Below are 72089 nucleotides of genomic sequence, written 5' to 3'. Positions count from 1 at the left end.
AACAATTGTGCATATGTAATGTTAGGTGTAATAGAAATTATGCAAAACCACATTGTACTGCGTGCTGTCTATTACTGTCCCGATCGCATGCTCAAATCTCCTCCCCATGACGTACTTGTATCTGTGAACCAGGCTGACCAGTCATTGACCCATCTATATTTTCTATGGTGGAAATACTCCTTATACAATACAAATGTTCTCAGTGAAGTGCTCTTTTTGCTTTTTCATTTACAACCGCAGAAGATCTGCTTCATATTTTTCCACAATCACAAGTGTGACCTAGTGGTGTTGAAATTGTTTTTTCCTTGTGAATGGCCAGTGTGTAGGTGGTTTATAGGCTCAAACCATAGCTTCGGGTGTACTTGCAGGCATTTGCAATGCATTTGTCATCTCTATTGATCTTCTAAACCTACAAAGTTACTTGTAAGAGTGGTAATTTCCACTAACATTTCCATTTTAAAGAGTTTCATTTGAAGCAAATATTTAAAAAAAATGTATAAATGCACATTTTCCATAACCTCATCTTTACTAATTGCCCTCAGAAATAACCTTAGGTACGGAAAACAATCATATACATGAACATCCTAAAATTACAGATTTCTCTGCCTGGAATATTGCTAAAAAAGGTATGAATGTCACAAATGCTTACAGTGCATTTATAATGTTTCCTGTGAACGCAGCCTACTCAGTCTATTTGCAGGCAGAGACATAAAAGCAATGGTTTATTTTTGTTAGTAGGTAACAGATCAGCAATCAAGTCAAGTCAAGTAAAGTCAAAAAGGTTTATTTCGCCACATTTCTATAGCATAAAAGCACAGAAAATAATAATAAAAAAATAATACATACATGAATAAAAACATGTCACGTTACATCCTAGATAGGCAAATAAAGCTTTCGCCCCGTCCAAGAAACTGAGATAATTGCGCTGATCTCGACCTCCAAACCATCAGCACACATTTCAGACCCCATTCCCCCATCTTTAATCAAAAAAATGAAGCTTACCTTAGCGCCCATCTGGGGAAGAATCATAAACAGCTCCTTACAAAGCGGTGTGGTCCCCGATTGTCTAAAAATGGGACAAGTCACTCCCCTACTGAAAAAACCTGGTCTCGACTCAACTGACTTGAACAATTTCAGACCAATATCCAACCTCCCTTTACTCTCAAAAACACTTGAACGCTGTGTACTCCTGCAACTGACGCAACATCTGGACAACATCAATCTCCTGGACCCCCTCCAATCCGGCTTCAGACAAGGCCGCAGCACAGAAACCGCGATGCTGAACATCATAGACGACATCCATGGATCTCTTGACGCTGGCAAGTGCTGCCTCCTCATACTCCTGGATCTCTCAGCAGCGTTCGACACGGTGGACCACAAGCTCCTCATCATGACTCTTCAAGAAAGAGCCGGCCTTGGCGAGGTAGTTCTCAAGTGGTTTTCCTCCTTCTTACATAACCGTACGCAATTAATAAAAATCAAGAACTTCACCTCCGATACCCAGCAAGTCAACAAGGATGTCCCTCAAGGATCAGTGCTCTCCCCCCAGCTCTTTAACATCTACATGGAATCACTCGCCAAGCTACTCAGGAACGCCAACATTCACTTCCACCTCTACGCGGATGACACGCAGATTTACCTGGAAACCTCCTCTCTCAAAGACATCCACAGACTCAACGATGTCCTAAATGAAGTTCAAGTCTGGCTGACAAAGAATCACCTGAAACTCAACCCCGATAAGACAGAAACACTCCTCATCTCAAACAAAGAAGATAACCCTCAAATCACAGAGTGGCTAAAGTCGATTAATGCTCTCAAAGGTAACCTCACGCTAGCCGACTCCGTTAAATCCCTGGGCTTCACCCTAGACCCCAAACTAACCCTGACAAACCACATTAAGAACTCGGCGAAAAGCGCATTCTTCAACCTCAGACTTTTGAACAAAATTAAACCTTACATTCCCAACAAGGACCTCAAACTAGCCACGCAATCTCTAGTTCTATCAAGACTGGATTATGGGAACTCAATCCTAACAGGCATCCCCAAATCGCACCTGGCACCACTAAAAACAACACTTCACGCGGCAGCGAGAATGATCACAGGCTGCAAAAAATTTGATCACATCTCTCCGGCACTCAAAGAACTCGAATGGCTCCCTGCGGAAATGCGAAGTACCTTCAGAACGGCCTGCCTAACCCACAAGGCCCTACACACCGGCAAACCGGAATACCTGGCTAACAAGCTCAAAAAAGCAGGCCAAGCCAGAAATTTGAGAAGCTCTAACTCCCTGCTGCTCATCCTACCAAAAACCAGAAGGAAGAGAACTGCGGACTGCTCTTTCTCAGGAAATGCCCCCAAAATATGGAACGCCACCCCCCCGCACATCAGAACTCTACCATCCTATGCAGAATTCAAGAGCCAACTCAAATCCTTGTGCCTTATCCGCTCCCTCGGTTGTGGATAACTTGGAGCTGCAAAAGTCCCAGAATCCATTCGGTAATGTAGATTCCTGTACCAAGAAGCCCTGTTGTCCGAACTTTTCTTCTTTCCAAATTGTCACCCGCTGATTGCTTTTATTGGGTTTGTTTCATGTTGTTCTCTTTATCATTCCCTCTACTGTAAAGGGCTCTGATACCTTCGGGTCTGGTCAGCGCTATAGAAAACTTCTAAATAAATAATAATAAATAAATAATGCTCATCATACAACCATAAAAACAGTACTCAGAAGACTAGCAGCCTTGAATTTCATAGGATTACATAAAAACAAAGTAAGAACATTTCATAATGCCTCCTGGTTGAACAAGACTTAAAAACAGAGATCATAAAACCATACCACAGTGCTCAAATAGACTAGCAGCAATAGGATATATCTTCCATACTAATATTATAAAGAGAGAGCCCTAACCTTTGAGGCGGGTAATCTCAGTAACCACAGCACCAATCACAACACCCAATACAGCATTGGAAAGGGCAGTTGCAGCAGAAGGACATAGGCAATACAGATGGCCACCATATACATTTGAAAGGTAAAAGAACCTTGCCAGCAAAGTAGTCCCTTGTGGGCGTGGGCGGGGCGTGGCATGACGAAAAAAAAAGCGTTCCTTAAACGTGTGCGTTGTGCTGGGGTCGTGTGCTGGGGGCGTGACAAAGGCTGGGGGCGTGTGCTGGGGGCGTGACAAACGACAATGGGCACGGCAATTGCGCGGGAGCAAGGGGCAAAACAAACGACAAAGTCAAAGTCAAAGTCAAAATTTATTATGATTTGGCTCTCATTGAGGGCCACATAAAAAGATACACACATATTAACACAATATTATACATACAAAACATCATACGACATAGAAAATAGCCACAAGAATTATCTGCACGAGAGGCAATTATCAACATCTCCCGGAAATTCATTAATAAATATCTAAAAACGCTTTAAAATAGTTAAAAATTCTGGAACAGAACATTTCGCTTGGGGGGCAATAAAGTGCATGGAAAAACATTTTTACATTCACAATTCCCAATTGTAAACAAATTGATTTTATCCATTTTTGGCGCATGGGACCCAATACCGGGCAAATAAACAAAACATGATTAAAATCCTGAACAGCATTTTTACAAAAACTGCACAGAGGCGAAACCCCATACCATTTTGCTAACAGTGAATTCAGTGGAAGCAAATTATGGCGTAGAAGGTACCAGAATCTACGGACGCCATGTGGAATATTCCAAATTAAATATTGTTGGGCTACTTTGGGAGTATATGTCGTAACCAGTGCTTCCCTTTCTTTTTGCTTCGGTTGGGCAAGTATATCTGACTTGATACAGAGTTCCCAGGACATACTTTTTAACTTCAACTTTAACTCTAATGGAGAAAGTAAGAATAATGTGCTTTCATCCAGTTCAAGCAGCGATACCGCTTTTCTAAAATTTCTTACCAGCAGCGAGAACTCATTAAAGTTGCCTAATAGTTCTTTTTTTATAATTTCCCGTAAGGTTCCCGGTTTACCTCTGGCCAGACAAGCTACCCATCTCACAAGGGCTACCAACCCCTGTGCCCAACAACTTCGAAGTCCGAATTCCAGCCTGCATGAGGATGTAGAGCAGGCTGAGTTAAATGACAATATTTTTCTTAGTATCTTTCCTTCCATTTTTTGCATGAAACCCCATTGTTTCAACTCCACTAATTCCATTCCATAAAGGAGAGTTGCAGGAATTTTCATTCGGAATACCTCCAAGCATATGGAGAAATGTCTCTTCCCAGTAGCTTTATACAAGGAACATAATCCCATACCATGGGTCATCGCTTTTCTGGAATTATGTTCGATGTGGGGCTTCTCACTAAGGTTAGCAGATATTATTTTGCCTAAAAACGTGTAGGTTTTTACCACCTCAAGTTTTTCTCCGCTAATTGTCCAATTATAGCTACTAGACCTGCTTTTCTTCTTACCGAAGATGCACATAACTTTACTTTTAGAACTATTAATTTTCATATAATGTACATCTGCGAATTGATTCAATGCATGAAGACGATTAGAAAGACCTTTCGGAGTCAGATCTAAGACAAGTATATCGTCCGCATACATTAAAATTGATATAGCTGACCCTCCAATTTTCGGGGCTAACCCCTCACAAACTGAAACAGTCATAGGGAGATCAGCCGTATATAAAGAAAACAATATGGGTGCCAATATACAGCCTTGTTTTAATCCGTTCAGGGAGGGGATAGAATTAGAAAGACCCCTCTCACCTCCTTGTAACACCTTACACCATGTGCACGAGTGTAAGGACTTAACTAAGTCTAATAGGTATCCCGGCATACCCATAGCCGCCAATTTTCTCCACAGCGTTGGACGATCCACTTTGTCAAACGCTGTGGAGAAATCAATGAATGCAGCGTATACGCCACCACCTCGGACACGTGCATATTTATCCATTATTACCTGTAGCAATGTTAAATTATCTAAAGTTCCATGATCTTTACGAAATCCTGTCTGTTCCATAGGTAAAATATTGTGTTGATTTATCCATTTCATTATTAATAATAATAACAGTTTAGCAAAAATTTTCCCTATTGAGTCTAATAGAGCTATTAGACGATAATTAGAGGGGTTGTCCCGATCACCTTTTTTAAAAATTGGGATTAGGATACTTCCCCGCCAAGAGTCGGGGACTGTTCGTAATTTAAAACATGCCAGAAATACTGGAAGAAGAATCTTGCTCCAAGTCATAACATCTTGTTTAATTATAGACATGGGCAATTCATCAGGCCCCATAGCCCCGGAAGAGCGCATGCTCTTTATTACGGTTGCTATGGATTGCTCAGTGGGGAGTTCCATTATACAGTCACTATTTAGCCCTGGCACCCGAGGGTCCGCCCCTGCGCCATTAGACGCGTATAGGGTGGACACGAATACGGTCCAGACATCTTCCGTAATAACTATCGGAGTAGGCGTTGTTATAGAGCCACATCCTTGTCTTATTATGGACCAGAAATCTCTAGAGTTATTACAAATTGAAGCCTCTCTTAACTTGATCCATAAATTATCTTCTTTTTCTTTTTTTAATTTATATCTCAATCTTACCCTCCTTCTTTTTAATAAAGCTAACTGAGATTCAATTTCCCCCGATCTATTGATGTATTGCTTCCTCACAAGTTTATTTATTTCTTTATTTAACCTTAATAGAGGACTAGGAGAAAAATGTTTCTTTTTTGGTTTTCCTGAAATCTTAGCCACCGCGGTGACTTTTTTTATAAGGTTTTCAAGAAAGAGGAATTCCCTACCTTGCCAGTAGTCCAACTCCAATAATAATTGGCTAAGGATAATTAGTACATCCTTACTAGTAATTTTTCCCCAATAGCATCTATTTGTATTGCACTTGATTGAAAAATCTCTATTCTTTAAAGACCAGAGGCTCGTTGCAGGGGGTGATAATGAGACTATTATATTGATAATTTTATGATCACTCAAAGGGGAGTGAGAGATCACCAAATCTTTAAGAAAAAAGAACATATCAAAATCCGTTATTACATAATCCAAAATAGATTCACCCCTAAAAGATCCGTGTGTATAATTTGCAGGAGTATCAGAAGGCATCCTGCCATTTATAATAATTCCCTCCAGGGAGCAAAGTTCCCCGAGAAGAATCTTGCCTCTTTTGTTAGTTTTAATATGAGCAGGCAGGACTGCTTCAGGTATATTATATGCTTCTTCCTTATCTTTATTTCTAAACATGGCCAAAGAAGTGTTAGACACTTTACAATTTAAGTCCCCCACCAACAGTAAATATGGCGGGTGATCCACCTCTATTAGTTGTTTAACATGGGAAAACATACGTTTTAAAACTTTCGTGTAATTATCTTCTGGAGGAATATAGGCATTTAATATTATAAGCGAGGACCGTTGACTAACAGAGTCCATATTGGATATGGTTATGGATTGGAATAGATTACTCTCGTCCTTATGATGGGAAAATTGCCATTGTAGTGCGTTTGATAACAAACAGGCAATTCCTCCCTTAGCATGGCCTTTTTTTGATGGTGTTGCAGGAGCCTCTAAGACAAAATAATCTTTCCCTCCATAAGGGAGAGTTTTACACCATGTTTCTTGGATACATATCACATCTGCTTTCAGAGAAGAAAGAAAATCAAATTTCTCAGGGCAATTCGACAAACCGGCGGCATTCCAAGAAACAATTTTTAAACAAGTGTTAAAGATGCGAAAAAGGTCGTGGGTTTCTCGAGGTTGTATTTGATAAGACTCCTGGTAACCAGTTCCACATCAAATTGTCTTCATTTAGAGGAACGTCTGTACTAACAGGTAATGGAAGCACCTGTGAAACCATTCGTTTTCCTTTGGAGACCCAAATTTTTAGGTCTTTATTGCACATAGAAAAATCATCATGAACAGAAGCCAACTTTGTGTTTCTTTCACTAGATGAGAGGCATCACAAAGGGTAGCACGTCAATTCCTCTACATTGAAATGCTTCCGCCTGGTGAAGAACTAAATTAGTTATTATTTTTGAGTAAAACTTTACCCTTGTTCGTTGCCCATTTATAGATTTTATTGGGAGAACTAAATCAATATCATTTGTTAAAACTAACTTTAGACTTTCTATCTCTTTAAAGCAGTTTAATAACCAGGCTCTATTCATTTTTAAATCTGAATCAAATAATGGGAGAAAATCTAATGACAAAGTATCCACATTTAAAATTGGGCTTTTTGCTGAATGAGGGATTGAGTTCCTGACAACCTCTGTCTGTGGCCGAAATATAGGAGCAGACGGATTAAATACTCTTGTTACTATCGGCGTATGTACAGTGTCTTCGGAACTTATTGGCAGAGGAACAGAGACATTTTCTAATGGACATGGGACTTCCTCCTTCAAAGATACTTCAATCGGGGTACTCCCATATACAGCTTTTTTGCTACCTCCCACTTCCACCATACCGGGGATATCTAAGGCTGGATTATAACCACTGTCTATAAGAACAGGCCTTTCAGATGTTATATTTTTTTGAAAAATAATTTGCCTAGGTCTTTTCTTTTTATATTTACGTATCAGTTTCCTATTTTTCCCTCTTGATTTTACTTTAGGAGCTCCAATAGTCCCCAAAGGGCCTTCAGGCTCCTTTTTATCTTGTACAAAAATAGGAAAAAGTTCATGACCCTCCGTTTGCATCTCAACAACCACATTTTCTTCCTGTTCAGCCAACACAGAATCATTTATCAGTGGCAAGGAAGATGGGGAAGAACGATTTGGGGGCCTATGAATATCCGCCTCTATAGACAATCCTATGGGGGCAGTTCCCCCCACCTCTGCAGTGTTATCAACAACTTTTTGGACAACAGAAACAGAATTAGTAGGAATAATAAGAGGATTAATCATATTTTCAGCATTTTTTACATTTTGTGCCAGCAATACCTGCAATATCTCAGTAACCGAAGACAAAATACAATCAGAATTTACAGCAAATTTACCCATTAAAAGTAATATGGAAGACAAAATCTGCTCAAGGGCTATGAGAGACTCAGAAATAGGTTTATCATTTTTTGGATAACTGGATGATGTAAAAGCACAAATCCCCGATAAATTAAGTTCCGGAGATTGTACACCACTCTGCGAGGAAAGGTTGTCTGTGGATTTAACGGAGGGAGTGCTGCTATAAAGTAGCAATCCTGATGGTGTTTCTCCAGTGGGGGTTTTATTAGGCACCAGATGAAACAAAGATGGCTTATCCACATATCGTCCGCAGAGGTCAAAATCAATGCTGGTGGCTATTGAAACATCAGCCTTATCCTTTTCCAAGTTATCATTTCCCAAGAGAATACTACGTCCCATTGTTTGTGCTGGAATTAGCAAAGGTTCAACGCCAGACACATATACTGGGCATGTAGGAGTATTTACTTCGCTTGACTGACTCAGTGTCCTTTTTGTTTCCAACATAGGATCAAACTGACAAGCTCCCTCCATATTAGGACAACATTCCGATTGAGGTAACAAATCAGTATCAGTTTTCTTGGGAGCGTCAAGGGATTTATTCAAGCTTTTTTCCCAGATTTGAGACAGTTGCAACTGGCCTTTCATAGTATCACATTGAACATGCTTTTTCCTCAATTGAGTAGAACCGGGTATTGAGCCGGGTTTCTCCATTACAACTTTCCCAGATCGGAGTGTTTTTGCCTCCATAATTCAGACAAAACTGGTCCTACAACTAAATTCCCCACTAATGAAGGTAATACACAATGAATAATAATATGACCTAATAATAAAAAGAATAAAAAAACCCAGGGGGGTGAACACAAGAGTCAAACCTGCAGATAAAATAGTCTGTGACTACAGTTCTATCGGCGTATTTGCATGCCTATAAGATATAATAGCTCAGGCAGCATGCAAAAACATTAAAAAGAAAAATATTCAACAATACCAGGGCCCGGCCCGGCCTACCTCGGCCACTGAGGGCCACAGAGGGCCCGCCCTTTGCCCGGGCTTAGCCCCGGGCGCTCCCGCGACGCGGGGGTGACGCGCTCTTATGCGCCGCCTGGCGCGTACTTTGCCCCGTCTTCCGCTGCGGAGCAGGGCGGGAAGTGTAGTTCTGTGGTCCCCTCCGCTTCACAACCGCTTCAAGCTGGAAAGTGCGGCGGCGGGAGGGGTACCAGCACCAGCAGGCTCCGGGCTTTCAAAAAAGGTCCTTGGCGGTGATTTGCGAGGTAAGCACTCGCTTTCTGCTTTCTTCACGGTGGCCTCAAAGATCAGACAGCGTCACCCGCTCCACCGGGGTGACGCGCTCTTATGCGCCGCCTGGCGCGTACTTTGCCCCGTCTTCCGCTGCGGAGCAGGGCGGGAAGTGTAGTTCTGTGGTCCCCTCCGCTTCACAACCGCTTCAAGCTGGAAAGTGCGGCGGCGGGAGGGGTACCAGCACCAGCAGGCTCCGGGCTTTCAAAAAAGGTCCTTGGCGGTGATTTGCGAGGTAAGCACTCGCTTTCTGCTTTCTTCACGGTGGCCTCAAAGATCAGACAGCGTCACCCGCTCCACCGGGGTGACGCGCTCTTATGCGCCGCCTGGCGCGTACTTTGCCCCGTCTTCCGCTGCGGAGCAGGGCGGGAAGTGTAGTTCTGTGGTCCCCTCCGCTTCACAACCGCTTCAAGCTGGAAAGTGCGGCGGCGGGAGGGGTACCAGCACCAGCAGGCTCCGGGCTTTCAAAAAAGGTCCTTGGCGGTGATTTGCGAGGTAAGCACTCGCTTTCTGCTTTCTTCACGGTGGCCTCAAAGATCAGACAGCGTCACCCGCTCCACCGGGGTGACGCGCTCTTATGCGCCGCCTGGCGCGTACTTTGCCCCGTCTTCCGCTGCGGAGCAGGGCGGGAAGTGTAGTTCTGTGGTCCCCTCCGCTTCACAACCGCTTCAAGCTGGAAAGTGCGGCGGCGGGAGGGGTACCAGCACCAGCAGGCTCCGGGCTTTCAAAAAAGGTCCTTGGCGGTGATTTGCGAGGTAAGCACTCGCTTTCTGCTTTCTTCACGGTGGCCTCAAAGATCAGACAGCGTCACCCGCTCCACCGGGGTGACGCGCTCTTATGCGCCGCCTGGCGCGTACTTTGCCCCGTCTTCCGCTGCGGAGCAGGGCGGGAAGTGTAGTTCTGTGGTCCCCTCCGCTTCACAACCGCTTCAAGCTGGAAAGTGCGGCGGCGGGAGGGGTACCAGCACCAGCAGGCTCCGGGCTTTCAAAAAAGGTCCTTGGCGGTGATTTGCGAGGTAAGCACTCGCTTTCTGCTTTCTTCACGGTGGCCTCAAAGATCAGACAGCGTCACCCGCTCCACCGGGGTGACGCGCTCTTATGCGCCGCCTGGCGCGTACTTTGCCCCGTCTTCCGCTGCGGAGCAGGGCGGGAAGTGTAGTTCTGTGGTCCCCTCCGCTTCACAACCGCTTCAAGCTGGAAAGTGCGGCGGCGGGAGGGGTACCAGCACCAGCAGGCTCCGGGCTTTCAAAAAAGGTCCTTGGCGGTGATTTGCGAGGTAAGCACTCGCTTTCTGCTTTCTTCACGGTGGCCTCAAAGATCAGACAGCGTCACCCGCTCCACCGGGGTGACGTGCTCTTATGCGCCGCCTGGCGCGTACTTTGCCCCGTCTTCCGCTGCGGAGCAGGGCGGGAAGTGTAGTTCTGTGGTCCCCTCCGCTTCACAACCGCTTCAAGCTGGAAAGTGCGGCGGCGGGAGGGGTACCAGCACCAGCAGGCTCCAGGCTTTCAAAAAAGGTCCTTGGCGGTGATTTGCGAGGTAAGCACTCGCTTTCTGCTTTCTTCACGGTGGCCTCAAAGATCAGACAGCGTCACCCGCTCCACCGGGGTGACGCGCTCTTATGCGCCGCCTGGCGCGTACTTTGCCCCGTCTTCCGCTGCGGAGCAGGGCGGGAAGTGTAGTTCTGTGGTCCCCTCCGCTTCACAACCGCTTCAAGCTGGAAAGTGCGGCGGCGGGAGGGGTACCAGCACCAGCAGGCTCCGGGCTTTCAAAAAAGGTCCTTGGCGGTGATTTGCGAGGTAAGCACTCGCTTTCTGCTTTCTTCACGGTGGCCTCAAAGATCAGACAGCGTCACCCGCTCCACCGGGGTGACGCGCTCTTATGCGCCGCCTGGCGCGTACTTTGCCCCGTCTTCCGCTGCGGAGCAGGGCGGGAAGTGTAGTTCTGTGGTCCCCTCCGCTTCACAACCGCTTCAAGCTGGAAAGTGCGGCGGCGGGAGGGGTACCAGCACCAGCAGGCTCCGGGCTTTCAAAAAAGGTCCTTGGCGGTGATTTGCGAGGTAAGCACTCGCTTTCTGCTTTCTTCACGGTGGCCTCAAAGATCAAACAAACGACAATGGGCGCGGCAATTGCAGATTTGCACGGGAGCAAGAGGCGTGGCCAATGGGCGCTGAAATGCACGGGTGCAAGAGCGTTCAATGGGCGTCTGAGTTCAGCTGGAGGCGCAGCAATTGCGCGGGAGCAAGGGACGTGACCAATGACAATGGGCGCGGCAATTGCGTAATTGCACGGGAGCAAGGGCCGTGGCCAATGGGCGCGGCAATCGGCCGCCAACAATTGCGCCACATTCCTAAATTATGATGCAAATCGCGCACCTGGTTGTATGCGTTCAATGGGCGTCTGCGTTCAGCTAGAGGCGTGGTAAGTAACCGTTCGTTCTACTCACTTGTGGGCCTGCACGTTGTGCTGGGGGCGTGTCACACATACTGGGGCCGAATGCAGTGTGTGCCTTGTGCCAGGTGCGTGTCAAACAGACTGGGGCCGAATACCGTCGGTGCTTTACTAAATTGCCGTTACGTTCCTGCCTTCACACCATGTGGGTCCTACAAAAAAAATAACACAGGGGAAATAACTTTCAAGGGTCACATAATTCGCATTGTAATATGGTCGCCGCTGGAGCCGGGCCTCAAGCGGGGGCACACGCCACTGAGCGTGCCTGCGGGGACAATACCTGCAGCGTATCCTGCACGCTGTCACTCAACTCTCTGCATAAACAAATTTACACACGGCGCACAACATCAACCAGGGCTGGAGCCGGCCTCAAGCGGCGGCTGACGCGACTAAGCGGCCCTGCTGGCACACTAACCTTGAAACTGACTGCACTTTCCCACACGCGCAGCGTCTCTAGCGCGGCCTGTCACCCACTCAACTCTTCATACCCGGGCAACGTCGGGACGGGCTGCTAGTATGGAATAAAAGGACATCATTTCAAGAAATAGAAAATGTCTGTAATTTAGTGACCTGCCAAATAAATGAGGCCACTGCATAACATACCCATGGGCTGTTTACATTTTGTAAAAATAACAATGCCGGTCTATACTGTCTGAATTTATATTTTCTAAAAATGGGGATTAAAAATTGTTTCCTGGGGGGATATCATAAAATATAAAGAAAAACATAATGTGCAAAGTGAATTGGACAGAAACCCCATCGCAAGAGCACAGCTTAAAATCTGTGAAACAAAAACAGTTTGCTGGATAGCCAATCATGAAAGGTTAAAGATGAAATCGGAATCTTGTCAGCACGTAATGATGTTGTCCATTCTGTGTTTGAGACAGATATGTCGAGAGTCCCTCTCGAGTAGATAATAAATTATAAGCAACTACTGAGTGTTTCACTTTTTCCACCTCATGCCTTTTTGACTGTGCCTTATTCATAAACTAGGTCACATATCAGCAATCCATTTTTCAGTCTCTAAATGTATCAAAAGCCTTGGAGTTGAATGGTGTAACTTCTTTTTAAATAAACGAAATGTTATTGATTTTATTGAGAAAACAAACAAGATTCAATAAACAGGACCGTCATTTTAAACAATTTCCCCATGACATCAGCCCATAAACATGTATAAGTTGGGATAAATCAGAAAAATCCCACCATTTCCCTCATATTCTTGTGTGTTTTCGGGGCAGTCCCTCTCCTCGTAGATGGTTCTTACGTTTTAGCAAATGATTGTAACTGTAAAAAAAAAAAGTATGTATTTTTATTTCCTGATAAATATCAACGCAGGCTGCCTAACTGCACCCGAAACAATTATTGAACATCCAATGGAGCAGCAGTACACACACAGCCGTTTCCACAGGTAGAGTAAACAGCAACAAGGAATAGCAGCAAGATGGATAAAATGCAATACTATGTTAGATGACTTTACAGTACATGGCAGAATAGATATCACCTTGATTGATCCGTCATCTCCATTTCAATTTCAAGACTGTAATATTTTATCCAGCACCCCCATACCTTAAAGAATTTGTGGGGGGCTTGGCTTGAGAGCCGACCAAGATGGCAGCTCACTAGCGGAGCTCCTCGCTTCATTCTCCTAAAATTCACCACCAGAAGTCCATCCTTGCCGACACGGAACCACCGGGGTAGCACAGGAAGTAATGCAGGACAATAGAATGAGCTAAACCGTCGGGGGAGAAAAACAGCAATTCTGAACCCCAGAGAAGAGGCTGTGACATGCCAGCCACAGTAGCAGCCTTCACACCGGAGCAGACAGCCAGCAAACGAAGAACGGGACGGCATACCTGTACCCCCCAGTAGTAAGCAATACACTGCGAGTACAGAAAGGGCTGCGTTGCCCTCCCTCTCTTCTCTTTCCACACTCACCGAGGGGCGTCGGCTGGAGGGGGATGCCCGCACTGGCCGAGACAGCTGTGCAAGCTGAAGACTGAGGCGGCCACCGGAGGCGGCTGAACGCCGGCCTGAAGCAGGTGAAGGCCCCAGCGCGAGGAGAGACATGACACACAGAAGCGCTCAGGGCACTTACAAAGCTTAATAGCGCCACTCACAATTGGGGGTGACATGACCCTGGACATTGTAGAGAGCACAGCAAGTAATAAAGTGCCTGGGGGACCGAAGAGGTAAGAATGGCCTCGGACAGGAAACCGGCCCGCAATGGTCTTAAGAAGGGGAGGGACCGGTGGAAGAGAGGCAAAAGCCGGCTGCCTGGTAGGAACCCCTTGGCCTACTCAAAAAACGATAAACCCATGAAGAGGAGGAGTGCTAGGTGGAAAGACCTGGACCTAGATCACACACAGGGCACATCCCAAGAGGCGAGACCTGATACGCACAGTCACCGGCGCAGGTGTACATGGTCGCAGGTGTGAGACATAAGAATACTCAGCGCGCTGTTGTCCTGGGGGCACACCGGGGATATTTGTGGAGGATCTAAATGGCTGTCCGAGTCAAAGCTGGAGAGGCAGTGGGGTCCCACGAATAATACACTGCATATTAGTCCCCTAGATAGACGTGGATCAAGACAAAAGGACATCTTAACAAAAAAGTGTTCTGGTTTATGCACCGATACATCAACCCTCAGGCAGGAGGTCATAGTGGACTACTATAGTGGAGAGGATACCGCAGGATTCCATAACAAGGACTCTGCCAACCTTGGAGAACAACAACTGCCAGTTACTGCACCAGGCACCCAAAGCTTGCGGATGAAGCCTAAAGGGCAACCCAGGGCTCAGGCAAACACAATGGATAAGAGTGCAGTCCCCAGACAGGCAATGGGACCCCCGGGACAACAGACCAAGGAACCCACTGAACCTTCTCTAAGTGCCATAATGGCAGCTATTCCTGATCTAAAAAGAACACCCAAACCTAAAATAGATGCAGTGACTCTTGACGTAAATCTGTTATGAGCAGACTTTCAGAAAATATCTGACAAGGTTGCCACAACAGAGAATGAGGTGGCACAATTGCAGGTAATCACGAAGCGACTAGAAACTAAAGTACAAACTCTCACAAAACATCAAGATTCCATGGTGGCAAGGCTGGAGGAGCAAGAAGGAAGAGCACGCAGGGTTAACATAAGAGTGGTAGGGGTCCCGGAGGGGGCAGAAGTGCCACGTGTGGACTTATTCCTAGAGAAACTAATACTTAAACATCTTAAACCAAAGCGTCTCTCAAACTACTTCACGATAGAACGAGAACACAGAGCCCTGTACCCCAAGCCAAAACTGAGAGCTCCGCCAAGAACATTCATAGCTCAGATTCTAAACTACCAAGATAGAGATGCGTTACTACAAGCGGCACCCATGGGAACCTTCAGTTTGAAAACACAGTTGTCAGGTTCTTTCCAGACTTCACGCTGCAGGTACAAAGGCAGAGACGAAATTTTGAAATGGTTAAGAGAGAGCTGCATAACAAAGAGATCAAATACATGATGTTACATCCAGCAATGTTGAGAGTCATGGGGAAAGGGAAAACCTGACACTTCAGTACACCGGACGAGGTCTGGGAGTGGATGGAAGGCTGGCGTACAGTTGGTCACAACACCCCAAAACAGAGAAGACAGGGAACACCGAAGGAACAACAGGAAGAAATAGTGAAAGAGAGGGTGCATAACGCGGAATGAGAAGCGGGTGATTGGGAAGACTGAAAGACTATGAAACTATACATAATAAGCTTAACACACAAGTTAACAGTGAAAGTGCTGGCTCCTTATGGACAATGAGGGCACAAGCATTCAAGGGCTTTTCCTGTGGTCGGCAGGAAGAGTAACATGTTCAACACTCTGGGTGAAGAGGTGAGCGATGTGGGTACACCGCACTAATCCGCACTTGCCTATCCCAAGTTAGTTAGCAAAGTTACAGGGGCGAAAGGTGCTCTGCAAGTTGAGTAGGTGGGTGGTTTTCAACCCTCCTAGCAGGGTAGCAGGTAGGGGGATGTTACAAAGTTGGGGACTACAACATTAATCCCAATAAAGGGAAATTGTTTATGGTTTGTTAGGGAAAAGTCACGTTGCAGAACAATTGATATAGCCAGTACAGAATGGGGGAACCGCTAGAGATGCGATCTCTCCGATGACCTGGCAGGTGCTAATTGCCAAGGCAGATAAAAGGCTAAATAGAGTATGACTGTCCCTCAACCAGAAGTTACCAATCTAAGTACACAGAGCCAAGGGGGTCAGAAAGGAAGTAATGGTCTGAAAGTCCTATCCTGGAATGTGTATGGATTGGGTAATCGTATCAAGTGAACAGTAGGGCTACAGTACCATCAGAGACACCCTCCCGATATTGTGTTACTCCAAGAAACACACCGAAAAGGCTATAAATATAAAGCGCTAGATAGATATGGCTACAAACGTATAGCCCATGCAGGCTATATGGCGGGCTCAAGAAAAAGATAATAATAATTTGCAGGGGCATCCCCTACTCCTGTACATCACATTTTCAGGTGCTATGTATAAATCCATCCCCGTCCTCCATCCACCCAAGATCGGGACTTCTGACACACCCCAGGGATGGTCTCTCTTAGCCACCACTGGTCCCATGTTACAAGTCAAGTCAAGTCAAGCGAGCTTTATTCGACGATTGTCATAAAAGCATACAGTACATATAAGTGTGTTTTTTAAGATAATAAACATACTTAAAAATTGAATAAAATAGAAGTGATAAAAACAAGACAAAAAAGGAGTTTAACCCCAGGGGACATCTACCATGCCCAGGACACCAAGCAGAATATATTTGGGTTTAAGAGGGAGGGCTGCTTCCATGATGTGACTGTGTCCAGTACCCTTGGATGGCTGGGCAGCCCCACGTGTGCATGAATGTACGCCTTGCATCACCACAGCTCAAACAAGCCAGGGACTTTGCCCTCCCCATGCAACGTAATCTGTTCTGGTCATAGTAAGTAAGTAAGTATTTTATTTGCATAATTAATTAAAATCATTGCAATTTGTACAGACAATAGTTGCAAGTTAAAAGAAAAAACTGTGGGCGGATAAAATGAGGGGAAGTTGATTTTGGGGATTAAAGTTCATTCTTGGGATAATACATTTTTGATTCCTAACATACATTTTACAAAATGAGTGGCCATCTGAGGTGAGTCACCCCTTATACACAGTTCTAATGCTTCATGACATGTCCTAATGTTGAAAGAGAGCCAGATCGGACGAAGCCAGAAGACTCGTAGAGCAATCAAGGGTCTACAAATGCACAGGATGTGAATTAGATTTTCTTCCTCTAGATTGTAAAAACGGCATTGTGTAGAGATTCCTTTTTTATATCCTTGTCCATACTTGTACGCCGTTAGTGGAATTAGGCCAAACCGAAACCGCATTAATTGGTGCTTGATATGTGGTTTCATAGATGATGAGAGGTAAAGCGGTAATGTTTTGGGAGCATAAAGTTTAGAGGCCCAACTGCCATGGAAGAGCTTTAATACTGATTGGGCATCACAAATTTGGTGCAGTATCTTGAGCTGTATCAATCGCAACCGTGACTTTATAGTCACTTCACATGGATGCATCAGGGCTGCTTCCCAGATTACATCCTAATATCTCCCATGCCTCTCGCCCACCTGTCCCTCAAATGACCCAAATTGTCCAGCATGTTGTTATTAAGTGTTTTGTAAGTGAGCGAGATCGCCTTTGACTCCAGCTCTTCCGTTTACAATCTACACTCTGGGGGGCGCTCTAAGGGGTCTCTGAGTCTCCTATTCCCTCTAAGCACTAAGCGTGCCTATTTGAAATATTGGTTCAGGTTCATTTGATACTAAGGATGTAAAGAGAATCAATTTACCGCCCTCATCGAGGTCTCCTATCTGAGCAATCCCCAGCAAGTCCCATGTTCCTGAATCCCTTAAGTTTCCCAAGTTCCTTCATTCATGCCCCTTCTTACAGTAGCGTTGCTCATGTCACTGTACTTGCCTACCTTATGCATCTTGTATCACCTGTGTTGCTGGTAACAGCCGTCAAGAGCCTGTGCCGCCATAAGTAATGCAGGTGGGACCATTTGCCGAACTGTATTCACTGCAACCTGGATATGGGGAGTCCCTGTGTTGCAAACACCCATTCATTGATAGCCACAATGTGTGCGCCCAATAATAGGCTGACATCCGGGAGGGCGATTTCCCCCTTGCATGGGTTTCACTGAAGCATCTTAAGCACTATTGTAGGGTGTCCCCCGCACCATAGCCTCATTCTCAGGTATCCCTTCTATCTTACCGAAGGTGGCCTCTGGAATTGGATAATACATACTTTGCAGGGTGTATAATAATTTGGGGATTGTGATCATTTTGAAAACAGCCGCCCTACCCAACAGCATCAGAGGCAGGGCCCTCCCGTGCTCCGCTTCCTCTTGGAAATTCAAGAGAACCAGCCCCAGATTTTTTAGTAAGGGACACGTCCCAATGGGTAGTTACATAAATACCCAAGTATTGAAAGCTATCCATTGCAACCTGTAGCTTTCAGGGGGAGCGGTCAATTCGAACAGGCCATGTGGGTGACAGAGCACTGATTTATCCCACTTTATGTGGTAACCTGAGTGAGTCCGTATGTCTTCAACATTTGGAGGATTGCCAGGAACGATGATGCAGGATGTAGGAGGATCTCCTCTGCATATAACAAGATCTATTCTTCTTCCGCATCAGCATCTGAAATCTTAAATCCCTGGATATCAGGGCACACACGAATCCTGGAGGCTAGGGGCTCAATTGTGAGGGCAAAAATCAGTGGGGACAGAGGGCACCCCTAACAGGTAGCACGTTCGATGGGACAAACAGACGAAAGGGTTCCATTCACTCTTACTGCCACAGTAGGGGTCTGATTCAGTAACTGAATCCATCGCCTGTGGTTAGGGCCGAAGCCAAACTTTTTTAGTGTCTGATGGAGGAAGGACCAGTGGAGTGCGTCAAACTCTTTTTAGCATCCAGTGCTAGGAAGACATGCACTTCATCTCTCTGTCGGACATCCAATGATGCAGGCTTCAGAGGTTGAATCTGGTGGACCTGCCAGGCATGCAGCCAAATTGATCCCTATGTATGAGTGGGACTATCACCGTAAGCAACCTTGTGGCCAGAATTGTGGTCAGCACCTTTGTTTGGATATTTATCAGGGAAATAAGGCAATAGGAGCCACAGCTAGTCGTCGGCTTACCTTTTTGTGTATCACAGCAATGGTAGCCGTTCGTCTGTCAGTGGGAAGTTCACCCTTATCTCTGGCTTCTCGGAAAACCTCCAGTAGATGAAGTCTAGGCAACCCAGTGTATCACTTCAAGTATTCCACTGGGAAGCTGTTGGGCCCCGGTGTCCTCCCTGCCTTTAATTTCACAATGGTTGCTTGGACCTCAGCAAGTGTGATGCCCTCGTCAAGCGCCGTTCACTCCTCCACAGTCACCACCGGCTTCTCTAGGGTATCTAGATAGACTGTATGTGCTCTGAATCGGCCAACAGGCATGCTCCATAGAATGAGGCATAGTTGTGGGTGAAGGACTCCGAAATAGCACCATTCGTTGAGTGGGCAATCCCAGCCTCATCTATAATACACCATACCCAGCATGTTCCCGCCTTTCTCCTACTAAGCCATACAAGTAACTTGCCAGCCTTATCCCTAGCATAGTATAGGCAATGTTGTGTGGCCAACAATTGCTTTTTCACCTCTCTGTGCCAGGTCTCGATATTCCACATGGAGCACGTCCATCTGGCGGAGGACCAACAGGTCCGTCTGAGCCCCGGGGGACTCCTCAAGGTGCAGCAACCACCGTTCAATCACCTCAATTTCCACCACTGCTCTCTGCTTGTTGTGTGCTATGGTATTCTGTGCCCTGTCTCTACGGACTGCTTTATAGGCTTCCCAGAGGATTATGGTTGACTCCACTGTCCCTTCATTTTCCTTAAAATAAAGCTCTGAGTGGGGGGGGGCGTGGCTTGGCGCCGCTGGAGTGAGCAGCACAGCTCACAAGCTCCAATAGGCCGGCCGCCATCGAGAGCAAATCTTGATGCCCTAAATGGGCCTAGGACTCCTACAGCGCACCCCTGAAGCTATATGAAGGGCAAGGTGTGTCCCAGAGGCGGAGGAATTCTGACTGTGAGAAGCGAACTGGCAGAGTTGGAGTGCGGCTGAGAGGCGAGCCAAGATGGCAGTGTCCAAAATACAGTGACCGAGCTGAGACAACCGCCGGATCGGCTGCGCAGATCGGACTGGGACTGAGAGCGATCAGGAGTGCCCCTTCCTTGCCCAACACGAGACCGGGAGCTGTATCCAGTGACCCCCTGAAGCAGAACCGGGGAAGCGTAGTGAAGGCGAGAGCGGAGCTGCGGAGACCCCACGTGGCAGAGACAGCGAGCGGAGCAGAGGAGGTGGCCTGGCACCCCTGGAGAGTGCTGTGCAGGCCCTGCGGGGAGAGCAGGCCACAGCGGCACCGAAGTAGTTGGCGGTAGCAGAGACCCGCAGCTAGTAGGAGGACGGCGAAGAAGGGCCCGGCCACCTCGGTGAGTGGAGATGTTATATTCCATATAGGTACCCTGATAGAGGCCCAGGTAACATCGTATCCCTTTACCTATATTCTTCCCTATGTTACATTTTTTTTTTATTTATATATTTTTATTGTCATTTGCATGATAACAGTGCATTTCAAAACAAGCATATTACACCAGATACAGTGTTCTTGTTAACAGTCAACAAGGATCTATGATCACTTAACATAGACTATTGGTCATTTCTTTTCTAAACTCTGAACAGTATCTCACAAATCGTATTTCCCTACATTACACTTATAACGGTTTACAGAGACTGACCTTTTACCTAGATACGACACTGCATTCAGAACGCGGGTTTTCCCTAGTTCGAAATCTCATACATTATGCATGAGGATTCTTGGAAGCGCAGCAGGACTACAATCTCCTTTATAATGTCTATGTATAAAGTTCATGCCCAACGTCATCTTAAGTCTGACACAGTAATAAAGCGAGGTAGGACCACTGGGGAGACATATGGGTATAAATCCGACACATCTTGCTAAGATAGGCAGAGGAGACCAGGACTCCCCGGCCGACCTACTGACCAGAGACGCTGAGGTTCCTGCATACAGACACTCCAGCTCGCAGTGGTCAAAACATATCCCTTGCAGGGTGTTCAACTCGAGACCAGGACGGGGTCCCACAGTCTCTCACTTCAGGTAATGGGATTGATTTATCCTAGAAGGATTCATGGCTTTAGACATCTACACAAATGCTTGGTACACTTAGGTACATCTAGTTAGGGAAGCATAGTAGGAGTATGCATATTTTTATTATCATGTATTTCATATATTTGTATGTATTCATGATTACTGCAAGACTGTAGAACTTTACCATACATTTACTTTTATAGTACTGCTAATCATTTATATCTTTTACTGTCTAACGGTTGTTGCAGCTCATCTATTTTACACCAGAATAACAACCGTTCAATAAATACTTATTGAAAACGCCCAGCCTGTTTATTCTCTTTATCTCTTTAAGACAGACTCAGTAAGAAAGAGTGACTGAGCGAAAAGTACATTGTTTCCATGATCCTGAGGGATCAGGGTTGTCATGCTTGATGGTTGCCAAGAACTATTCTCTCCTTGGTAAGAGGAGATTCTAGTAGCACTGTAAGCTAGCTGATACAAAAGGCCAACATACCCGGTGGGGGTGTTCAGAATCAGTCTGACACAAATCCGATAGTCAATGCTGTCCAAATGCGCAGATCCTGTATAGTTTTATTGTGTGGTCAACAATTGCCTTTTCACCTCTTCCTGTGCCAGGTCTCGATATTCCATATAGAGCACCTCCATCTGGCAGAGTACCCAAGGGTCTGTCTGAGCCCCGGGGGACTCCTCAAGGTGCAGCAACCACCATTCAATCACCTCAATTTCCACCACTGCCCTCTGCTTATTGCGTGCTTTGGTATTCCGTGCGGAGTTGAATTGCGGCAGAGAGGCGAGCCAAGATTGCGGTGTCCATAATGCCGCGACCGAGCTGAGACAACTGCCGGATCGGCGGCGCAGATCGTATTGCAACAGAGAGCGATCAGGAGTGCCCCTTCCTCGCCCAGCAAGAGACCGTGAGCTGGATCCAGGGATCTCCTGAAACAGAACCGGAAGAGTGGAGCGAAGGCGAGAGTGGAGCTGCGGAGACCCCATGTGACAGAGACAGCGAGCGGAGCAGAGGAGTCGACCCAGCACCCATGAAGAGCGCTGTGCAGGCCTTGCGGGGAGAGCGGACCACAGCGGCACCGAAGTAGTTGGCGGAAGCAGAGACTGGCAGCCGGTAGGGGAACGGCAGAGAAGGGCCACCCCCTCCAGCCACCTCGGTGAGCGGGGGTGTGCGTGGGCCTGGGACCTCTGGTGGGCACCTGCGGGGGAGAGCGGAGCAGGGGAGTTGGTCCGGCAACCCCCCTGGAGAGCACTGTGCAGGACCAGAGTGACGGGCATACCATGGAAGCACTGAGGTAGGTGGCAGGGGCAGTGGCTGACAGCCAATACAAAGGCAGCGGAGAAAGGCCCCCCTGCTGCCCCTTCGGCGAGAAGAGGTGGGTGCCTGCATTGCACCTGGGGAAAGCAGAGGACCCTGGGGATCCGGCCCAAGAGGTGAAGAGCCTTGCATGACCTGCCAGTCAGGAGGCCATGCGAGAGAGAGAGAGCTCTGACTGGTGACCCAGGTGGCGAGCTCGGAGTCCCAGGGCAAGAGGGCAAGAGTGGAACACCGGGGGCTCGGGGAGACAGCAGAGGGCCCCCTCAGACAAGCGACGAGTGGCTATTCTGGCCCTGAGGCCTGCCGGGCAACACAGGGGACTGACAATGCCAACGCTGGAACCTCAACATGAGTGAGTTTGCCCAGCAATGTAAATAGGCCCAGGAACTGCCAGCATCGGGGCCTCACCACTAAAAAAGGGATTGCACCTGGGGAAAACAGACCCACCAGACTGGGGACTGGACATCAGTAATAACCCACGCAGAATAGAATGGCTCACTGGGCCAGAGTGTTGAAGAGACCCAGAGCCTCCTGGGAGAACCTGAGGAGGGTAGATTGAGGCCCATACCGAACACACAGGAAGCACTCGAGGGGGTGGCGGAAAAATGGCAGGAAGCTGAAAAGGAGGCCAAGGTGCCTAGCCTGAGCCCGAACGAGAGTGCGCGCTGGACCGAAGAGCACCTACAAGAAGGGACGACCCCACGGGCGACGAGGGCCGCCTAGAGCGTTCCATGATTGCAGCAGCACAAGAAGTACGATGGAGCGAGGAGACGCCATGGGCTAAAATCCCCAAAAAGGACAGGGAAGAGGCCCTGAAAGAAAGGCCAACGGAGGACAGGGGGAAGACCCTCACGCAGGCGGAGCACCCCGGAGACCCACACTGCAAGACATCCTGCAAGCTATCACCTCATCCAGTGAGCGCCTGGAAACCAAGATCGACTCGCTGAGTCTCCACTTGGGTCTACTCAGGGACGGCCACAAAAAGCTGGCAGACCGGCCTAAGACAAATGAGGGCCAACTATCCGAGACTCTGCCGGACATAGCAATAATGAAGCAGCGAGTGGCAGCGCTCAAGACTAAGGTGCGAACATTGGAAGGCTGGGCCAAAGATGCTGAAAATAGGTAGCGCAGAAGCAACCTCAGAATTATAGGCCTACCAGAGAAAATAGAAGGCTGCATCATGATAAATTACCTGGAAAACTGGCTCTAGGAGGAAGTAGCGCCAGACGACCTATCGAACTTCTGTGCTCTTGAGCTCGCACACCGAGTCCCTGCAAAGCCCCCCATACTGGGTGCGCCACTGCGACTGGTGATAGCGAAGCTCCTCCATTACAGGGGCAGGGATCACATCCACACCCAGGCACCCCTCAGAGGAGACATAGAGGTCGCCAACTCTGTGGTGCGAATCTTCCCTGCCATCTCCCGGGATGTACAACGGCAAAGAGGCTCTTATCGGGATGTGAAGCAGAGGCTGCGGCAACTGAACTACAAATACATGACACAGTACCTGGCCATGCTACAAGTCACCACGGAGAGGGGCACGGAGTTCTTCAGGACCTTGCAGGAGGCATCAGATGGGCTGGAAAAGCACGGAGGAAAGCAGCCACTACGGGACCCAGCAAGGAGAAGACGGCGGAAGAACCGCTCATGGGGCCGGCGGACCTTGAGAGAGATTCTAGCACCCACGTGAGAGGAGTTGCAGCTTGAGGTCCAAAACTCAATGCAGGTGGTAGCAATGATCAGCGGCAAAGGGAGAAGCCAAGAGCCCCCTGCCCCTGAGGGCAGCGAGTCCCTGGCAGATTCTGGTTCGGAGCATGGCTCCAGCGACTCCGAGGCACCAAGTGTGGTGCTTCCAGACGTAACGCTGCAGACGGCGGACAACATCGCATAAAGAGAGAGAGCAGACCTCTACTGTGAGCTGGTCTGAAGCAGCACTGGACACGCCTGACCCAGTAATGAGGTAGTGGGACTGATGGAGGGACGGGGCTGCCGGGGATTCCTCCGGGACTAGGAAACGAAATGGTGGCCACGGAGACCAGGAGAGCGGCAGACAAGCAGCCTCCCCACTTGCAATTGACTAATCGAACTGCAAGCAGTCTTTTGCGGACTTGTAACTGTAGTTTGGATAGGGGGTGTTTTCCTGCTTATCCTGGGCAGTGGAAGTTGGGGTAAATGTTTAATGTTGGTACGGGGAGGACACCTTGAGTTGCAGCACACATGGAACCATGTGGGATCGAGTGGGGAGAACGGGCAGAAGACACAGCCTAACGAGGGAGGCGGCCAGGGCCTAGTAACATACCCCAATGACTGACAAGCAACAGTACAAATGCATGACTTTGAATAGCAGGGGCATGCACACAATGACGAAACGCCACAAAGTCCTTTCCTATATTCGGCGGCTGGGAGCCCAGATAGCCCTATTACAGGAGACGCACCTAACACAGAAATAAGGACAAGATTTGCAGAGACGGTGGCGAGGACAGCTCTATTACACTACCAACGCATCACCGTTCTTGCGTGTAAGGAACCGACGCATCACCTTCCATGCAACACTTGTTGTATAGCGTTACGCATCCAAAGGCACATTGAACTTAAAGTGTCGCATTTTACATCTAAAGAGAACTAAGCTATTTCTACCATTTTTAAAGTACAGTATTGTGGATTTTTGTCGTTTGTGGTCTTGCGTTAAGTCTATATAAAAATACTTATTTTTATACTACAACTTGTGTGGTGTCCATCTGTAGTGTTGTCACTGGGTTACTGTATGTGTTCACAAATGCTTTACACACTGCCTCTGAGAGAAGCCTGTCTGCTCGTGCCAAGCTACCAAGGGGGTATTGGCCAGAGAAGCTGTAATGCTGGTGGCAATCTGTGTTGACACCCAAACACCTCCTTCTCCAGGGATACCTCTCTACCACCCTCCAAGAGTGCCCCTCATCTCTCCATAGCCCTTCTCTCACATGTATTAACTTTCGTTTATAGCACTACTCATACCAATGTAGGGTGTAAGAGCACTTTACATCACACACATTATTCAAAGACAATGAGTCATACAAGCGTGCAAATGATTGTATAGGAAGTATTACATAATGCAATGAGGACTACATGGTTTAGGAGTCACATGCCACCCATGTTGTTAGGCAGTATATTTTAAGAGTGATTGGTCTGGAGAAGCACGGACTCAGGATTTAAATGTAACACAGTGGTTGGGGTTGACTTTACTAATAAGAATTTATTTCTACCCAATCCCTTTTTAACAACATTAGGATTAGGAAAGACTGGGAAAATAGAAGTTTCTAAACCTATGTTTTGCAATTTGCATGCAGCACCATGATGCCAATTCATAGCTCACTGTGCTATATTAAAAGGACTGAACTTATATACTGAAAGTAACAAAAAGATCTCTGGGGCAAAACAAGTAACCGACTGAGCCAGCTACATTAAAATACAATTCTGGAGTGGACCTGCAGGCCGGGGTCAGAATTGATCAACAGCGGGCCGCCGGACCGGAAGTTGCCGGCCGCGGCCCGAGATTGCAGTCACAGCGGACCGGAGGGCCGCTTTGCCCGCCGCGCATGCCTCTCACCTATCCTGCCAGCGGAGGGGGGAAGAAGGAAATCTCGCCGTGCCTCCCCAATTGTAGGGCCGGACAGTTAAGCCTGTGCGTGGGGGCCAGAGAGACTGCATCTACGGTGGTGTGATGTCTGGCGCGCCCGCTGTGGGAACTACTGAACGGTGGGCCTGTGGGGAGTGGCCGGCTCCCTGCTCCCAAGCCGGACTTTTGGTGGTGCTTGAGAGGCGGCGTGATAGACCGGGAAGTCCCGCTGGGCGCCTACCAGTGGAGGCAGAGAATTGATAAGCGAGCCCGGGCTGGTGCCGTGCATGATTCTAGTGCATTGCTGCACTGGCGTACTCCTGGAGTTGGTGCCGGTGCCGGGTATGCGGAATTGGCCCTGATGGGACATGGCATCTGGGGCTCCCCGCTGGGCTACTGTGCTGAGTGGTACCTGGGACCCTGGCTGTGCTGAGACGCGGGCGAGGATGCTGCCTGCCTGGTAGCGGCCCATACCCCAACGTTGATTGTTGAGACGCTGTTGGCTAGCGGTGCTGCTGGAGATTGGCTCTTGTCCTTTTGCTTGGGTCGCGGCGGCCGGGGCTGACTGTTGTTGAGCGCTGCTCTTACCTGCGGACGTCTCCTGGAATTTTTTCGAGCGATCGAGTTCCGCATAATCTGCGGGTCGTCACCTTTTGTCCCGGGACCGGATCCCCTGAGAGACAGAGGGCGGGGCCTTGTTGCTGCAGCAGGCGAAGCAGAGGTGTGACACTTGCGGACTGTGAATCCACAATGGCGGCGCGGCCTGAAGGTGAGAGACAGCCTTCTAGATCGACTAAGGGTTCTCGGGCGGTGCAGTCCAACAAACTTGACCGCTACACGCTGCTCAGGGGCTCGCCCTCCGGATCGGGCCGAGTGTTGGAGGGTGGCAGGGAGTCGGTGGACTCAGCGACGGAACCTACACTGCAGGATGTCATGGCTGCTATTGATGGCCTCAAAACCTCCTTGGGGCAGCAAATGATGGCCCTGGACCATAAGTTGGATAAGGTGACCATTGAGGTCAACCTGATTCGCGCCGATCTCACCAAAACTAGTAAGAAGGTCAAATCGCTAGACATCAAAACCACGAGCTTGATGGACGACGTAACGCAGCTAGAACAGGAGGTTCGAGATCTTAAGACATCTGGCGCCCAGATGCATCGCAAACTGGATGAGTACGAAGGGCGGGCCCGGAGAAACAACATACGAATCGTTGGAGTTCTGGAGAAGGGGGAAGGTTTGACCCCTGATCTCTTTGTGGAGGACATTATCCTTAAGCACCTGAAACCGAAGGGGTTGGGAAATTTCTTCACTGTGGAACGGCACACAGGATTCTGGGTGGAAGACCGAAGCCGGGAGCCCCGCCGCGCCCGATGATCGCTAGGGTGTTCAATTTTAGGGATAGAGACACTATCCTGCAGGCGTCCAGGTTGGGGGGTCCCCTGAAGTGCCAGAACTCGACCCTTAACTTCTTCCCGGACTTTACTCAAGCGGTCCAGAAGAAGAGGCAGAGTTTTCTTGGGGTCAAACGGCGGCTTAGAGACCGTGGATGGAAATATGCTATGTTGTTCCCTGCTAAACTACGGATTGAGACCGAGGAGAAGATTTGGTTCTTTGATGACCCAGTAATTGCGTCGGACTGGTTGGACAGTTATTGCCCCCGGGGAGCTCCCCGGGGAGAAGGGGGTGATGATGGCCAAGACGCACAGCAGCAAGAGTCTTAGATGTCGAGCTACACGAACTAGTGGAGATGCTTGTGGGGAGCCCTGTGGGTGCCGTTTGCACGAGACTGCCCCTTCGGAATCTATGTAACAATAGGCGCATGGTATCATTGCATGGGTGGGGGCGGTGCAGCGAAGCTCTGAACTCCTCCACTAATCTACATTTAGATAGTTGGTTAGTTAGACCATGGGGCGACAGGTACACTGCGAGTTGGGGGTTGGCGAACGCCGAGAGCAGGGGTGCAGGATGGGGGGTGGAGGGTGGGGATTGTTTGTGTGTGAATATGGTTGTGAAGTTTTTTCTTTTGATGTTGTTATTTTTCTTTTTGTTGTGTCAGGTGATCAGGCAGTAGTGCGGTTTTTAAGGAGTGGGTCAAATGGCGCAGAGTAGTCAAGGATCGGGGATGAAAGTGTTGAGTTGGAATGTAAATGGGCTAGGAGACAAGATCAAGAGGGGGATGGTTATCCAGCTTATTAGGAGGCACTCCCCGGATGTAGTGTTGTTGCAGGAGACACACCTGGTAGGTAACAAATGTATGGCCCTCCACAAAGGGGGATATAAGCTGGTGGTACATGCTGGGTTCACATCTGGATCCAGGGGGGTCGGCATTCTGATAAAAAACTCCTTTCCCTGACAGTGCAGAACACATGGTTGGATCAGAGGGGTAGGTACACGGGGGCTCAGGGCTTATGGGGGGTAAAATTGTCACTCTGTTGTCGGTATACGTCCCTCCGGGCCTCCAGTCCGACGCCTTTTGAGATCTGGGCTCTGTTTTTCTTACCTTGCCCCTGGGTGGCTTAGTGATAGGGCGCGACTTTAACGCCGTGCTGGACGGGGAGATTGACCGTAGACCACCGTGTGTACTCCCGCAATCGCAGAAATGGCTCTCAGAATTTTTTGGAACTTTCGGATTGATCGATAGCTGGCGCACGCGTAATCCAACACTGATCCTCTACACGCACGTATTAGCAGCTCATGGTAGCTTGTCGCGATTGTATTATCACCTGTTGCCTGCGGCAATGGCACCTATGGTTCAGGAGTCAAACACCTCGCCAGGGGGATTTCTGATCATTCCCCACTGTGGATACAGTTCGCCTCCGACGGGCCCGCGATTGGGAGTATTGCCCCGCTTAGTGCTTGGCAGTTGAAAGACCCTGCTATCAGGAAGGAGGTGCTTCGAATGTCTGACCGTTATTTCCTAGAGAATGTAGGCTCAGTTGACTCGGCGCAGTCTCTCTGGGAAGAGTATAAAACGGTAGCGAGGGGGAGATTCTCTCCCTGGTAGCCGGGAAAAAGAAGAGGAAACAGGCAGAAGTGGCGCAGAAAGAGGTAGATGTTGTACGCTTGGAAGAGAGGGTGGCAATGTCGCACACGGCCGCGGAGTTGCACCACTTGCGACTTCGGCAGGAGGAATATAAAAGCCTGGTGCGTGATAGGGCTATCGCATATAATAGTGCTGTCCAGAGTAGCATATACGAGCATGGCGACAAGGCTGGTAAGCTAATTGCTTGGCTTGAGCACGGTGAAAGGGCCTCCCGGCTGGTACCAGAGTTAGAGGGATCAGAGTCGCAACTGATTACAGATCCGCAGGCGGTGACCAATGAGTTTTCTGGGTACTATGAGAAGGTTTATGCTGTTGGTAGTGAATATACAGAAGCGGAGAACAGTGACATGATCAGAGACATCGCGATGCTGAGTCTGTCGGAGGAGGATAGGAGCTATCTTGACTCCCTAATTTCTGATGATGAGGTGGCGCAGGCCATAAGACAACTTAAATCAGGCAAGGCAACGGGTCCTAACGGGATACCGATTGAACTGTATAAACTGAACGCCAACCGAATCGCCCCACATATTCGAGACATGTTTTTGGAGAGTAGGGAGATGGGCCAGCTTCCCTATGATCAACGGGTGGCGAACATAGTAGTGATACACAAAGTGGGTAAACCTAGGACGCAGTACTCTTCCTATAGGCCTATTTCGCTTCTCAATGCGGAGCCTAAGATATTGGCGAAGATATATGCTACTCGACTGGTCAAGGTGATTACGTCTTTGATCCACCCGGATCAATCTGGCTTTATGCCGCGTCGTAACACAGCATTGAATCTGCGAAGGCTCCATGGCATTCTGGGGGGTTCCGCGCGGATACATGAACCTACTGTGGTGGTGTCGCTCGATGCTACCATGGCGTTCGATAGGGTAGAATGGCAGTATTTATTTGCGGTGTTGGCAAATCTAGGTTTTGAGCGAGAGTTTATTAGTTGGGTACGACTATTGTATGCGGATCCTTTGGCTAGGGTGGTGGTAAATAACTGCAAGTCCACTGATTTCTCCCTGAAGAGGGGCACTAGGCAGGGATACCCGTTGTCTCCATTACTTTTTGCGATTGCTATGGAGCCCCTGGCGGCCTGGGTCCGTTGGGATAGGTCGATACGGGGCTTAAGGAGGACGCCTGACTGGGAGGATAAGATCTCACTCTATGCGGAAGATGTTCTGCTATATTTTACTAATCCCAGAATCTCCCTGGCCAACTTTTTAGATGTCCTGGCTGTTTTTGGCAGATACTCGGGCCTGGCCATAAATTGGACAAAGTCGGTGCTTTTTGTCCTGGTCAGCGATCCGCCGGTGGTCCCGGCGTCATGTCCGATTCAGATTGAGACGGTAGGCTTCAAGTACTTGGTCATCTACATCACACTGGACCCGCGGCTGCGGTATATCAATAACCTCGCTCTCTCGTTGGACAGATGCAGAAAAAGATGTGGAACATTGGAAGGCTCTTCCGCTATCCAGCCTCGGTCGGGCCACTCTCTTTAAGATGATTGCCCTTCCTCGGTTTCTATATGCCTTGCAGAACGTGATGGACCCTGTGCCGGCATCCTATTTTAAAGAGATAGAAATCCTCCAGAGGCAGCTCCTGTGGGACGGTAGGGCCCGAATAGCGTTTGTTAAGTTGACTATTCCTTGGTATGACGGCGGGATTGGCCTCCCAGACTTGCGGAGATATTATTGGGCTTCACAATTGGCCACAGTTAACCACATCATTTATGGCCCTCCCGGTAATCCGGAATTTGTCATGGATCAAGGTCAGGTACCAGGCGGAATGCTAGATAGAGCATTATATGCCAAACCGGGGAAGTTTGCACTGACTGGCCCGACTACGCATGCGGTGCAATCGTGTCATGCGGCTAATAGATGCCTGGGGTGGGAATGTAGACTTACACTGGCTACCCCCCTATTGAATTCCGAAAAGCTGGGTAGCCTATGGCAATCCAAGGGCTTTGATAAATGGGACACTATTGATATCACTCATATAAAGGACGTTTGGAGGGGCGATGCAGTGCTTCCATTCGAATCTCTCCAGAAAGCATATAGTCTGCATAACAACGAGCGTTTTTGGTATTTGCAGGTGAGGCACGCTCTTACTACGCATATACCCAGGGGCTTGGTACTCCCCGAGTCGTCTCCCCTTGAAGACCGAGTGCTTGATGGGCATATTCCCGAGGAGACTGTCTCCTTGATATACAAGAAACTGGTTAACAACATGGAGGGCCCACTGGGGCGCATTAGAGCGCAGTGGTGTGCGGATGGGTTGGAACTGGATGACGAGGACTGGGTGGAGGCGGTTTCCTCTCCTAAGGTAGTTGCTATTCCGATGAGGCTCCGGCTTGTGCAATTGAAGATATTGCATAGATCATATATCACTGGACCTCGGCTGGTACGCATGGGACAGGGAGGGAGTGGGGAGTGTAGGAGAGAGTGTGGAGAATCTGGCACCCTGATCCATATACTATGGCATTGTGTGGTGATACAAGACTACTGGATTAAGATCCATGAGGTGTTGAGAGATGTTTTGGGAGCGGAGATATTACCGGAAGCCCGGCGGTGTCTGTTGAATGTTTGGGAGCCTACGGACCTGAATGTATACCAGAAGCAGTGGGTCACTCTGACGTATATGGTGGCTAAGCGGAACATCGCCCAGCTTTGGGGAGCTAGCCAGCCGCCCCAAATCACTCAGTGAGCGGAGGACCTTGATTGGTGCATGCTCAGGGAGAAATCGGTGTTTGTGGCCAGGGGATGTCCGAAGAAGTGGGAGAAGGTATGGGGAGCCTGGAATGCGCACCAGGGAGAGATTTGTGAACCACCAATGCCGGGTTTGGGATTGGAACTGCAGGAATCCCCTTGATCCTAGCATTGTATATTTTTGTTTTTTGATTCTGTGATTGGCCGGAATGACCTATGTGTTTTACGTGATATGTGCTCACCTGATGTCTTTATTTATTTTTTGTATTGTTTTGCTTCTTAATAAAAAGAGTTTTAAAAAAATTAAAAAAAATACAAATCTGTGATCTGGATGTTACTCACGCTCTGCAGCAGGCACATTAACTGCTGTGCTACTTTAAAAGTCATTAGACAAAACTCAGATTCTCAGATCTCCAGCAGGTACATTATTCACCAGCATTATCTTTACATTTTTTATTACTGCCTCACAATTGTTTGGGCACTCAAGGAACTGTGGTGCTGGAGCTTTTAAACCCATAAAATATTTTTTAATTCGGCACCGCTCCACCCCCCTCCCCCAAGCTCGGTGTGGAGGCATCATTCGCACCTTCCTAAAGACGGCCCTGGTATTTGCTAACCAATCACCGCAGGCCTGCTAAATTATGGAATGTAAATCCAGGTCAGAAAGGGGCAGGCATAGGGAAGCAATTAATCCCTGGATAGGTGGCAGACTTTATGCTAGGGCAAAGATCTGTCATACATAGCTGGCAGTGAGATGTCCTTGGTGCCATTCATATTTGGTGGCTTTGAGTGGGGTCACCGGGTTGTCGTTTTCCATTCTGGTAAGCGTGAATAAGCCTCGAGTATGTTTTTCTCCCTGTGGAACTAAGCTCAGTAGAACCTGTAGGCAGTGGTGGCTGCCTTTGTACGTGGTCGGTGCGGGAGGCATGATATAAAAATAAAAAATGTACTTCCCTTCTTTGCCGCCACCGCTGTTGCACGTCTCTCCTGTAGTCCTGCAAAGCAACGGAAGCACCCAGCCTCCCGGACTCTACAAGCCAATCACGACGCTGCAGGAGCAGCGTTGTGATTGGTCTGAGTGGCCAAAAAGGCCGCTCAGGCAGTAACTGGGAGGTTGGGCATGTTCGTGGAGAACATGCCAAGTGCGCATGACTGTTTGGACGATCCCAAAGGGCCGACCATACCCTCATGCGCTCTTAGGGAGGGGGTGCAAACCACTCTTGCCCCCTCTGACGTGGTGGAACCCAGCCCCACCTGACCTGGCTGGAGGCGGAGTCCTGCTAAGGAAAATAAAATGCTAATAACTTGATGTTATCATTTGATTTTTCTTTGCACTGTTCAAGGAGCAATGGGGCGACGCTCCTCCGCCGTAGCGGAGGAGCCATCACTACCTGTAGGTGGCTATTCAGCCCCATCCTGTTAAGTGGCTGAAAGTTAAGCTCATGAGTGACTATCCTCGCCAACTAATGGGTATGGGTACGTTGTTACTAATGGGTTATGCACAGGAGTGCCACGTTTTTAGTAACTTTTGATCTGTTCGAGAAAGAAACATTGTTTTGTTAAAAAATTCTATTAATACAGCAGATGGTGGATTATGTGGCAAATGCAGCAAATCCGTAATTCAGTGGCCCTGGTCATTATGTACCACAGTGGAGCGCATTACCCTGGTAAAGCAATACACTTTTTGAAATCTGAAGTCTACATCATATTTTTACATGACGACGTTTGTCGCACTATGCTATTTTGTATTGCTCTTAGTGCCAAGCGAGACCCGTTGCTCGGCTCTCCCTATTAATTTGCTGGCTTGCCCACTTCTAATTATTAATATTACAGTATCGCCCAACAGCGAGCGTGATACACCGACACAGGGTGGTAACTCGCGCCGGTTCCCACAGAAGCGCCCACGCCCAGTTGAATGAAAGTATGTGTGCCTCCTTCTCAGCTGAGTTTCTTGGCCCGGAACCCTATGAGTCACCCACTGGAAATACCTTCGCCAAGTCTGAGTACGCAGTGGTTAGTGTTAGCTAGCAAGGAACTGTGGCAGCTGGTAACAAAATCACTTGAGTCCGTCCAGTAAAAAGCATCCTTGAGCGCTGCCTTCACTGTGGCAGTTCTGGGCTGTGACTTTGTTTTATGTAAACAAGTTCTAGGCTCTAGTTTGAAAGGAGGCTGTTTGTGTATCCTGTCCCGGCACGTCACGTGGTCTTCCTGGCAGTGACTGAGGAATGTGCCTTCTAATTAGCCCCAACAACTGCGACACCGCTTTTGACATACTTCAGTCAGGCGTCAGGCATGTTCCTTACGTAACTCGCGCACGCTACACGTGTTTTACTAGCTTGTGCATCATATCTGAAACATGGAATTCACGTTTAGGCATCTCCACACCCTACTATGAATAATCCTTCGGGATCATCACGTCCGGCTCCATGTCAAGCTTATGTAATCGGATGCATTGCACTTCATCAAGTGCTGAAGCGGCCATGTTTCAGTACTAGCAAGGTCCTGGTGTTTTCCAACACTAGCGTTTTGAAGTGGCCAAGGTGACATGGTAGAGCTATACAGTACCTATAAAAAAACAAATACTTTTACTTATGTATCGGCCTAATAACATAGTTACTAACAAGTGGTGCAACATATTTTTGTTAGTAGAAACAATTGTTCTGAAAAAAAGGTCAGGCTGTAGACCCTGTGTATAGCTTTTCAACTGAATTGAATAAAGAAACTTCAAGAATACAAGGAATAGTTGATGTGATCATTACTGTTTACCCTATCAGAGATAACAGTCTCTAAAAACGCTTAAGTGGTGCACCTTGACCTTTTTTTCAAATCCTTTCATAGTTCATGTTTTGAACCTACACTGTAACAGTGGGTGTTGTGGAGTGTGCACACAGACTGCCCCGGGAACTAGAGGGTGGGCCCGAAAGAAAAATCTTTCTGGAGATTTTTGGCTAGGTGCTGTTCTCTTGGGAACCTTCCACTGTTGTCTTTCCCTTCAAAGAAACAATTGTTCTGTATGTTTTTTCTTTCGCCCTTTCTCTGCCTCACTTGATGAAAATGACACGAGGCTTTTTGTTGGAAGAAGCCTAGAGCAGTGTGAGACCTACGCTGAGCCGAAATGACAAGCTTAATCTGGTTTTGTGTGAGACAAGTTGCTTAATCTGGTTTGTGTGTGTTGATTTGTTATTGGAAACCCGTAGAACTCTGGTGGGTAATTATGGCCGAGATGGTATTAGCAGAGAGAGGTGAACAACGAATCTCCTGAACTGTCAGTCGTCTCACCTTTGTTCTGTAAGTCTTTCATCCATCTCTGTTATGTTGCCATGGTTAGACAGAAGCATCTACACGGCTACACAGAGACACCTTCACACCCCTGCCATAGTTAGAAGCACATTCCAGCCAGTGGAGGTTACACAAAGGTGTCTACAAACCTGTTGTGGTTATACACAGGCACCGCCTGTCCTTTCGTGGGTTTCAGAGAGACACATTTTAGCCTGTCACAGTTACAGAGCGGCACCTTCAGGCAGGGACGTCCTAACGGCATTATAGGCCCCTGGGCAAAGCAGTGCACTGGGCCCTGCCTACACAACGACTCACAGGAATAACAATGTTTAACGGAACATTAGTGTTTAATTCTGGTCTGCGTGGGGCCCTGGTCAACTGCCCAGCATGCACATGTGTGAAGACGGCACTGCCTTTTGGTCTGCTACAGTTAGAGGCACCTTCAGGCCTGCTATGGTTAGACAAATGCACCTTCAGGTCTGCCAAGGTTAAGTAGAGGCACCTTCAGGCCTGCCAAAGTGAGACAGGTGCACCTTCAGGCCTGCTATGGTTAGACAGATGCACTTTCAGGCCTGCTATGGTTAGACAGATGCACCTTCAGGCCTGCCATGGTTAGACAGATGCACTTTCAGGCCCGCTATGGTTAGACAGGTGCACCTTCAGGCCTGCTATGGTTAGACAGATGCACCTTCAGGCATGCTATGGTTAGACAGATGCACTTTCAGGCCTGCTATGGTTAGACAGATGCACCTTCAGGCCTGCCATGGTTAGACAGATGCACTTTAAGGCCCGCTATGGTTAGACAGATGCACCTTCAGGCCTGCTATGGTTAGACAGATGCACCTTCAGGCCTGCCATGGTTAGACAGATGCACCTTCAGGCCAGATATGGTTAGACAGATGCACCTTCAGGCCTGCCATGGTTAAGTAGAGGCACCTTCAGGCCTGCCACTGTTAGACAGGTGTACCTTCACGCCTGCCATGGTTAGACATTTGCACCTTCAGGCCTGCTATAGTTAGACAGATGCACCTTTAGGCATGCTATGGTTAGACAGATGCACCTTCAGGCCTGCTATGGTTAGACAGATGCACCTTCAGGCCTGTAATGGTTAGACAGATGCACTTTCAGGCCCGCTATGGTTAGACAGGTGAACCTTCAGGCCTGCTATGGTTAGACAGATGCACCTTCAGGCCTGCTATGGTTAGACAGATGCACCTTCAGGCCTGCTATGGTTAGACAGATGCACTTTCAGGCCTGCTTTGGTTAGACAGTTGCACCTTTAGGCCTGCCATGATTAGACAGATGAACTTTCAGGCCTGCTATGGTTAGACAGATGCACCTTCAGGCATCCCATAGTTAAGTAGAAGCACCTTCAGCTCTGCTATGGTTAGACAGGGGCACCTTCAGACCTGCTATGGTTAGATAGAGGAACCACCACACCTGCCATAGTTAGAGAAAGGCATCTTCAACTCTTGTCTGAAGCTGTTTTGGATATGGATTATTTGAGAGCCCTCGCCACTACCTGTCCTGGTCCCTCCCCCCCTTGGAAACGTAGGTTCAGTTAGTGAAAAAACAGACAGTGTACCAGCACATTAGGATATTAGCATTGGTCAAAACTAAATAGGATTGAAAGGACAACATGACGGTCAGACCATCCCCACCTCACCAGTCAAGAAAAAAAAAATCAGTTGCACACACTGTCTCAGCTAAGTCTATTTGGTCAAAAGAATTGATGAGAATGTAGATGGTATTTTCTTGTATTCTCCCTGTTTTCATGGTTATGGGCTTACAGTAGGTGATTGGCCGTTTGGATCATGTGAGCAGAGCTGCTGGTAAGGCTGGGTCTTCTTTCATAACATATACAATACACGTGTCACCGAATCTCCACTGGGTTTTTCATTGGTGAAGACAACCAATCTATGTGTGGAAGTGGCCAATTATCCTGTTCTCTGCATGTGGAATGAAATAACTGAACTGGCGCCTCCCGTACGTGGTTGTGCAGTTCACCCCTCCATGACAGATTTATTTCTGAGAGAACATGTTTGCATGGAAACATGTTTGGATTCAGGGCTAAAAATGAAGTAGCGATTGCCAGCCTCAACATACATTTTCAACTATGGAGTCAAATCCACCAGGGTCATTGAAATAAGCTTCCCAATCTTAACACCTGGTGGCACCTTAATGGGAAAGTAGCTGTCGCTGGACGCCTCCGAAGGGTAAGCACCCTGCACGAGGCTTGCACTTGGGGCAAGTGCTTCACTCGTTGCGTTCTGTGGGTGTACGGCCTATTTCTGTGTGCAACGTCAGTAGGTGTCTGGTCAATAAGGGAGCTGAGTTGTCCATGTGTGGGTGGGTAGCATGTATGAACAAATGGTTATTAAAAATTACTATACTCTGTTCCTTAGAGGAGTGTTTCAGACTCAGAACACAATATGAACAGGAATTGTACCAGATAAACTTTAGCCGTCTTAACTCGCACATGAAACAAGATCAACCAAAACGTGAACGAAGAAGAGGGCTTGTGATTGGCAAAAAGTGATCCAGATGACATGGCAGTGACAGATTTGTTTGCTTGTTATGATGAGCTACGGGGCGGTGACAACTTGTATTGTCTTGGCTACATTTTATGTTTTGTCAGTAGGAAAATACTAAGAGAGGTCCTGTCAGCTCCAAGTGTCCTGATTTTGGAGAGCACGGCGTATTTTTAAAGTGCGGCTGGTAGCGACTAGTTGGTAAAGATACTCTGATTAATGAAAGCAGGTAACAATGCTCCATTGTTTAGTGACTAAGGGTTTAAGAATTTTTGGAGTTCTACTAGTGTCACAAAAACAGAGGCTGCTTGTGTTCTTAGGTGATGTGATGAAGCGTAAGGGGGTTGGAGAGCATTTTTTCCAGAAGACCTTATAAATTGAAAGACACGTTTTTCCATAGGGTGCAGTACATAAAAGAGTGAATAGACGATAAGTGCATAATGCATTAATAATTTTAATGTTGGGATGCGAGTTCAGTGGTGTGCACAATGGTTACAATAAAGACTAGTTGATAATACATACCTCCAACTGGAAGATTCAAGAAAAGGTGTGGCAAGACGGAAATCCTCATTTGGGTGTTGCATGGAGCATCACCAGAGTAGAGGAACTAACATTCATGTGTGGTCATAGAGTGCAAGAAATTAGATTAAATTTGGTGAAACAATAATGAAGTGATACAGCAACAGAAAATAAATAACAAGGAGTTGGGAGAACATCTGAGAAAATATCAAAAGGCAGATGCCAAGGAACGGTCTATGGCTAATGTGTTTGCTTGATGGTAAGAAGAGGCTTTTATTCATGGATATGGAAAAGTGGAGGACCAATATTAGTTTGTGGAGGACCGTGAACTGAGTGGCACAATACAGGCAATACTGCAAGTGTAAGACGGCAAGGAAGTTAAGGCAAAGGATAAGAATGATCCCAGGTGTGAATTGATAACAATGTTTAAATTGTTGTGCTGGTCGATTCTGGGTCTAGTCATGCCATTGCTTCAGAACAGGAGTGGTACAAGTAATGGTGTAACAATCAACACAAATTGATACCTGCATTATAAAAATCATGAACTTTTGGGGAAATGCATAGAATTATTAAGATATTTCAATGCGAGCAAATGGGTAAAAGCTACGCCCTTTCAGGTCTGGTATATGTGACAAAAGCCAGCAATTCGTGAATCAATACCCTATCTGGCATGTAGATAGAGTTGCATCTATGTGTTCAAGAACAGATTATGATTAGAGGGACAATACCTAGTTCGCTAGGTTACAGAAGATGAATGCAAGTGTGTTTGCAGAGGAACATGTTAAGATGCATGTTCTTTGCCATAAGATTGCCTTACAGAAGTATGTCACTCCTACGGGTAGGAATGTACGAGTGAATGGATGGGAGCAGTTAAAATGGCTAGTCTACATGTTGTGCTCAAGTGGGATAGCTAAATAAATTGACACACCTAACTCACCCCAATTGTGGACGGCTGCTAGCTGAATTCATCAATACCCCTGTGCATCTATGCGAAATATTTCTACTCCCAAGATATGGGTGGCCAGACAACTGTTGCCTAAAAGGTAAAGAGATGATGATGTTCAATCATATCTCTTGTAAAGCGTGACTAGTCACCCGTGAGTGTCTCATGGCGCTGGGAGGGGGGGGTAGCTCCTGGTCTGACAGGGTGCTGCGGTTCAGTCGAAAAGCTAGGTCTTGAAGTCCTTCCTGAAGTGAGGGTGAGCTGATTTTCTACTTTTTACTTGTATTCAATATGTTACCAGATAGATTTACACTTGGTATTCTGCCACTTTATGTCCTTTGTGACACCTTTTTAGGACAGCAATTTTTTTGATCATTTGTATTGGAATTAGACTTGCCAACGGTCCAAACGGCAATTCATTAGAATTCTGTGGTGGTGGGTTAAGCTACTGTGGAGGTTATAACTTGATTCATGGAGCTATGAAGGAAGAACACAAGGCTGGAGTCAGAAAGGTGGAAGCTTGCTGGCTCACGCTGAAATAGGGAAAAGTGTAAGTTAATGTGACACTTCTGTCCAGGTCGTCGACAGAGGTATGGTATCCAAACAAATGTTGTTGGAGGTGATTCAGAAGCAGTTACCACATATGGACACAGATCACTCATGCATGTATTTAGCCAGCGTTGAGTTCTACACCAAATTTCCACAAACATTTTGAGATAAATTAAAGAAAACGAGAGTTTCAGAATGGATCACAGTTTGAAGGGTTGGAAGAGTGCAGAAGGTGTTGGAAATGATAATGGGGGACAGCAAGGAGACCCCTCACGTTGGATCCACCGACATCCAAATCGGAGTTTTTGGTCCTGCTGATGAACATATATTAGGTGTGACTTTAAGTCAGGCGAATCAGATAATGGACACTAAGGTGTTGTTCATTACGGGCATTAGTAGGTGGGGGAAAAATACTTTGTAGTGAGCAAGAAGATTTGGCTGTGTATTAGTCAACTCCATACTTTTTGACATATGTGAGAAGTTGGTATGTGTTATTAGTGGTTGTTTATCAGTCAAGATGTTCTGGGGTAGAGGTTGTGGGTGAGGTAACCACACAGTGGATACAGAATTCTTGGAGTGGGCTTTCCAAAGACAGGGAAAGCCGTAAGAAGCGATAACACGCAATTCTGTACATTTGTGTCAGGCGGGATGAGAGAGCACCATCGAGAAAATGAACTGTATGGAGGTGTACAACATTATGCACTCTCGATGCCAGTGTCAGGGTAAGGGTATGAATGGAAGAGAGCTTGCGACTGTAGAATATCAATAGACTATCAAGGACATAGGTTTTTGAAGAGGTGCTGTGGGCTTATGGCACGAATGGACATTCAAGTGATATGGTTCCTTTCCAGCTCACATGTAGCAGGGAGGCAAAGATCAAGTTATGAGAGCAGTTGTATAACAGAGAAGGCTCAAACTGATATTGCTGCTCTGCAAGAATGAGTGAAGTTCTTTCATCAAAAATACTAGATGCATTATGATGAAGGCAAAGTGGTAAACATAGTGGAATTCTTTGTGGGTGCAACAGTCAGTGAGAATAAACAAGAATCACAGGAGAGAGAGCTTAGGTTATCTTGATTTATTTGGAACAAGGGCCGTTTAAAGGGTGGGAGAACATGGAGTGGCATGATTGCGCACCCTGTAACAAGGCATGGTTGGTAAAAGCTTGGGTAAAAGGAAAGGGTGGACTGTATTAGAAACAGATGATGGAAAGTGGGGAGATTGAAATGCTGAAAAAGGTGTCATTGAGATTAAAAAGCTGGATGGTAGATTGAAGGTTTGCATTTTAGAGTGATGCTTGGATGTATACTTTGTAGCAAACCTTTGCCATACTTTTTAAAATATATTGCACAATATGTATTTATGTTCTTTTATGAATAGTCCAAATCTCATCTATTGTAGATGGGGTGATGTATTTTGCTTTCTTTCTGTCACAGAGTATTGTAATGTCACCTATGAATTTGTGCAGTTCATAGTCAGGCTCATCTTTCCTACACAATAAGCGTGTTGCAGCACCTATATAAGATTGCTTAAGTTTCAAACGCATTGCATGGAACAGTTTGAGCTTTTTAAAACATGTCTGAAATTAATAAATATTGGTAACAATGTTTATCAGCCGATTCCTTTCCTTAAATATTTATTTTACCATTGGATTATTCAGAACAAACCAAGAGATTCACTATATTGTGTAAAGTTCTTATTCGTCTTTATATAGAATTTAACAATTTATTTTCATCAATTAAAAATTACATTTTATCATGCGTGTATCAAAAGATTTTTTACATAGAAAAATATGAAAATGCATATTTAATATAGAAAAATACAATATATAGAGCCATTTAAAAAAAATCATGTTACCAATCATATTTCCAATTCAAACTCTAAATATTCAAATTCTCGGTAGAGGGAATTTCTCATAGGTGATAGGATCTCTTATTTGATTGCCTCCCAAACTTGTTGATGGAAACATCAATAGATGTTTGTCAAAGTGTTACCGGACCTCTTCGGCGCACGGGTTTCAAGATTTGCTCAGTAAGTTATTAGTGGTGGGCAACTCTGATAAATTATGGACGATAGGTTTGCTGTTTGTGTTCAGTACTTTGCAGGTGTATGTCCATACTCAATAGCCACCTTCAGAAAGTGAGACTAATTCTGACCTACTTAGCACAGCTCAATTTGCAGGTCTCCTGAGATGCCACAGACTATCCGAGCAACAGATGAGAATGCTCTTCTTTGTTGCCCTTAAATCTGGGACTTTAGCCAGAGTGACAAAGCTTTATGAGAGACCGTGCACTGTTATAAAGCTATATTTTATTCTGAGCCTATCTGTGAACGGGTACGTTTAGGTGTAATAATACACCATGTATATATAATAAATGGTATGGGTCTTAAATGCTAGTTCTCTCTTTCCAACATTTTCATGAGGGCTAGCATGCACACAGTCATGAAAGAAGTATTCTTAAATTGCTACTTAAAACATGAAATGATGAAGCATATAAGGTCAATGGAAATCTAATACAGAAATCATCTTTGCTCAAGCATACAGCAAAAATTGCCGGATAGACCTGCGCTAAACTTGGCAGCAAGTAGGGTTTCTTTTGTTTTGACTCAAAAATCTATATAAACTTACTCTTAGGGGCATTCAGCCAGCCCTCTTCATCCATTTATCTATTGTGTTATTTACATTATTTCTTTCACCCACCGCAGCATAGAGCATGTGTACACCCACTTCAGTCACTGGCTAACCTCACTCCAAATGATGGCATTCATCCCTTTCACAAGGAGCAAATCCGCACACAGTCGTTCCGTACAGTGCCAGGGACTACTATAGCAATGTGTACTTTCTGAGACCCAAAATATTTTTGCTCTTTTTTACCTTTTTTAAATATTGGCAAGAGCCCAGCATCTCCCACAGCAATGATATAAAAACCATGGCAACACAAACCAAGCATTGACAAAGCTAAAAAAAACTGGCAGCCAACACCACACCAATTACCTTTGCCAATGCTCGTTAGATAGGAACTCCCCATGGCAGAACAAACCAAGCATTGACAAAGCTAAAAAAACTGGCAGCCAACACCAGACCAATTAGCTTTGCCAATGCTTGTTAGATATGAACTCCCCAACTTGATTGGCCAATGAGACTGTGCAGTTCTCGGTCCAGCAATGCAGTTTCGAGAATTGCAAAGGCTCTGTTTGCACAAGAGCCCGAATCACCACCGATCAGAAAGCATGTCCACCAGCTATCTTCATTTCACATTGAATGAAGGGCGTTGCCATCAACCATGCACAAAGTCCTATCCTCCTGCCGTCAAAGCTCACATAACAAGGTCTTAGCGTGCACCTTGTGCCCAGTCCAGCTGGTATCAAAGCACATTACACCGAGCCTTTCGCTTTGGCTGATCCCACTGTGCAGAACTTTGGGAGGTCATACACTTTCCCTACCCCCCTCCAGCCCTCAGGACACAGCTTGTCACTGCAGGGCCTGGCTTTTGTCAGCGCCCATAGGGCATGTATTTCAGTCCTGAAATGCACCCAGTGCCCACAATCTCAATGTCCATTTCTGGATGGAAGGTGTGTTATAGATTTTATATTTGTGAGGTTCGTAAACTGTTCTTGAACTGTAAATGCTGGTAGCCAGCTAATGGATTTTATGTGCCTAGTAAGGTTTTTGGACAAGTGTTTATAGCAATTACAATTATGTTTGAAAGTGCATAGTTATGTTACAGAACCATTCACAACACGTTTGTTAGCAGTGTTCAATACTTTGCTAACTGTTGACTTGTAAACGGTTCAAACCTCAAATTAACATTTTTGTACCTGCCTGACACACTGTTAAATATCAAAAATTTCTCTGAAACTATTAAATACAATTAAACCCAAACTGAAAAGGAAAGGACATATTAGAAACTTTTCTACGTGTGCATTATAAGTTAGAGGGCATTCTGTCCAGTATTTTTCTGTAGCTCATTACAAAACTCTCTGCGAGCTTCATGTAAAGGTCAAATCTTTGGATCACACAAATATCGCCACAATTTTTTTTTACTAATCGGCATTAAATTTCTAAGGAATCGAAGAAAAGTAGACAATTTTTAATTTGTGCAAACCGTGCCATGTGAACTTGTGAGCGAAATACAATGTGGTTTTCCTATTGACTAACATATCTCACCATAAGAACAAAAGTTCTGTCAGTACTTGAAAGCTTATACCGTTTACAGTTTGTTTTTGACAAATATACGATACATTTTAATTAACAATGCAGATATGTTTATCTTGCAGCCTTAGAATGTGAGGCGCGGACGGTCTCACTGCATATACCATCACGAGTTACTCCTTCCAAGCATTAGCTAATAGGGAAGTTGAGCAATGGGATTGCTTAATTTTGTAAACGTACTGTAAATAGTGTTTTCTAGTCTGTAATTATCACTGGAGTGAACCCATTTTAAAAACGTTCAAGCTTTGGCACAATAGAGAAACGAGAGAGTTGATTCAGCCATTCGCCCTGGATCACGTAACTTGGTTTTGAGGAAGCTGCTATTACAGCCCGTTGGCCTTTTCCTACAATTGACTACTCAACCAAGTTCAACTCAAAATATAATTTCTGGAAGAGTCAGTGACTACATAGAGGGAATCCGACATAGGAAACGTTGGGGCCAAACCCTGGAAAGCGCACAGTGAAATCACAGTCAGTAGAAGATAGCTCAACTGTAACAGCTGTCCTTCACCCCTAAATTCAAACAGAACTGGCACCATGTCCTCCCCAATTAAAAAACACCTAGTGTCCTGCTACCTCCCAGATTTGAAGCATACATTGTATGTAACCTACACCAACATCCTCAAACATACCAGGGTCCCATTCAGAACATGCCTGGTGACCTGCTTTGCTTTTAAATTCACTACATATCATATGTTTCCCTTTCAATTCAAAATATGATTTGCACCCTTCGGTCGAGTAGCCCTCCAATAAAAAATAAATAAATAATAATGATAATGTCCCACCACTACTCTCAATATAAAAGGACTACTCCTCACTTTAGAACACAAATGCGTTCCTGTCTCCACCCAGTTCAAAAGAGAAATACAAACATGCCTTTTGGCCCGTTTGCCAAATCCTGATTCTTTGCCTGTTCTCCCATATTCAATCTTATCGGACGTCCCCCTCCATGAGATTCAAAATATACAATATCTGATTCTTCATTGTCTCAATAATTTTTTTTTTTCCTTCACAGTTATGGATGTATGGCATCACTATTTGGATAATATGCAAGCCTTAGACAAGTAGCACAACACATCCCAGTCTAAATGAGATTTCAATTTTTTTTAGTTATTCCCGACTAGTTGTGAAGGTACAACGGCACCATAACAACATTATTTACCCACACTACATAGAAAAAGTGACTTTTAACTGTCTCATTCTAGAGACTCAGGTTACACAGACATGACTTGTGTTCTCACTTTAATCTTTCATAATCACTTCCCCGGTGGCCTGGAAGCCTTAGAAAGCTTTCTTATGATAGACAATAGATGTATTCTCTGCAAGAAAAAGATCTGTACTGCCTAACATTGTGTCTGAAATCAGAGTCGTGCATCGCTGAAAAAAACACACCTCTGACACACTTAGGGCCATTTCTGGAAAGAGGACCAGTTTTTCCAGTTCACGGCATAACTGGTTTCCTAATGCCCCATGTGCAACAGGGGGAATGTGCAGTAGTTCATCAGTGACGCCTTCATGTAAGTCTCCTCTGCTTCAGAAGCTTGCCCACGGCGGAGAGGGCCTCAGGCACCCCTTCTCCAGTGGATGCGCTGCAGCCCTTGATCTCCCATGCCCGGTCTTTGTAGTCCACCACCTTGAGTTTGGCCATGAGGTCCTCAAGAGATAAAGCGCTGTTCAAGTCCTGCTTATTGGCAAGGACCAGAAAGGGGACACCGGCCATGAAGTCATTGTTCAAGACGTTTAAGAGCTCAGAGGTGGCGTCTTCCAGCCGTGCCTCATCTGTGCTGTCGATGACAAAGATCAGCGCGTCTGTGTCCTCCAGGTACTCCTTCCAGTTGGGGCGCAACTTATCCTGCCCGCCCACATCCCAGATAGTGAGAGACACGTTGCTGTTTGTTTCCAAGGATTCCACGTTGAAGCCTACGGTGGGGAATGTCTCCACGGTCTGATTTCTCTTCAGTTTGTACAGGAGTGTTGATTTACCGGCAAAGTCCAGACCCATCATCACCACTTTTGCCTGCCTCTTGGATTGGGCTTTGGAGTTGGGGGCACCCATTCTGAAGACCCTACAAATGCAAAACACAGTCAATAAAAATAAGTTATGTTAGCTATTGCACATAATATTTAGATGAACGAGGAATAACAATCCACTAAAGAAAGTATAGGGGCCGTGCTGGGCATAGGGGTCAAGAGCTCCCTGTCAGTTATGACACTGAGTCAGCACTGGTATTTTAGCACTTGGTAGAGTAGACCAACGTCCTAGGTAGAAAAGGTCAAACTACAACACCTAGAATGCAGTGTTCGTTGCTAAAAACAACTCAAGGTGCTGCCTATGGCTTATTTGAAAGGACTGGTGTACATGGTCACTGTTGACAGAACGGGTGGCTCAAAGGTTTGCTGATTAGATATATACCTGGGGCCATGATTCATACTTAGCAACTTTGGTAAACCTTAACCACACGGGCACGGTATAAACTAGACCTCTCACATAAGTAGGAGGATGCCGTAGGCGCTTCAGGTATCAAGCGGCCGACGACTGAAGTTTTTACTTAACATTCTAGCATTTCACATTAAACAGGAAGGCACTACAAGTAGCAGATTGTAAATAAATGAACACATAACTGAATGAGAGGTCACCAAATCACGTGTGACAAGAAAAATGACAATCAAATAGAGCTAGCACAAAACTGGGGTCAGTTGGCTAATACCCTTCCATGCCACGCCCCTGACTAATGAAAAAAAAGCCCAACTCGAGATTGCACTGTTCTTATAGTAAAGGCTGGTGAGCCCGTAAGATATGCGGTGTATGTGATATTAGTAACCGGCGTGGAATACCTGGTGCTCTGGGTAAAAACAAAAGTCTTGGCAACTCGTCAAATAAAGTCTTAGAGGAACACGTTTGGCATTGTACTTACCCACAGTTTTCCCCCGTAGTGGACAACGAGTCTTCGTTTTACCAAACTCCAATCTGTCGCTTCATCTTGCAGCTAACAAGTCAAACTCTGCTCCTGTCCGGCCGAGTAAGCTGCCGCCTCCTCCTCTGAAAGCAGGTCTCATATGAATCCGAAGATGCAAATTCTCCTGTCCAATAAAAGGAGCAGTGTGCGCATTAACCAATGGTAGAGAGGCCCTTGCCGCCGTATTAGCATGTCGTGCGTCTTTAGCCAATAGGAGTAGCGCGGAGTCTCCAGTATTTGCTCTTCCCACAGCCTTGCACACCTGCTGTCATGTGGGAAGTCAGCAGTCATAGCGTACGGGAACAGGCTTACCAACTGGTTCCGCTAAGGCGGTGGAGGCGTCGCCGTCCCACGAAGTTAAACATTATCTACATAGCAGTGGTACATACTGTTGAAGTCGTGTACAGTATTCTGTTGGTCAAGTGACGACCCGTGTGCAAAACGCCTAACACGCCAATTATTCGGGGATTTTATGTCTGGACTTCCTAAAGAAACTCAATAGACTCACACTTTCAACAGGAAGCTGCAGGAATGTGGCAAAAGCTGCGACTTTTATTTCCCTACACCGCGGCGGGACACGCGTCGCATTTTCTGGTTGGTACTGCGTTTGAGGAAGCTAACTGCGCATGAAGAAACCGGCGGAAGTGCTTGCTGCTTCCTTATTTAACATTAAGCATTTTTATGTTGTAAGCAGGGTCGGACTGGGACAGAAAATACGGCAATGGCGCAGCTGGGGGGGCGGGAGGGTTGAGGTGTTGCATTCCCCTAATAAATGTTTTGTCTGCTAATTGGTTGGGTACATGTGCTTTCAATCGGGTATGGAGAGGAGTTTGTCGGATTTCACAAGGAATTTTTACATACACACAAAAATGCACACTCTCCCTCTCTGTTTTGAAAGTCTTCAAAGTGTTGGTTATTTTACAAAATATTGCTGTTTTCTCTCCTGTAAAGGTCAGGGCCCTAGGCCCTCATGGACATACATACAATCTTGACACAGTTACATTGTGTCTGGAACTGGCCCAGTGCACGTTCGCCCAGCCCTTTTTATTAGCAGGGTCACATGTCCTATGACTCATGTGATGGATGGGTGTGGGGTGGTAGTGTAAGCCAGCCCTCGGGGAGTGGCTTGTACAACAAACACTAGAATAGTGACCAGACATTCACTAACTACATCCCTCCCAAACTTTATTAAAACCGGAACAACAAGTCCAACCTGTGGGAGAGACGATAACAACAACAGAAAACTCCACATAGTCTATATGACTGCTTTCAGAACAGGAGATTGGTACAATTGCAGCTGGGATCGCCAGTTCTAATTGGCACAGTTCAGTGGTGCCCTACGGATCCTGTCCTCCCTGGACTTAAAGTGTGGAAGTTTACAACCAAGGTCTATATGCACAGTTTACTGTGATGGTGCATGTGGAGCGATAGTGAAATCTGTGGATGTTACGCTTTCAAAAGACGTTCTGGCTCCATGAACATCAAGCCTCCCTAAGACAGATGACATTAAGGTTATTGTTGATGATTCTTCTTCCAATGCCGCAGTGCTTCCAGCGGCATGATGGTGGAGTAACTTCTGACATCCTTCTCTCATCAGGATTCCCCTCTCGTACTAGGATTCCCCTCTCACAGGACTCTGTGGACTTTGCTGTGTCGCTCCAACATCATACTCTAGGCACATGAAGAAATCGTTACGAGTCCCACCTTCAAGTCTATCACTCCGCCAAGAGAGTAGTTGTTTCCAGATCGGATTACTCCTGGCTTTCAGACTCTGGTGCATCAGCATTGACAGGACAGTCTTTGGTTTAACCAGCTTCTGACAAAAGATCTTCGTGCTTCCTGGGACCTAAGGGGGAGCTGCAGCAGACACATCTCTTATATCGGGATCCCTCTCTCACGGTAATTCCTGAGGCCCTTTCCCTTGGATTGTCACGGTCAGGCATGGATTGGTCAGATCCTCTTTTAGACCCCACGACCGAGGTCACTCAGGACGTCCTAGCAGGACCACAATCCAGTCTCCCGTGCGACCCCAAAGGTGGATGGTACAAATGGTACAACTTGCTCTGTTCTGCAGAGGCCAGGTTAGCTTAGTGTAACCGAAGACTTCTCAGCAGCCAGCCTCTCTTGATGCCATGTATTCTTTATTGACCTCTGGGTGTTACATAGGTACTGTGCTTCACTCACAATGTCCAAAACTCATACGATGTTCTTGCACTCTTGCATTTTGGATAGTAACTGTTTTAGCCCAAAAAGAGGTTTGATGGTATTTGGTATGACTATTTTTATGTGAGCATCCACTTTGTATGCCTTGTGGGATACCAGCAGGAGGCTGTTTTATGCAGAAAATGTCTCTTAGCAAAAGTGTGAAAACATTTCCTGCATTCTACAATTAGGTGAAATTGTGCAATGCGAATTTCATGTAAATAGAAATTTGGCACATCTTGCAAATTTGAATTTTGGTCATTAGTTGTCGCTACAATGTCCAGCAAATTTAGCAGTCATGATTAACATTGTGCCTAGACCTAAGTCGTACGTCTGTTCTCTGACCTCGCGTAGGTCTCCTCTTCGACCTCTCGCAGATCTCGTCTCTGACCTCTCATAGGTCTCCTCTTTGACCTCTTGCAGGTCTCTTCTCTGAGCTCTCATAGTTCTTCTCTTTGACCTCTTGCAGGTCTCTTATCTGACCTCACATAGGTCTTCTATTCGACCTCTTGCAGGGCTTTTCTTTGACCTCACATAGGTCTCCTCTTTGACCTCTTGCAGGTTTCTTCTCTTGAGGATGCACTCCTGGGGCCTCAAGACTACACCAATGTGGCCCTCTCTTCAGCTTCCACTTGGGCAGGCTTCGCAGGATCTGTCACCCCTGTGACAACATGGGCCCTCTTCCTCAGAGGGCTCTCACTAGCGGGCTCCAGCCCAGACAGTCAGCTTCTCTGATACGGTTTACGGAGCGCTTCCATCCTTCACTTGAGGGTACTCCTTCTTCTGGCGCCTTGCGCACCCAGTTCCTCCTCTTGCGGCAACATCCTTTTGCCACTGGGCACATATGCAGCGCACTTTCTTCTGTCTTTTGTAGACTTGCTGCTTGACAGTTCTTACCATCAGTGGGCTCTTAGCAACTTCCTTAGCTGGCAACCTTGCGCTTCTTGGGGTTCCCTGCATTGGGATACTCTGTCTCTCACTCACTTTGCGTAGAACCACTAACACCATACATTACATGCCATCCAGGTGCAGTAACCACCAGTGTCCTTACTGCTGCAGTGACCACACATGGCCACTAGGTGTTACTGCATTCCTCTTCACAGGCCCTGGCAGCCTTCCTCCTCAAGGTTCCCTTCAGCGCTCACTTGCTGAATGGGGAGTAGTCCTTCCTGCACATATAGCATTGTAGTGTAGTTCCTATATTCCCAATAGGCTCTGCGCATTGGAATAGTGGATCCTGTAGTTTAGACGTAGGACTGAAGTCAACTAGGTCTCTACCGAATATACTAAACTTAATTGTGTGTCTGCCAGCTAGCTCAGAGGTCACTAGAAACGTTCTCGAATGAACAAGAAGGGATTAGATTCTGACAACCGCTTAAAACATGACAACTTTGTTCCCCAAGAATAAGAAATATATCTCTAGAGTCGCGGAAACAATAGATAGTCATTTCACTCAGTCAATCGTGCATGCTTCGTTTCACCAGAGGTGCAGAGAAATAGAGAGACAGGCGTTTTCAATAAAAAGGGTATTTATTGAACAGTCTACTTTCTCAAGCATAAGAAATGAACTGCTGCAATCGTAATACTGGCTGTAAATTACAGAGCATATAATACGAAGAGTATTATAAAATAGTACTGTAAAAGCATGATATGGTTTCTAAGCCATAAGATACCTAAAATGCATAAAATACATACAGTGATAAATAATGACTAAAAGTACTCGACTGGTGCTTCTAAAATACGCCTACCCCAGTGTACCTAACCTAGGTCTAGTACAAGGGAAGAAGTAAGTGAGGTGTAGTCTAGTTTTAGTATTAGTTGCCAAGAATCTATTCCAAGAATTCTTTTAGGGTCTAATCAGCTCTGTACCTTGGTTTAGAATGTAGGAGGTCTTGTATCTCTCTCTCAGGACTCGATTTCCCAGCAACCCGCAAGGGTAGCCTGGAAACACTGGAGCTGGATTTCTCGGCAGGAGAAAGTACAGCGTCTCTCAGTGCGTCAGCTGGAGGGTCGGCTTCCTTCGGCACTTGCTGCAGCAGGGCGCGTCGGGCAAGTAGATAGTTGAACTACTCCAAACCACCGTGTGTTTGTTTGGACAAGTGTGGGCATATTTATACCTTGAAGGTGCCGACTTTGACGTAAGATTGGACATAATAACGTCATCAGAGACTTAATTCTCTGAAAACTCCATGATTTCTTGAATAACTTAATATTCATGCAGGGGGAAGTCCCTGACTGCTGAAGGCGTGTTTTTCCAAGAAATCATTGTAGATTTTCAGAACTGGTGGAAGTAGCCAAGCCGTATTAGGACTACTTGAGCTATGTCTTAATATGGTTATGATTTCTATGCCTTTTTAAGGATACGGTATTTTATACCTATATAAGGGCATGAATCGGGAAAATTACACTAGGGTCCTAAAATGCTATACAACACCCACTCCACGTATTATGTCTAATATTACTAAATCTATACGCATAAGAAACATAACTAAGCATGTGTTCATAATCCCACCCAAAATACATAAAATGCATTAAACATGGTTTATACACCTACTTGAGTATTTGTTTTGTACACATTTTACAAGCACGGGCTGTCATTAAAAAATGCTATCTAAATGAAACATAAATGACAGTTATGAAATGGCTCTAAATTTACAAAATAAAAAAGTTGAGACCATTCCATAGCATAATATATAAACAGTTAAAGTTTTCATGAGATATTGCCAAATATTTGTCAATAGGAAGTATCAAATGAATCTCTTGTTCTCTAAGAATAGTTCTACTTTAAGCAGATTACTTTGTGCCAAGTGAAAAGGGTCTATTCTGGGATGGAGAGAAAAAGTTTTCAAATATAGATTGTAGAAACATAGATTTCCCAAGTTAGAGGGTTTGTTTTGAAAAAACCAAAGGCCGAATTTCAGAGTTCATGGAATGCTGTGTGCACTTTCAAAAGTTATTCTTGGTGTCGGGAGAAAACATCAAATCATCTAAGCTGGCAAAGAAACCATCTACCATAGTTGGTGAAAGTGGAACTACCTCATCAAGTAGATCAAATGTGCATAGATGTGAAGCATCACCGTCAGCGTCAGTCGCATTAGCAATGTTCGATGTAGATGGTACCTGTGTGCCTGTTGTTCCACGTACCTCACCAAGAGCTGGATTTGCTGGTGAGATCTCAATGAATGCCGTCATCAGGATTGGCAGCCGTTGGGGGCAACACGATGCATGCGTCGTTACCGGACCTAGCAAGGCGTCAACATACGTTGGCAGTGCTGATGGAAGTGTAAGACAGATGTCTAACATGCATTCTTCTCCGCAAAGCAGGCATCGTAGAACAAGTTAAATGCAATCTTGCCAGATTGGTCTGAATGAAAGGAACCAAGTGGTATTCAGATCTCTTAAACGAGCCAAGCCAAGAATCTGTGTAATTCTGTCACAATACCGCATGGCAAGGAGAGCTTGTTCAATTATAGTCTGGGTATCGCTGGTGACTGGATTTGCCATATCGGAGCAGGAGAAATAACAATAGAATTCCTGCTACGAGTCCCAAAATGAGAGGCAGGCCGCCAAACACAGAGTGCACGAAATTCGGAAAAATGCAGAGGACTGCTTCGAATGGTGTTAACAGTCCTGAAAAGATCGTCTTAAATACATGTGCGATGCCACTGGTATCAGACATGTTTAAGATTTGACCTAACATTTCTGCAAAATGTACTGGGCAGTTTGTTGATAATAATGCATGTATCTCTGCAGAAGTCCTTGCAACATTCAGATCATACGTTTCTCTAGACGAGGTCAGTGGCACAGTTTTTTGTAAAAGAATGGCTTTCATTCTGCTTAAAGTATCAATTCGTATAGAAGAGATATTCAGTGAAGGCCATAACGTCGTCTCCCTGTCTGTAGTAGTCTTTCAATCAATCAATCAATCATGCCATTTGTATAGCGCACTACTCACCCGGGAGGGTCTCAAGGCGCTTGGGGGAGGGGTATGCTACTGCTCGAACAGCCAGGTCTTGAGTTGTTTCCTGAAGGCGAGATGGTCCTGGGTCAGCCGAAGGTGGATGGGGAGGGAGTTCCAAGTCTTGGCAGCCAGGTAAGAGAAGGATCTTCCTCCGGCGGTGGCTCTTCGGATGTGTGGTACGGCTGCGAGGGCGAGGCTGGTGGACCGTAGCTGGCGGGTGGGCGTGTAGAAGGTCCGGCGGTCGTTGAGGTACTTGGGGCCCAGGTCGTGGAGAGACTTGTGTGCGTGGGTGAGGAGCCGGAACGTGATCCTCTTGTCGACGGGGAGCCAGTGCAGGTTCCTCAGGTGGCTGGAGATGTGGCTGCGTCAGGGGACATCCAGGATGAGTCGGGCGGAGGCGTTCTGGATGCGCTGGAGTCTTTTCTGTAGCGTGGCTGTGGTTCCGGCGTAGAGGGCGTTTCCGTAGTCCAGTCGGCTGGTGACGAGTGCCTGGGTGACAGTCTTCCTGGTCTCGGTCGGGATCCAGCGGAAGATCTTGCGAAGCATACGCAGGGTGTTGAAGCACGATGAGGAGACGGCGTTGACTTGTCTGGTCATCGAGAGGGAGGGGTCCAGGATGAAGCCCAGGTTGCGTGCGTGGTCGGTTGGCTTGGGTGCGGTGCCCAGGGCTGGGGGCCACCAGGAGTCGTCCCAGGCGGAGGGCGAAGATCCCAGGATGAGGACTTCCGTCTTGTCCGAGTTCAGTTTCAGGCGGCAGTCCTTCATCCACTCGGCGACGTCTTTCATCCCTTCGTGTAGGCAGGTTCTGGCGGTGTCGGGGTCTCTGGTGAGGGAGAGGATCAGCTGGGTGTCGTCGGCGTAAGAGATGATGTTCAGGTTGTGCTGGCGTGCGATGGCTGCGAGAGGTTTCATGTAGATGTTGAAGAGGGTGGGGCTGAGTGAAGATCCTTGCGGGACGCCACAGATGACTTCGGTGGCCTCGGAGCGAAACGGGGGGAGGCGGACTCTTTGTGTTCTTCCGGCGAGGAACGAGATGATCCAATCCAGTGCCTTCTCTTGGATACCGATGTTGCTGAGGCGCTGGACTAGGGTGCGGTGGCAGACCGTGTTGAACGCAGCAGAGAGGTCCAGGAGGATGAGGGCCACTGTTTCCCCCTTGTCGAGCAGGGTCCGGATGTCGTCGGTGGCTGCGATGAGGGCGGTCTCGGTGCTGTGGTTGGCTCTGAAGCCGGACTGCGAGGGGTCGAGGGATCCGTTCGTCTCGAGGAAGGCGGTCAGCTGTCTCTTGACGATCTTCTCGATGACTTTAGCAGGAAAAGGGAAGAGCGAGATGGGGCGGAAGTTTTTGAGATCGGTGGGGTCCGCTGTAAGTTTCTTCAGGAGGGCGCTGATCCCGGCGTGCTTCCAGCTCTCCGGGAAGGTGGCGGTGTTGAAGGAGGCGTTGATGATGTTCCGGAGTTGGGGTGCGATGGTGGAGTCGGCCTTGTTGAAGACGTGGTGTGGGCAGGGGTCGGTCGGTGTCCAGGAGTGGATGGTGTTCATCGTGCGGGCTGTGTCTTCGGTGGTCACCGTGGTCCAGGTGCGAAGGGTGGCGGTGGGGGGCGTTGGTTCGACGGTTGGGTGCGTGGGTGGGGCGCCGAAGCTGTTGTGGATGTCGGCGATCTTGCGGTGGAAGAACGAGGCGAGGGAGTCGCAGAGGTCTTGTGACGGAGTGATGTCGTTGGTGCCGGTGCTGGGGTTGGAGAACTCCTTGACGATAGTGAAGAGCTCTTTGCTGTCGTGGGCGTTGTTGTCCAGTCGTTCCTTCAGGGATTTCTTCTTGGTGGTGCGGATGAGCTGGTGGTGCTTGCGGGTAGGGTGTTTGAGGGCGGTCATGTTGTCGGTGGTCCGGTCGAGGAGCCAGGCTTTCTTGAGGGTGCGGCAGGTCTTCTTGGAGTCCTTGAGGTCGTCGGTGAACCAGGATGCCTTCTTGCTTCTGGGTCTGCTGGGAGGGTTCTTTAGTGGCGCGAGGTCGTCGGCGCAGGCGGTCAGCCACTGTGTGAAGTTGCGGGCTGCTTCGTTGGGGTCCATTGTGTTGGCGGGTGGGCTCTGGCTGAGGGAGGTGGTGAGCTGGTCTGCGGTGATCTTGCTCCAATTCCTGTGAGGTACCTGTTGTGGGTGGTGGTGGGTCGTGGATCTTTTGAAGCTGAAGTGGATGCAGCTGTGGTCGGTCCAGTGGAGTCCGGTGGCGTGGCTGAAGGTGATGTACTTGCTGGAGGAGAAGACGGGATCAAGCGTGTGGCCGGCGTAGTGGGTGGGGGTGTTGACCAGTTGCTTGAGTCCGAGGTTGGCGAGGTTTTCCAGCAGGGCGGTGGTGTTGCGGTCCTTGTTGTTCTCCAGGTGGAAGTTGAGGTCCCCGAGGAGGATGTAGTCAGTGGAGGGGAGGGCGTGCGGGCTGATGAAGTCTGTGATGTCTTCGCTGAATTGTGTGCGTGGTCCCGGGGGTCTGTAGATGAGGGTGCCTCTGAGGGTCGTCTTAGGGTCGGTGTGAATCTGGAAGTGGAGATGTTCGGCTGCGGCGAAGGAGTCGTTGGCATCGGTCGTGATGCGGATGATGTTCCTGTGGACGATGGCGATGCCACCTCCGGTCTGGTTGATGCGGTCTCTCCTGATGATCTTGTACCTGTCCGGGATGGCGATGGCGATGTCGGGTGCAGAGGAGGCGTTCAAATCCAGGTTTCCGTGAGGAAGGCGACGTCCGGTGATGTAGCGTCGAGGAGGTTCCAGAGTTCCACGGCGTGTCTGTGGACGGAGCGGGTGTTGATCAGGATGCACTTGAGGTGGTTGCTGCTGGTGTTTGTCTTGGCGGGTGCGGGGCAGGTTCGGAGGCAGGTGAACTTGCAGGTGCAGCAGGTGAAGGGTCCGTGGGTGCGTCTCGGGGTGGCTCGGCAGCAGGCGTGGGTCCGGCCGGCATTGAGTGCGTTGAGAGTGGCGGCGTCGTAGGTCAGTCGGGTCGTCTTGCCTCGGCGGGGAGGGCCAGGGGTCCTGGCGCTGGGCGCGGGCCAGGGGCGGACGGGCGCAGACGGGCTTACCTTTGGCGCACCATCGGCGCTCCCGCTGCACGCGTCCGCTGCGCGGTCGCTCTGGGGGCGTCATAAGTAAGGAGCCAGGAGGGAGGAGCAGCTGGGTGGCGGTAGCGGGGCGGCGAATGGAATCACAGGGGGGCGGGTCGCAGGGAGGCAGCGGCGGGAAATTCCAAGGGGCAGCGGGAAATTCCCAGGAGCAGCGGGCAGCGAGCGAAGGAATCTGCAGGCAGGAGGCGGCAAAGGCAGGCAGGAGCGGCAGCAGTGAGTGGGGCGACCAAGCCCTGTGGAGGGCTGAGCGGTCACACTCTGTGGTCCCCTACGGTCCCCTTAAGTAAGGAGCCGGGAGGGAGGAGCAGCTGGGTGGCGGGAGCGGGGCGGCGAATGGAATCACAGGGGGGCGGGGCCGCAGGGAGGCAGCGGCGGGAAATTCCAAGAAGCAGCGGGCAGCGGGAAATTCCCAGGAGCAGCGGGAAATTCCCAGGAGCAGCGGGCAGCGAGCGAAGGAATCTGCAGGCAGGAGGCGGCAAAGGCAGGCAGGAGCGGCAGCAGTGAGTGGGGCGACCAAGCCCTGTGGAGGGCTGAGCGGTCACACTCTGTGGTCCCCTACGGTCCCCTTAAGTAAGGAGCCGGGAGGGAGGAGCAGCTGGGTGGCGGGAGCGGGGCGGCGAATGGAATCACAGGGGGGCGGGGCCGCAGGGAGGCAGCGGCGGGAAATTCCAAGAAGCAGCGGGCAGCGGGAAATTCCCAGGAGCAGCGGGAAATTCCCAGGAGCAGCGGGCAGCGAGCAAAGGAATCTGCAGGCAGGAGGTGGCGCAGGCAGGAGCGGCAGGAGTATTGTATCTTTGGATACAATACTTGCATACAAGTGACCCTGACTGACACACTAACCAGATAGGCTCTTCCTGGCAACATGCCACAACAGCTGTGATCGTTGAGCATAACGTAGCTCCCATTGGAAAGCTGCCTAAAAATTGGTTCTATCATGGCCGCTGGAGTACCGTGCATGTGGCAAGAAAGGTTATTTAAAGAACCTTCGCAGGCTCCATGTAAATTAATACCTTCACATAAAAGTGTACCGCTTAGTGAGTTTTTACAGTTCTTTGTACTAAGAAATACCTCCTTTCTCCCACTTCAACATTTGTGTGTATATGGTAAATTCCAGGTTGACTTAATGTATCCTTTACCCAACCTTTCATAAAGGCCTGCTGGTACGTGCTGTAGACAATACTGAAATTGGAAAATCGTCACTGGTATTGAGATGGTGCCATGCATTATCCATTCAATGACAGGTTTCTCAGAAACTGTCAATGGTAATCTTTCCAGTTTTTCAATGCTCATCACCGTATAGTCTGCTCCTCTTTGTACCAAAGAGATTTGTTTATCTGTAAGGTTAAGGACAGAAAACAATGACGTGGTATTGATTAGACTCCACGGTACATAGCCTGAACGGAGATTTTGCAATGTCCAGCCTAGTAGCATTATAGAACGCAATTGAGACTGGCCATGTTGTAACCTTAGCAAATCCTGTTCTATTATGTCAATGGCAGATGATACAATGCTGTTCAAAGAATAAATTCTGGAGGACAGAGTCGTTAACCCATTGTCCACTACAGAGAGTGCTTTCTCTAAATGAATACGATACATTTCTCGTATTTTTTCTGCAGTTTCCATTTGCGTTATTTTCCAAGCTTCGTTGTACGCAGTGTATATACCGGCGAATATGAAACATTTTTGTCGTTGTTTGCGAGGTCCGATTTCTCTAGCCAATCAAGGCATCATTTTCCTACACTGTATTTATTTATTTATTTATTTTATGCGATTTTTAGAGCGCGCAAATCCCCATAAGGGTGTCTCGGCGCTAGTGTTGCTGAACTCACTCTTGAGATTTGGATGACTTTAGGATGAAAACAACCAAGTTTTGAGATTCTTTCTGAAGTTTAATAGCGTGGGGGCGGTTTTAATGTGAAATGGCAATGTGTTCCACAATTTGGCAGTTCCTATGGCAAAACATCTGTCTCCCCAGTTGGTCCTTCTTGTCCGTGGAACCTTCAGCAAATGGGCTGAGGATGATCGTAAGGTCCTAGAATATTCCAGGGGACGGAGAGCTCTTTTTAAGAACTGAGGGCCAGGGTTGTTGATAGCTTTGTAGGCTATACATAGAGCCTTAAATAGAGCATATGTATGTGGTGACTATCCCTGGATGTTGTCTCTGGGAGCACCTGGAATCTGGCCTGTTCATTTTGAACCCATGTGTATTGTTCAGGAATCTATTTTGACAGATATTCGTGTCTATGGGCCAGATTAACCATTATTTCCAATCAGGATTGGTTCTGTTGTGTTTTAAAATCTGTTTCACGTCTACCTCCTCATCTGCAGTGACATTACTGTCAGGTGTGGTCTTAGGTATGGACGGTTTGTTTAAAGCTTTTATCTTAGCTAAGCCAAGACATGATGTTTGTTGAACGGTGTCGTTCAAGAATATGATTTGTTTTGGTATAATGCAGGCTCTGAACAAGGCTTCTAAACCCTGAACCTGCCATTCTTTTGTGCCCCAGACAGTTTTTGTCTCAATGTTGTCTTTCCAAAAGTTAAAACCTAATGTAGACAGTTGAGCATAAAAGTTTGCAGAATAAATGTGTTTAGTATTGGTGAACATGGTTCTCATTCCTGTCTTTTTCATATTTTTAAAATAAAACGTTTCCAGATTTGTCACATTAACACCTGTAAAGTATGGAAATTTCTCATAAAATGTTTTAGAGCTACCTTTTAGTGGCGTTGGACAATGTTCCCATTGATTATAAGAAAAAACATTTCTAGGATTTACAGATTTATGCAAATAATGGTGACCAAAATGATTATAACAATACAGTTCTTCATAACTTGTTGAACATTCTAAGTGTTCATGTTTTTGAAATGTTGCTGACATTTCTAAGTCTGACATCATATTATTAACAGATTCAAAGTCCCAATCATCTGAAAAGGTGCTTGATGAAATAAAATCACTTAAAGAAACCTTGAACTGGTGTGGAATTTTCAACAGTTCCACCGGGCCCAAAATGTCATAGTCAGTTGAGTCCCATGCTATACCACCAGGTATGGGAACGGCTGTGATGTTCACTGATGACAGGTCTCTTCGGTCACGATGAGATGATTTGTAAGGTTGCAGGAGTAAGTTGATGTTCTTACTTGCTGTGTCCATTGTACTGTATTTTCCATCTATCATTTGTCCCAAACTCAAACAAGAATGAGCCATAGTAGTAGAAAAAGTACACCTAATCCTATCCAAAATTCAACCCATGGCGAAACCAAATATGTTTTCTCCAGTTGATGAAAGATTTCTGTTATTTTTTCTTTGAAAGTTTTATTAACTGGCGTTGTTTCAGGTTCACTGGGATCCAAAGAAAAGTTATCAAAGTTGATAAAATAGCCAGAGGCAGTTCTGTCAGTTGTTGGTATCGCATCGGATTTTTTAAAATCACTGGAGCTGTTTCCTCCTTTGTCATATTAGTATAGTCAGAGGCTATATCATTGTAGACAGGTGTTGCTTGCCGAACTGTTATTTGGGTATCAAGATGGACGAGTTCCATAGCTTTGTTACTTAGTCCTTCTTTTCTCACTGTAGGTTTATCAAAGGTGATAAGTCTTTCAGTTTTAACCTCTTGAATATTAGCCAGATTTGGTCGTCTGCTACTTCTTGGGAGTCCACTGTGCCTACTGCTTATTATTGGCCACATGATGTGGTTTTTACCAGGTCATTTGATACTGTTCTGTTCTCCCTTTTACCAGCAAGCGGCGGTAGTAACACTGATCTTGTTCCAAGAATTGCTAAGACAGGTACTGCTTTTCTATAGGAAGGCCCAAATTCCTTCTTCACTGCGATCTTTTCCCTGACTAGATCCCCAATCTTTGGAATCCAGACAGGTCTTGCTGGGACAGGTGGTTTTTCATCAGTGGTCGTCGGGTTTTGTGTTGTGTTACTTAGACGACTTCTTGTTTCATTTAAGTCCTGTAAAACAGCCAAACGGTCTTTGATATCAAAGGGTTTCTGTTCCACCACTGAAGTGTGACAATCAAGGTCCTGGATAAGTATTCTAGTACCAAATAATAATTCATATGGAGTGATTCCCCCCAGAGAATTTCTTGGCAGATTATTAAGACTTCTTTGGACACTATTTAGATGTTTGACCCACCCGTCACCCGAACCTAATACCCTAGCTGTTATAGATTGCTTTATGTCACGGTTTTTTCTTTCCACTACTGCATTTCCCTCAGGATGGAAGGGACTCGAAAACTGCAATGCAACGCCCAAGCTGGCCATGGCCTCCTTGTAAGCTCGAGAGCTAAACGCAGGACCCTGGGCAAAATGTAGCGTGCCGATTGCGTATGTGCCGATAAAGGCTCGCAAATCTTTTATAACAGTTCTGGCATCAGCCGAGTGCTGGGGCCACATCCAAATTAATCTTGTCTTAATATTTGTGGGACCGCGTACGTCTATGGCGACGTTTGCGTGTAGAAAGCCTGATGCTGTCTAACAATGGTGTCTGGACTGGGCTGGCTATACTGTAGTCAGGTACCTGGTGGTTTTCGGAGCTATGATCTTTGTAACAGGTGTCACAGTTAATTCCGAATTTGTAAACTTCGACGCTCATTCCCGGCCACCAGTACATCTTTTCTAATTCTATTAGAGATTCTAAGATCCCTCGATGTCTCAGACCCTCTCCCATATATGCTTTGTGTACCAAAGCACCTCTCCGGTTCCTGTTTGGGATTACTCTGTCCCCCACTCCAGGGATTCAAGCAAAAGGAACGGAGTTTGCATCAATTATGTATGTATTACCGAGTGGATATTTACAGGTAACGCTGCATAGCTACCTTCCATTGAGGCTTTGACTGCTAGCATTGTTTCACCGTCTATTTTCGTTTTTGAACGAGTGATTGCAGCTATGGAAGCCGTTTGCACAGCTGCCTTTGCGGCTTCGTCAGCCAATGAATTCCCTGCAAGGTGAACGCCATCACGCTGATGACTCAGTGTATGAATCACATGAGTCTTTTGTAGTTCTTTTAGCAAAAGAACTACTTGTTCCCAAAGCTTTTTATGCTTGATTGTACCACCTTTTTTATTTTTGAAACCATTTTGAACCCAGGTCTGCAGATATTCATTATAATATCTGATGCAGTTATACGAATCGCACACTATGAGTGTGGGAAATTCGCAATCCGTATTTTCAAGCGCCATTTTGAAACCCTGTAGTTCAGCTTGCTGAGCTGTACAGTCTCCGAATGATTGAGTTTTAGTGACCATAGGTCTGAATTTACCTTCGCGCCAGAATCCTTTAACAATCGCGCACGCAGCACTATAGGCTTGTTTACCCCCAATTGCGGGTTGTGCTGATCCGTCTGTATATATTATACAGCCGTAATGTTCAAGTGGCAGAATTTCAGTCGGCAGAGGACATTCTAATTCGTATTGTAGAAATTCTTGTGTCTTCAAGTATGGGTCAAAAACATATTCAATGTCTGTTGCAGCAAGAGAATTAACCCATTGTATCCATCTCGGATGTAAAGCTTTAGCATTTGGAATGCTTGCCTTTGTCACTGCCTCTAAGGCAGGTACAGGTATAACGATTTTTATGCGTTTACCCTGTGCCAGGGCTCTTTCTTTTGCTACTGCAGTCTGAACCGCTGTCAGTATTTTTTCTGTTGAAGTGAATTTCGTTTCAGCTTGTGTGTACAAGCGTGACTTGTATACTATTGGTACCGTCTCACCTTCGTTAAAGGTTAGGTATGTGAATCCGCATCTCCTTGGGATGATTCCGATCACTAGGTTACGCACGTTCTCGCGTGTTTGTAACTGTGTTTTTTCTAACATGTCTGTTTGCACTGAACGCAACATTTCTGTGTGTTTTTGTGTCCAATTAGTAGGTTTGAAATCAGGTTTGATTAGTTCGTAGAGAGGTTTAACCCTTTCTGCATAGTTTAGAACATAAGTTCTTCCAAAATTCAGGAAACCTACAATTGACTGTAAGTTTTTCAGCGTTTTTGGAGGTTGAAGCAACGCACATTTCTCCAAAAAGTTTGCTGCCAGGCTTTTGCCTTCACTTGATAATTCATATCCCAAAAATAGGACGTTGAGGTGGGAAATTTGTGATTTCTTAAAATTTAATTTGTACCCTTCAGAGGCGAACCCAAGTATTATGGTGTTCACTCTTTTCAAGTGCACATCCAAATCATCATCTGTAAGATAAATATCATCGACATAGGACAATGCCTCATCATCGTACATTTGTAGTAACTCTGTTACTCTGGCTAAAAATAACCCTGGACTATTCTTGAATCCCTGGGGGAGACGGCAAAATTGTCTCTGTGCCCCCTTTATGGAGAAAGCGGTCAAATACCTGCTTTCTGGTGTTTTGACAAAAGAAACCATTTGAGATATCTAATGTAGTTTTATATTTTTTGCGCACAATGTTATTCATCAGTGCTGCACTATGTGCGTTTTTAACTGCAAAAGTTTTGCAACAGGAATTTAGATGTCTGTAATCCAAAACTAGACGATATGAATTGTCTGGTTTGGAGACCGGAAACAAAGGATTGTTCATTGATGAGGTGCATGTTTCAATCACCCCTTGGTATTCAAGTTGATTTAAAATCTTCCTGACCTGTTTTTTAGCTTCCTGTTTTACAGGATATTGCCTTTGCATTGTTGGTTGATTTTTCAACTGGATTTTATGGTGAGGGGAATCCTCCTCATATCCTACATGATTTTTGTATAGTGCTGGGGCCTGGGCTACAGCCCATTTCCTAGCATATGTGTATTTTTTATGAATTGGAATGAGATTTGAGAAGGCTGGCTGTCAAGAATCCTATGGGGATGAAGATTCATACGGTGATGGTGATACTGATATGCTACAATACAAAATAAGACCCAATCCACTGGCGTACGTCTATATCAGTGACTAAAAGGGGGTTCAAAATTTTCTTTTCCCCACTGCTCTCTTATCCACTTTATAAGGAGAAAACTGCACTGTCCTCCGCCAAAGTTAAGAACCTGTTCTCCCGGGCAACACACAAGAACACCCAGAAATAGTGCACCAGACTATAATTGGTCACACACACGTCCACACCCAACATTGGACACCGCTCTTAATAGAGCAAAAATGTGAGAGAAGCAAATGACCCCTCACGGAAACACCACCAACGGGGTAACTGGTATGCAATTTCCAGACAGGCCCCTGTCTCATCATCGGTGGTCACTTGCTTCTCAAAGAAAAATAAGCAGAAAGGAAAGTAGTGTCCAAAACAAACAACATGTAAAGTGACATATAGTGAGTTGCAGAATTATCTGCTGGTGACAAACACACACACAAATAATACTAACTGAGTGCATAAAAACACACACAACAATCCCTTAACCAATTTTATTCATAGGGCGGTGATTGTGTGCTGTAATTAATAAAAAGGCTGGTAGCTAATCATGCCTACCATAACCTGCTGCCAGTGCCGACATGTTTCACTGCTATGTTGAGCAGTTTCATCAGGGCTGCACTCAAATGCTGCCACTTCACTTTTTTGGACACTAGTTCTATCGCGTGCTGCCAAGAGAGAACAGGTGGACAAACATAATTAAAAACATGTAGGTCACAAGGGGGCAAGGAATGCACCCTGGGTGCACTAAGTGTGGTAAGCCGTAAAGTATTACCAGGGGACAGCCAAGCCACTCGTACCGGCCGCTCCTGTTTCATCAAGGTCAACAAACACTTCTGACGTAAGTATGTCCCTTGATTCTGTCGTTAAAACTCGTTATCTGCAGGGAGCGAAAGAAATACATAAATTTGTATAATGTATTATGAGGGGCGTTGTTCTACTGACTTCCAGTCACCACAAAACGGCATCATTATCTAATACCGAAGTGCCCCATTCAGGGCAAACCGCGGCAAGATGCCTTAATGCCGCCATCCCGTAAAGATCATAATAACCATCGTGTCACTGTCAACAGGGACAATCCCCCATGCAAGTAAAAAAACTTTTTGCGCTGTTAGTTCCAAACCCAGCTGTGCCAAAACTACATACTGTGCCCACTGCTTCCATAGAAGTAACAACAGCGACATATTCATATTCTCAGCTCGGATATCACAGACACCGCCTTAAGGAACTGTAACTCTTCACAGCGCTCGCGCCCGCTGTAACCAACACAAAACACAAAACACTCTCCACAAGTCCCTATGGTACTTACCTGCAGAGTTGTTTGTGAGCACCTCCTCACCGTGACGTGCCAGGAAGGCACCTTTCCTCAGCCGTACCGGAGGTCCGCCCATAGAGACTAAAAAAGAAAGAAAGGTACCGGCGGGACCCCGCCCATCACGTCACAACACGTGATCAAGGCATCGAATGCGGCGGCCATCTTGGCCTAGTCAAAACACGCGGATATATATGTATACCTGAGTGTATTTGGAAATGCTTCGCCCCCTAAGTAGTTACAAGGTGCCGCGTTATTGGGGGAATTCATTGTCAAAACCCAAAAGAGGTTGTAAGTGACTGATGCAAAAGCCGTTGGGGCGAATGCTCCCCACTCCGCCAGGTATGGATGTATATACTACCCTCCATGTCTCATCATTGTAACTAGGGATATGTAGTCCCTCAACTCGCCATGGTCCTAATAGCTACATGCTGCTAGGTCAGTGGTATCAAAAATAGAACTATTCAGAAAATGTGGTCCTACCCCTCACACCCAAGTACACCTAGTAGAAACCAATTCAGTATGTATTGTGCAATGCAGCTCAAAAAGTATCTGTTGGAGCAGAGTGCCACTTACAGTTTAATTCTGTTCCATTCTATGATTTCATTGAGACCCATCCTATCAGTTTTCTTGTTGTAAATCCAGCGTGCTTCCTTGGCTAATAAAATCTCATCAATATTTTGAGGGGAACCCCATATCTTTTCAAGCACTGTCCACTGGAAAGTATGTTTCATAGAAGAGCAATGTTGGACCAATTTGGTTGTTAATTTGCCGGCTCTGATAGTGCTCAAATGTTCCTGTATGCGCACTTTAATTTTTCGAGAAGTGAGACCAATATAGTGTAAGCCACACTGGCATGTTAACCTATATACAACTTGTGTGGAATTGCAGTTGCTAAACTGGTTGTGGAACCACTCCTTAACAGATGTAAGTGTCACGCTTTTGCTCTTTCTAGTGAGAGGGCAGACTGAGCATGTTCCGCAGGGAAAATGGCCATTAGGTATGGTGGAATTGTGATCAGTTTGTGTTGAGGGGGCCCTTGAATGTACGAGTTTGTCTTTTAAGTTACTTGCCCTCTTAAACGCAAATCTCGGAGGAGGCATCTGGAAGTTGCTGTCCGACAGAATTGACCAGTGCTTGCGGATGGACTGCCGAATTTGAGTGGCCATGGGGTCAAACGTCATGACCACAGGTACACATTCGTCCCTCTGTTTGTGTACGTAAGACAATTCTTTTCATCCTAGGGCATTGAGGGACAACTTGCCCGTAGGGCAATTTCTGAGATACAGACGTAATTGTTCCAGTACCAATACCTTCTTAGAACAATCTGAAACACTGGCGGCGAAGTTGACCAGTAGGAACTACCCTAACAAGACAGTTAAACAAGCTAAAAAGAGAGCGCTTAATACACCCAGGAGCGCTCTCTTAGAAAAGGTACACAAACAGAGGGACGAATGATGAGACAGGGGCCTGTCTGGAAATTGCATACCAGTTACCCCGTTGGTGGTGTTTCCGTGAGGGGTCATTTGCTTCTCTCACATTTTTTGCTCTATTAAGAGCGGTGTCCAATGTTGGGTGTGGACGTGTGTGTGACCAATTATAGTCTGGTGCACTATTTCTGGGTGTTCTTGTGTGTTGCCCGGGAGAAAAGGTTCTTAACTTTGGCGGAGGACAGTGCAGTTTTCTCCTTATAAAGTGGATAAGAGAGCAGTGGGGAAAAAAAATGTTTGAACCCCCTTTTAGTCACTGATTTAGACGTACGCCAGTGGATTGGGTCTTATTTTGTATTGTAGATTTTGAGTGGAGGGCGACCCTTTCTGTTTTCCCTCTGAGCTCCTTTATTGTTTGGATACTGATATGCTGCCATTTGATGTTCAGGAGATGAGCGGCCCCTTTAAGACGAACCGCGTTGCGCAGGAAGAGGAGTGCCTAGAGCTGACGGTCATCCGGCCTATCGACGAAGGAGACGGACCTCAAAACGGAAGAGGTCGCATATGGAAGGGACCCGATAGAGGGGAGAGAGCGGAGACTGGAGAATGCCTGTCGGACATCCGAAGAAACGAGAAGAGACCGCGAACCTTCGGGAGAAACCAAAGAGCTCCCGAGGGCATCACCAGGCACCGAGGAAACTGGACAAGGGATACAACGCACGACGCCCCGCCACTATCCAGGAGGAGCGTGGCTGACGCAGGTACGTCAGCGTATACAGGGGTTTGTGTATTCACGGGGAGGGAGTGTGTAGGCTTGAGAGAGGTCACTGTATGTTTCTCCTAATCGTATTTCACTTGGTGGAGGACTCGGTGAATCCCTCACGGCCCCTCCCTTGAATTAGTCAAACCAGAAGGCTCATTATTGATTCGTGGCTCTTTTGTTTCCCTTTTATGCTCCATTCACTACAATAACGAGGAACAGGACTCTGAAGTACCCAAGGACCCTCGACAACGGGGAAGGCCACCTATAAAGGACTTTAAAGGACTTTAAGACTGTCGAGTATTCCACCAATCCTTACTTGTCCTCATGACTCAATAAAAGATTTTGATTCAATCCAGTTTACTCTCTTAGTCAGATTTTGAGGGAAGTATAATACCGACCAAGGACACGTCACGTCCTGACACTGGCATAATTATATCTTCTGAAACAAATATATGGTGGCAAGATGCACTCCTTTGTACTCCGTTAATTTTTAGACTTGTGTTCTTTGTCTTGTGTACTCTCCAATTTAAACTTTGTCGGCGTGCAAGCTCTCTCCGCGCTCCGCCCACTTTGCGCTGCAATCTGTTAGGAACACCAGGGTACCACTTTATGATACCCATAAAGCTGCACAGCCTATTAGAATGAGCACAATTAATTAAATTCATGGTCAACGCTTCATTTTATCCACAATTTTATCCATCATATTCTTCTTTTAATCTCTTAAGTTTTCTTCAATCCATTATACTCATTGTCGTTTTTGTTTCTTGCTGATTAATAAAACACAGGAAAGTGATGTTTCCACATGCCACTCTTTTCACAAGCTGCCTCACCAGCCGTCCCAGTGAGGAAGAAGAGCACAATCCCGACATGGCATGACACAACTGGGCCATGCTCCGGCATTAGGGGCCCCACACGCTGTGTTCCCTGGAGAGGTGACGGTGCCTCATATGAAAAGTGTAAAAATTGAATAAAAACGCTTGAAGACCTAATGAGAGCGCTGGCACAAGTTCAGGCGACGGTGGGGTCCACGGCCACGGAGGTCACCCTGCTGTGTGCGGACTTCCACAAAATGGGCGAGAGAGTGAAGCAGGTCGAGGTGGTCTCAAAATCCTTAGTGGCGGACGTATCGGGACTGCAAACAGCGATGGAGCGGGTTGAGGCCGAGAATAAGGAACTAAGGGGGAAGCTGGTCAATCAGGAAGGGCGCTCGAGAAGGAACAACGTCAGGATTATTGGGGTTCCGGAATAGGAAGGCACCCGCGCCATGGACATTTATGTGGAAGAACTAATAAAGACGCAACTCAAACCGAAGGGGCTCTCGCAATTCTTCTCCATGGAACGAGCACATAGAGTTCCGTGTGGGAAGCCAAAACCTGGGGCCCCTCCGAGAATAATAGTGGCGAGGCTCTTTAACTTTCGTGACCGGGACGCCATCCTGCAGGCGGCAAGGGTGGCCACGCCAATACAGATCAAAAACTCCACACTTGCCTTCTTCCCGGACTACACTGCAGAGGTCTCACGTCGGAGGAGGACTTTCCTTGAAGTCAAGAAGGAGCTGAGAGCAAAGGAACTGTCGTATTCTATGCTGTTTCCGGCGAGACTGAGAGTGGTGGCAGACAATAAGGTCTGGTTTTTTGACACGCCGAACGCGGCCCGAGAATGGCTGGAGGGATGGAGACAAGTAGGGTTGCCCCGCCGCTCCAACAGGAATACCCAGAGCCATTGTGGAGACAGCCAAGCGGGGTCGCAGACATCTGGCAGAGGCGGCGCGGCCCAGTCGCCTACACAGGCACACTTTGAAGCTGTGGAATCGTGAGTGCCCGGCACACCACAGGGTGATAATTCAAAACGATTTACAAGGTGTGGCCGAGCTTGGACACTGACCCGGGTGACACCGAAGAGGGCAGGGGAGCCGCCTGCTCCGGGGGACACTTCACCCCAGCAAGCAAGTACACTGATGGGTGAAGCACTCTGCTAAGTTGTGGGGGTGGGCAGTTTCGGGTCCGTTGAGCAGGGAGGCAGGGAGGGGGGTGGCATGGGGGGTTGTTTTGTTGTTATGCAGGTATTGCAGGTTAGGGCTAGACACACAGTTAGGCACACACTCAAGGCAGGGTTCTGGGACGGACGATACACTCAGATGCTGGGACGCAATGGGCATATGGACGGTTCTGATGGCGACAGTGCACGGCTCCCAATCCAACCCCCATGAAGGGGAGGTACAGAGATCAACAGTTGCCCCCCTTCACATTATGACCTGGAATCTACGAGGATTGGGCGACAAAATCAAGAGAGGATTAGTTCTACATGCAGTGAAGCGACAGGGCCCCGCCATAGTACTCATGCAGGAAACACACCTCACTGGGGGGGCTTCCAAAGCGCTGGACAGGAGAGGCTACACAATGGCGGTGCACTCAGACTTCACCACAGGCTCCAGGGGGATGGGTATCCTAGTTAAGAAATCGTTCCCTTTCATCATACTGAGCACAAAAACCGACGAACAGGGCTGTTTTGCAGCAATCCAGGGGCAATGGGAGGGGAAGCTCTTGAACATTGTCTCAATATATGTCCCCCCGGCGCTCCACTCCATCACACTACCAGCACTCGGTGCTTTTCTCTTGTCACTACCAGCGGGGGATACAATTATAGGAGGGGACTTTAACGGCACAGCGGACACCTCGATGGATAGGTTCCCGGTCATGGCTCGGGCCCCTCGGCCTTCTCGATTTCACAGCTTCTTAGAAGCCATGGGTTTAGTAGATGTTTGGAGACACATGCATCCGAACGCAAAACAATACACCTATCACTCTACAGTACACAATAGTTTGTCACGGATAGATCACTTTCTGGCGTTGGGAACTGGTTTGCAACAAGTCGAGAAGATCGACATCCTACCTAGGGGGATATCAGATCATTCTCCAGTCGTTTTGACCCTCTCCACTCAGGAGAAATCACGTAAAGGATCTTCCCTATACACACATCGTATCTCAAGGTCCCAAAGATTAGTAAGACGCTTAGGAAAGCCACTAAACACTATTTTGCAAAAAAAACGAATTCAGTACAGTCCCCCGCTATTTTGTGGGAGGCGTATAAGACGGTTTTGAGGGGCCAGGTGATAACGTCAATCACGGGACATAAGAGCGAGTGTCAAATAGAATTGTCACAGTTAGAGTTAGCAGTGCACGACGCGCACAAGGCACATATGGCGGACCCGCACCAGAAACATCGCACACAGTGCTTCTGTGTAAGCAGCAGTATAAAGCTCATTTACAACACCTGACGAATGAGCAGATCACTGCGACCGCGCATCGTGTGTATGATGTTGGGGATAAGGCAGGGAAAATGTTGGCCTGGCTGGATAAAAGAGGGGGAAGCACTCGCGGGATACAAGAAATATACAACTCGGAGGGAGTGGCGCAGACGCGTCCCGAGGAGGTGGTGCGGGCCCTTGCAGTGCATTTCGCAGGTGTATACACTCCAGACGTGGAGGTGTCGGCAGACATGGCACGAACCTCACTTAGCCGCATAGTTACACAAACACTTACGCCAGAGGCAGTTACGGAGCTGGAGGCTGACATTACGGCTGAGGAAATCATACATGCCATACATGCCCTAAAAGCTGGAAAGGCACCGGGACCTAACGGTATACAGATAGAATGGTATCAAACAATGTCTGAACAGCTCTGTGGGCCCTTACTGGATATGTATACCGAGAGTTTGTCTCTGGCTGAACTTCCGCTGGATCAGCGGACTGCCACGATAGTGGCCATTCCTAAGCCCGGTAAACCTCCTGCGGAGTGCACATCGTACCGCCCCATCTCCCTTCTTAATGCGGAAACAAAAATTTTGCCAAAACTCTTGGCCGCCAGGCTGCTTCCTCACCTCCCACGACTGATACACCCTGATAAGTCGGGCTTCATGCCCCACAGGAACACATCCCTTAATCTGAGGAGAGTATATGGGGTGCTGGCCAGAGCCACATCACTCTCTGCCCCAGCGGTCATATTGGCACTTGACACGAAAATGGCTTTTGATTTGGTGGAATGGCAGTACCTCTTCGGGCTGATGTCACATATGGGGCTTGGTCCCAAATTCATAGCGTGGGTGAAGTTGCTTTATACCAACCCAGTAGCTCAGGTCGTGGCGAACGGACATCTTTCCCCGGTATTTCCCCTAGCACGAGGTACGAGGCAGGGATGCCCCTTGTTTCTGCTACTATTTGCGCTGGCATTGGAACCGCTGGCGACACTAATTCGCTCCACTCCACTGCTGAAAGGAATCTCCTCGGCGGAAGGGTGGGAGGACCGCCTCTCACTCTACGCTGATGAAATGCTTGTATACCTCACAGACCCGAAACGTAGTATACCGGAACTTCTGAACCTGTGTGATGCACATGGGAAAGACTCAGGATACACAATAAATTGGGCAAAGTCCGAACTTTATGTGTTGCGGGGCCCACCGCCCGTTCTTGCTACAGATTGCCCTCTGCGCCTCGCAGGGTCTTCCTTCAAATATTTAGGCACACATGTCACAGGAGACCCACTGGAATTCTGTGATAAAAACCTGAAGCCACCGTTAGATCGGTTGAAGCAAGATGTTAAATTTTGGGCGACCTTGCCTCTGACACTGCTGGGCAGGGCGGCGCTCTACAAAATGAATTGAATTGAATAGCTTTATTTCGATATATTTGCATATCATAAAAGCATTACAATACAGAAATAGATAAAAATGCATAAAAAACTAACAATGTACATTATATAAAATCTACAGAGTCAATAATAAAATCATAAAATAGAATATTTGCCCAGGCATAAGAACAGGTTAGAGGCTGGTTCCACCAAAACATATTACTGGAGCAGGAGTTTCCTTGCAGATCTTATCCGCCATGCCCAGCCCAGAAATTTTGCCAGGCAACAGGCGAACAAAGGACGAGCATCAGATCGTAGTATACCTAGAGCCTCCAGATGCGATCTAGTGCCGAGGCTCCTGCATAATGGTTTCAGCCATCTAGACCTGGGCACTACATATGCGGGACACTCGAACAACAGGTGGGCGGTAGACTCAACCTTTAATTCACAGAAAGGGCAGTATGGTATCGTTTGCAACGGAGGCTTCCAACTAGAAGTTAACTGCCCTAAAGGAAGGACTCTACAAAATGATGTCGCTGCCGATTTCTCTACATTTTAGATAACACGCCCTTTCCGGTCCCACCCAGATATTTTGGGCAGGTAGCAGCGCTGGTATCCAATTTGCTCTGGAGTAACCGCCCAGCACGCATTGCGCAGGACAAAATGAACAGGAGTTGGTACGAAGGGGGAATCGCGCTGCCGAACCTTCAATTGTACTACTGGGCGGCTCAAATAAGGCCCATAAATCAGTGGCTGCACACTTCACAGGATGACCCAGCATATAGGGCAGACAGGGCGCAGCTGGGCGTCAACAGTATGTTAGCTCCCCTATACAACAAGAGTCTCATGTGTAAGCTGGTGGGGCCGACACGGCTTACGGATGCTCTGTTGCATACAGCGCAGACTAAACTTGGATGGAACGGACGTATCACCAAACTCACCCCGCTGTGGGACACAAAAGCATTGGGGAGCCTGCGACAATGTAAGGGCTTCACACAGTGGGACAACATTGGGATATCAACTGTGGGAGACATGTGGGACAAGGACACAGTGATAACATTTACTCAGCTGCGACAGCAATATGAGTTAAGGGAAACAGAATTGTATAGATACGTACAGATCCGACATGCCCTACCTGCCCTACTAGCAGTCGTACCACCTGACTCAGAGATCCCGGAGGCATCTCCCCTTGAGAACCGCCTCCTAACGGATTATATGCCACAAAAGGCCACCTTTCTCACTTACCGTAAGTTGCTTAACAGTCT

General features: G+C 47.1%; 1 protein-coding gene across 2 annotated transcripts; it reads right to left on the bottom strand.

Annotated features, from left to right (window-relative positions):
- Positions 1 to 41060: 41060 nt before the first annotated feature.
- ARL11 (ARF like GTPase 11) lies at positions 41061 to 46831 on the bottom strand. 2 transcript variants are annotated; one of them, XR_013599840.1, is made up of 3 exons: positions 46501 to 46655; positions 42439 to 45651; positions 41061 to 42341 (listed from the first exon to the last, which is right to left on the bottom strand). XR_013599840.1 is itself a non-coding variant. In XM_078657365.1 (2 exons), the coding sequence occupies exon 2, from the start codon at positions 45639 to 45641 to the stop codon at positions 45099 to 45101; it is 543 nt and encodes a 180-aa protein (XP_078513491.1). In that variant the 5' UTR covers positions 45642 to 45651; positions 46501 to 46831; the 3' UTR covers positions 41061 to 45098. The 2 variants fall into 2 exon arrangements, 1 of the variants encoding a protein (XP_078513491.1); XM_078657365.1 differs by having other exon boundaries at positions 41061 to 45651; positions 46501 to 46831.
- Positions 46832 to 72089: the final 25258 nt, after the last annotated feature.

Source organism: Lissotriton helveticus, chromosome 8, assembly GCF_964261635.1.
Source record: "Lissotriton helveticus chromosome 8, aLisHel1.1, whole genome shotgun sequence".
NCBI classification, from domain to species: domain Eukaryota; kingdom Metazoa; phylum Chordata; class Amphibia; order Caudata; family Salamandridae; genus Lissotriton; species Lissotriton helveticus.
Note: the sequence above shows the minus strand (reverse complement) of the source record. Positions and strands in the feature narration are given on the sequence as shown.

Coding starts and splice junctions, on each gene's coding strand:
- ARL11 (XM_078657365.1), bottom strand. CDS start 45,641: ATGGGTGCCCCCAACTCCAAAGCCCAATCCAAGAGGCAGGCAAAAGTG.